The 72,089-nt window shown below is 44.4% G+C and overlaps 1 protein-coding gene across 1 annotated transcript; it reads right to left on the bottom strand.

The window, feature by feature from the left end:
- Positions 1-13,455: 13,455 nt before the first annotated feature.
- On the bottom strand, positions 13,456-69,739 carry dpysl4 (dihydropyrimidinase like 4). The gene is made up of 14 exons (XM_078413677.1): positions 69,441-69,739; positions 56,134-56,222; positions 50,358-50,542; positions 48,400-48,570; positions 46,936-46,997; positions 46,759-46,839; positions 45,821-45,889; positions 38,555-38,675; positions 35,775-35,931; positions 34,123-34,264; positions 31,892-32,062; positions 28,343-28,522; positions 24,505-24,670; positions 13,456-14,840 (listed from the first exon to the last, which is right to left on the bottom strand). Exons 1-14 carry the CDS (start codon positions 69,480-69,482, stop codon positions 14,749-14,751), a joined length of 1,728 nt encoding a protein of 575 aa, XP_078269803.1. The 5' UTR covers positions 69,483-69,739; the 3' UTR covers positions 13,456-14,748.
- Positions 69,740-72,089: the final 2,350 nt, after the last annotated feature.

Below are 72,089 nucleotides of genomic sequence, written 5' to 3'. Positions count from 1 at the left end.
ATTACCCAATTAGTGACAGAGCCAAATTTACTGCGACATATTTAAAAACATTAGTGGTTCCAGAGGTACAATGATTAATTGCTGGGATTAACACGAGAGTGGGAGAACAGACCAATGTAAATTGGATAGCAGTAAAAGGATTGGTCCAAGTCAGCATGGATTCATGAGGGGGAAATCATGCTTGACTAATCTTCTGGAATTTTTTGAGGATGTGACAAGTAAAATGGACGAAGGAGAGCCAGTGGATGTAGTGTATCTGGACTTTCAGAAAGCCTTTGATAAGGTCCCACACAGGAGATTAGTGGGCAAAATTAGAGCACATGGTATTGGGGGTAGAGTATTGACATGGATAGAGAATTGGTTGGCAGACAGGAAACAAAGAGTAGGAATAAATGGGTCTCTGTCAGAATGGCAGGCAGTGGCGAGTGGAGTGCCGCAAGGCTCGGTGCTGGGGCCGCAACTATTTACAATATATATTAATGATTTAGATGATGGGATTAAAACGTAACATTAGCAAATTTGCAGATGACACAAAGCTGGGTGGCAGTGTGAACTGTGAAGAGGATGCTTGGAGGTTGCAGGGTGACTTGGACAGGTTGAGTGAGTGGGCAGATGCATGGCAGATGAAGTAAAATGTAGATAAATGTGAGGTTATCCACTTTGGCGGCAAAAACAAGGAGGCAGATTATTATCTCAATGGTGTCAGATTAGGAAAAAGGGAAATGCAACGAGACCTGGGTGTCCTTGTACACCAGTCACTGAAAGTAAACATGCAGGTATAGTAGGCAATGAAGAAAGCTAATGGCCTTCACAACGAGAGGATTTGAGTAAAGGAGTAAAGAGGTCCTTCTGCAGTTGTCAGTTGTACAGGGCCCTGGTGAGACCACACCTGGAGTATTGTGTGCAGTTTCGGTCTCCTAATTTGAGGAAGGACATCCTTGCTATTGAGGCAGTGCAGCGTAGGTTCACAAGATTAATCCCCGGGATGGTGGGACTGTCATATGAGGAAAGATGGGAAAGATGGGCTGATATTCACTGGAATTTAGAAGGATGAGAGGGGATCTTATAGAAACATATAAAATTATAAAAGGACTGGACAAGCTAGATGCAGGAAAAATGTTCCCAATGTTGGGGGAGTCCAGAACCAGGGGCCACAGTCTAAGAATAAAGGGGGGGCCATTTAAAACTGAGATGAGAATAAACGTTTTCACCCAGAGAGTTGTGAATTTGTGGAATTCTCTGCCACAGAGGCCAATTCACTGGATGAATTTAAAAGAGAGTTAGATAGAGCTCTATGGGCTAGCGGAATCAAGGGATATGGGGAGAAGGCAGGCACGGGTTACTGATTGTGGATGATCAGCCATGATCACAATGAATGGCGGTGCTGGCTCGAAGGGCCAAATGGCCTCCTCCTCACCTATTTTCGATGTTTCTATGTTTCTAAACACTCAAATAGATTAAAGTGGATTGAGTAATAAAATGTGTCCACTAGTTCATTCCTGCACAATAGATGGGAATTTGTTATCATGCAGCAAACAATATTTTTAGTGTACATTATTTCGTAATGATACATAATATTGAGTTTCTCAATAAACTGAAGTTTGCCTTGGCTTATTTTTGATTTAGTAAACTCCCCAGTCTATGTAATCATCCAAAACACAATTATGGAATGTAGTTATTGAAAAAAGCCAACTATTGTGTTCAGTAACAATACTCTGAGGTTGACTTCACATTTATCTCTATTTCAATACCAAAGTTTGGTTTGATAATTTGAAATAACATCATAAAGATCAGTCAAAGCATGAATTTGAGTCTTGTGATTTTAAAATTGATCTATTTATAAATTTAGAAATAATCTCAACACCAGCTAAATTATTACCCCAATGGCCCATGATGTCTGAGCTGAACATGATGCTGACTTGAACTAATCCTTTCTATCCAACAAGTGATCCATATCCCTCCATTTCCTGCATATTCATGTGCCCCTCTAAAGCCTCGTGAATATCTGCTTCAACCAGGTCTGCCAGCTTTGGAATATCTCGGCGTCTCCCCAGTGTGAATCCCTGGTAAGTGAGCAGAAGGGATGATGCAGATTCTTTTACCCAGAGTAAGGGAATCAAAAACCAAAGGACATAGGTTTAAGGTGACAGGGGAAAGATTTAATAGGAATCTAAGGGCCAACCTCTTCACACAGAGGGTGGTGGGTATATGGAACGAGCTGCCTGAGGAGGAAGATGAGGCAGGTACAATAACAACATTTAAAAATACATTTAGACAGGTACATGGATAGGAAGGATTTAGAGGGACATGGACCAAACGTGGGGGTGTGGGACTAGTGTAGATGGTGCATCTTGGTCTGCAAGAGCAACATGGACTAAAGGGCCTGTTTCTGTGCTGTAAGACTTATATGGCTCTATGACCACCATCCCATGTTTCAGGTACCTACTAATCTCTGTTAAAAACCTGCCCTGTTCATATCCACAGCCACTGTGCAGCATTGCGATACATGGACAAACTGCAATCTTATTCCACAAGAGAGTCATATGATATATCTGCGTTTCAACTGTAAAAATAAATGGGAAAAGTTTGCCTAATTTATGTACAGTCAAGCTTTGGTATTCAGCCTTGGTACAAAAAAATTATTACAAAAGCTGAAATGTAATAGCTAAATGATATACCTTTTGCTCCAACTAGCTGCTCCTCGAGCCTAGTATTCTTCTATGATATCCATTGTGTTTGCGTATTGGAACAACATAACAAAGATATTACAACCACTGAAACTTGTACATAACTCTGACTACATCTACTAGGGCAGCACAGTGGCGCAGCGGTAGAGTTGCTGCCTTACAGCGTTTGCAGCACTGGAGACCCAGGTTCGATCCCAACTACGGGCGCCGTCTGTACGGAGTTTGTACGTTCTCCCCGTGCATGGGTTTTCTCAGAGATCTTCGGTTACCTCCCACACTCCAAAGACGTACAGGTATGTAGGATAATTGGCTTGGTATAATAGTAAATTGTCCCTAGCATGTGTAGGATAGTGTTAGTGTGCGGGGATCGCTGATCGGTGCTGATTCGGTGGGACGAATGGCCTGTTTCCGTGCTGTATCTCTAAACTAAACTAAACTAAACAGTCTGAAGAAGGGTCTCGACCCGAAACGTCACCCATTCCTTCTCTCACGAGATGCTGCCTGACCTGCTGAGTTACTCCAGCATTTTGTGAATAAACATCCTTATTCTTCTCTCCCCAAACGTCCACTGTCTAGCTCTATAAACATTTTAATCAGTTCCTGTAACTATAGTCCCCAGTTACACCCATCCTTACTGATGTAAATATTTCCTCAATATTTTCAATACAAAATTTCTAATGTTTTATCTCTTCTGAATATGACGTTCCTCTGATTCTAGTCTTCAATGCACCCTCCTTTACTGCCGCATCATGGATGGAAAACCCTCTGTTTTCTTGTTACAGCTCCCTACCTCTCACCTCTCAATAGCCATTTTGCTCTCAGTGACTCTTCTTCTTCTCAGTGTGTGCACCTGGCCAAATTAGAAAGCAAAAGTCTACTGAAGTCCAAAACAAAAAGAAAATACTAGAAATGCTCAGAAGGCTAATTGGCACCCAGAGAAAAGGAAAGTAGAATTAAAGCATTAGGCTTATGAAAGGTCCATGACCTGGAGCATTAACTCTGTCATGCTGAGTTTCAACAGCCTTTTCTCTCCATATTCATCTTAATTGTGCTATTTGAGAAATACTTGGGGATACCAGCTACATACTAAAACTCTCGTTTGTTTGTTTGTTTGTTCCTGAACTACAGCCAAAATGGTGCACGATAGCAAGACAATGTTAGGCCCACCTTACTCACCGTCGTCCCTTTGGTGCTAATGGAAGAAGTTTCATTGAAATCGGTGTTATATTTTTAAAGTTATCCACATTTTAAAGTTTAAATCTATCTCCTAGGGAGGGAGGGGGGAGGGAGGGAGGGACGGAGGGGGCAGGGAGGATAAGGGGTGCTGAGGGGGATGGAGTGGGGGGGAGGGGAATGGGGGTGGGGAAGGGGGAGGGGAAGGGGAAGGGGAGGGGGAGGGGAGGGGAGGAGGGGGAGGGAGGGGGATGACGGAAGGAGGGAGGGGGAGGGGGAGGAGGGGGATGGGGCAGGGGAGGGGCAGAGGGGAGGAGAGGAGGGAGGGGGTTGGGGAGGAGAGGGGAGGGGGGTAGGGGGGGAAGGGAGGGGGGAGGGGGGAGGAGAGGGTGCTGCACCAATGCAGGAGAGGTTTGGGCCCAACGGGTCCACTTGGTCTAGCTTAATATTAAAAGCGTAAGATGAAGACAAGTTTGGGAGACACAGCAGCACCTGTCGTAGAACTGCTAAGTGACGAGTGGTGTGCCTCAGGGTTCGGTGCTGGAACCATTGCTGTTTGTCATCTATATCAATGATTCAGATGTGAACGTACAAGACAAGATTAACAAGTGTGCAGAAGACACTAAAGTGCATGGTGTTGTTGATAAAGAAGATGGTTGTCAAATATTGCAGCAGGATCTTGATCGGTGGGTTGAGGAATGGTTGATGAAGTTTAATACAGAGAAATGTGAGGTGTTGTGAAGTCTAACCAGGGCAGGACCTACGCAGTACATGGCAGGGGTCTGGGGAGTGTTGCAGAGCAGAGGGATCTAGGAGTGCAGGTATATAGTTCCCTGAAGGTGGAGTTGCAGGTAGATAGGGTAGTCAGAAAGGGATTTGGTAAATTGGCCCTCATCAGTCGGAGTATTGTACAGTAGTTGGGAGGTCACATTACAGCTGTATCAGGCATTGGTGAGACCACATTTGGAGTATGTGGTCAGTTTTAATCAGTTTTGGTCATCCTGTTGGAGGAACGTTGTTGTGCAGCTGGAAACAATGCAGAGTAGCTTTACGAGGATGTTGCCAGGACTCGAGGGCCTGAACTATAGGGAGAGGTTGAACAGGCTAGGACTTTATTCCTTGGAGTGCAGGAGCATGAGGGGTGATCTTATAGAGGTGTGTAAGATCATGAGAGGAATACATAGAGTAAATGCACAGATACTTTTACCCAAAGTAGGGGAATCAAGAACCAGAGGACATAGGTTTAAGTTGAGGAGGAAAATAATTAATAGGAACCTGAGGGGCAATTATTTGCACAAAGGATGGTAGGTATATGGAACGAACTGCAGGAGGAGATAGTTGAGGCAGATACTATCACAACTTTTAATAAACATTTGGGCAGGGACATGGATAGGATAGGTTTAGAGGGATATGAGTCAAATGCAGGCAGGTGGGACTAGTGTAGATGAGGCATGTGTGATTGGCATGGGCAGGTTGGGCCAAAGGGCCTGTTTCCACTCTGTATGACTCTATGACTCTATACTACCTCACAACTCCAGCAGACCAAGTTCAATCCTGTGGTATATGCATGTTCTCCCTGTGACTGTGTGGGTTTCCTCCAGGTGCTCTGGTTTCCTCCTGCATCCCAAGGATGTGCTGGTTGGCAGAGAATTTCCTACTATAAATTGCCCCTGGTCTGTAGGTGAATCAGTGGGGGAGTGGATGGTAATGTGAAGAGAATAGGTTACAGTGCAAACAAATAGTGAAGGAATGGATTGTTCTGTGAGCTGGCATAGATTCAGCGGGTTGAACGGTGGGCGGCACGGTGGCGCAGCGGTAGAGTTGCTGCCTTACAGCGAATGCAGCGCCGGAGACTCAGGTTCGATCCTGACTGCGGGCGCCGTCTGTACGGAGTTTGTACGTTCTCCCCGTGACCTGCGTGGGTTTTCTCCGAGATCTTCGGTTTCCTCCCACACTCCAAAGACGTACAGGTATGTAGGTTAATTGGCTGGGCAAATGTAAAAATTGTCCCTAGTGGGTGTAGGATAGTGTTAATGTGCAGGGATCGTTGGGCAGCACGGACCCGGTGGGCCGAAGGGCCTGTTTCCGCGCTGTATCTCTAAATCTAAAAAAATCTTTAAAAACTGGCATCCTATCTCTTAAAGAAAAATGGAAGTTGTAGGGTAACTACAGGGAGAAATATATTTGTTAATTCTCCTGACACATACCTAATATCAACATGCACTGAAAACACTTCTATTGAAGGATTTGAAGACTAGAAATACTAAAAGAAATAGGCATCTTGATTTAATGAGCTAAATTCATGCTTTGAGAGGGAATATGTCTTGTTTGAATCTATCAAATGAAAAAAAAATTCCATTCGGATTTTAAATATACATTTGGTGATATTTCAATGCTGGATTATCCCCACCTACTGGTGACTTTATGACGGGCATTCATTGCTTATCATTCACTTCGCCTAAACTGCTGTAAATGTGGCAAATTAATTTATTGTGAAAATGTACGATTCAGCTGCTAATTCGTTCAAAATGTAGATATGTTAGAAGATGTTGAGTTTAGTTTCATAACATGGACGGAGCACCATAATGAACCAAGTCCCAGATCTGGAATTAGGCATGGTCCCTCGAGTGGAATATGTGGAGGGAAGGGAAATTAGTCAACGCTAGTATCAAGGCAGTACTTCACCAGTACTTGCAGAGGAAAGCACCTGGGGAGGTTTGGGTGGGAAGGCATGAGCGGACCAATGAGTTGCGGAGGGAAGTGGTCTCTGTGGGAAGCAGAAAGGGGTTGGGAAGGGGCGGTGTGACTGATGGTGGGATCACGTTGAGTGTGACGGAAGTGCCAGAGAATGGTGTGGTGAGGCTGCTTGGTTGAAAAGTAAGGGCCGGAGGAACTCTATTCTTGTTCTGACTGGGGGAGGGGAGCAAGAACAGAACTGTGAGGAACAGAAGATGAGTGATCCATTTGTGAGAGCAGGGGCAAACCGCGCTTACTAAAGAAAGAGGACATCTCTGATGTCCTAGAATGGAAAGATAAGAAAATAACTGCAGATGCTGGTACAAATCGAAGGTATTTATTCACAAAATGCTGGAGTAACTCAGCAGGTCAGGCAGCATCTCAGGAGAGAAGGAATGGGCGACGTTTCGGGTCGAGACCCTTCTTCAGACTGAAGAATGGAAAGCATCATCTTGGGAGAGATGGAGAAATTGAGAGTAGGGGACAGTGCCTTTGCGGGAGGCAGGCTGGGTGGAGGTGCAGCCCAGGTAAAGGTGGAGTCGGTTGGTTTGTAGTAGACGTTAGTTAGTTGATCGTCTGTCCCCTGTGATGGAGACAAGAGAGATCAATAAAGGTGTCGGAAATAGATCAAGAAAGGGCAGAGATAGTGAATGTTCCTTCAAACCAGGGGAGTTTTATTCAGCCAACCTCTTTCCGATAAGTTTGTCTGTGAGCCTGCAAAAAAAAAAAAGAATGGTGGTAATGTTTTAACCTGTCCTTGGCATTTAATCATCACGTCATCCACTACTGTTACTTAAATGCTTTTACCTGTATAGGCTTTCATGCTTAGTTGGGTATTTTTAAGTTCAGATGTCAATGACAATAGACAATAGGTGCAATAGACAATAGTAGGCCATTCGTCCCTTCGAGCCAGCACCACCATTCAATGTGATCATGGCTGATCATTCACAATCAGTACCCCGTTCCTGCTTTCTCCCACACCCCATGGATCTACTTTCTTACATCACCCCTCTTTGTATTGAATATTGTGAACAATTCCACCATTTTACAATCATCACTTGCTTTCTCGGCATCCAAATGAGCTAACTCTCACTGAATCCCATGTGATCTAACCTTTCAGAATGGCCTGTCATGTGGGACTTTGTAAAAGGCCTTTCTAAAATTCACATAGACAATGTCCACTGCCCTGTTCTCATCAATCGTCTTGTTTAGTTCTTTAAAAAGCTCCAACAGGTTTGAGAGTCACTATATCCCATGTACAAATCTGTCCTGACTATCCCTAGTTAGTCACTATTCCTCAGAAGCCCCTCCATTAATGTATCCATCACTGATGTTAGACTCACTCGCCTGTAATACATTGGTGTCTCCTTCCTGCTCCCCTTAAGTAATGGTTCAACGTTAGCCATTCTCCAGTCTTCCTGAACTCCACCTGCTGCGAAAGATAAAGCAGATATTTCTGCAAGGGCCTCCACAATTTCTCCCCATGCTTCCGACAAGATCCAAGGATGTACTTGGTCAGGTCCTGGGGATTTATCCAGTAATTTATCCAAGATTTATACTGCAAGACTGCCAATAACTGCTCTTTGATAGTTGGCACATTGGCTTCAATACATTGTCCATCACGGCACGGTAGCGCAGCGGTAGAGTTGCTGCTTTACAGCAAATGCAGCGCCGGAGACTCAGGTTCGATCCTGACTATGGGTGCTGCACTGTAAGGAGTTTTGTACGTTCTCCCCGTGACCTGCGTGGGTTTTCTCCGAGATCTTCGGTTTCCTCCCACACTCCAAAGACGTACAGGTATGTAGGTTAATTGGCTGGGTAAATGTAAAAATTGTCCCTAGTGGGTGTAGGATAGTGTTAATGTACGGGGATCGCTGGGCGGCGCGGACTTGGTGGGCCGAAAAGGCCTGTTTCCGCGCTGTATATATATGATATGATATGATATGATCACAACTCATTTCTCTCAATTCCACAGCTTCAATGATCTTCTCCACGGTATTCACTAAATATATCACCCATCCCCTGTGGCTCCACACATATACAGCCGTATTGACTTTTAAGGGGACCTGTGGGCTTTTAAGGAGTCTCTTTACCCACCCTTTTCCTCTTAATACGCCTGTAGAATCTCTTGGTATTCTCCCTTCCCTTGCCTTTCAAATCCATGCCATGCCCTTTAGTATGCCCTCATGGTTTTAGGAGCGGTTGAGTTGCTGCCTTACAGTGCTATAGACTCGGGTTCGATCCTGACCATGGGTGCTGTCTGTAAGGAGTTTGTACGTTCTCCATGTGATCATGTGGGTTTTCTCGGGGTGCTTCGGTTTCCTCATGCAATCCAAAGACGCATAAGTCTGTAGGTTAATTGGCTTCTATCAATTGCCCCTAACGTGTACGATATGAAACTGGATAACATGGAACTAGTGTACGGATGATCGATGGTTGGCGGAGATTCGGTGGGCAAACGGTCTACATTTATTCCTCAAGAACACTGATTTCTGAATTTCTGCTAAGAAATACATATCAATTCACCCAAATGGTAATTGATTTAAATGAAATAAAACACAGCAGTCTCTCACATTTCATTGCATCTTACTTTACATAACAACTTAATGTCTCACTGCAATTCCCATTGACTTTTCCAAAATAAAGGAGTTTGATTAACAATCCAGGTGTCTCAATATAATGTGCAATGATATCCCAGGTTGAAAATTCTTCACGAGCGACAACTAAGGGCCTTTTCTTTAACTTCATTTATTCACAAGTCTTTCCTTGTACAAGACTGTGATGAGAAAATTAAGCCCCTGTCCCACTTAAGCGATTTTTTAGGCGACTACAGGCGACTAGGCCGTCACCACACGGTCGCCGGGGTGTCGTCTGTACGGTCGTGAGTCGTCTCAAAAGAGTCGCAGCGTCTTTCTGGTCGCCGCTGTTTTTTCAGAATGTTGAAACATTTTTGCCGGCAGTGGGTTTGACGCCAATGAGCGTAGCTTGACGTCTCCTGACGTAGGTGCTGTCGTAGGTTGTTGCCAGGTTGTCGCCAGGTGACGTAGGTTGTCGCCGGTGCTGACTTTGGTGAATTCCATTGGCGACTACCTACGTTAACCAGCGACAGGTACCGGCGTCAAAACCGGAGGCCAAAATGATGTGAATTGTCTTCAGTTGTCTTCAGTTGTTGCCGACAGCGTCGTAGCTTGTCGTGGGTGGACGTAGGTTAACTTCAGTTGTCGTAGATTGTCGCCTGTGTGGTCGTAGGTTGTCGTAGGTGGGGTCGTAGGTGGATGTCCTACTCGCGACGATTGGGTCGCCGGTTGTCGGTAGCTTGCCGTAGCTTGACGTCGACTAGGTGGTAGGTTGTTGTAGCTTGTTGTAGGCATTGTCGTAGAGGAGGGTCCAGTCGCCGGTTTTTCGGCGACCTGCTGCGACTATGACAGTCGCCGGCAGTCGCCTAAAAAATCGCCTAAGTGGGACAGGCCCTTTTAAGGCCAGATGTGAGAGTAACACAATGAATGAATGAATGATTACTTTGTCCCATGTGGCAAGTCACAGTGAAATTCTTTGCTTGCTTACCATGAGTATGCAAATAGTAGCCACATAAAGGGTGCTGACAAAGTTACAAAGCCCACACAGTGTGTGATCTGACTCAATGTATGTTGAACCTCACACAGCAAATTATTAAGAATGGTTCCATTGGCATTAAGTCAAGTCAAGTCAAGTCAATTTTATTTGTATAGCACATTTAAAAACAACCCACGTTGATCAAAGTGTTGTACATTAGTTCAGGTACCAAGAAACGAACATACAATGGCACACAAACATAACAGCACATACACAAACAGTTCACAGCGCCCCCTCAGAGGGCCTCAAATGCTAGGGAGTAGGGATTAACAAACACCATCTCTTTGACTGATGCCCAGTACGTCTGGGGGACAGTGTTGGACAAGGGCCAAACATCTGTTTTCAATTTTCTTTGGTTAAATGGTTTGCAGAGTGTGGTTCAAAATACATTGGGTCAGATCACACACAACTAGGCTCACTTCTTGTACTTTTACCCATGCCTGGACTGAGTTTCATTTTGGGCCCGTTGATTTCAGACCTCATTGCTGCAGCTACTCCGACAAGGTCTGCGGCTGGCAACTGGGCCCTAGCCAGCAGATCCCTGGGTCCCGTCCTTAAGCTACCTATTGGATTTTGACAGCCTCCCCATTGAAGAATTCCGTGCCTCTCCGAGTACCTGATTGTTTTATTGAAGTAATATAAAAATGAATGCAAGGCTAAATCAAGCAATTGCTAAGAAAAAAGCAGCTTTTTAAAAGAGAATAACAGCCTGAACATTAACCCAATTCCCAATGTGCCCCAAATGGCAAGCTTTAGGTTAGTAATGCAGAAACTAGTTACATTTTATTTTCAATTTTCCGTGGATTATAGCCTGCAGGACTATGAGCCCGGACATATGGTTAGAGAGGTGGTTTTTGGATTGGCATCCTGGACTGTGCTTCCTGCATGGGATATAGTTCTGACTCAATCACATTTGTCTTTTGTCATTGGCAGGTTCTCCCCAGCAGCTGTTTGGCCTTTTTAACAGGCTTGGCTTCTAATCAGACTGCAAAATCGTGGGGATGTGTGGGTGGGTGATCATGCTTATGATAGGGTTCCCATCGTGAAAGGATGTGGAGTCTGCTGATGACCGAGAGAGGAATTAGAAGGGGTGGCGAAGGGTAAAATCTACTCCTTCTGATCTACAAGTGGAGCTGTAAAGACGTTTCATGCCTGGATAATGGTCTGTGCTCCCAAGAGCTGTATGGAACCCTGGGCCTTGCGACGCGTGGCTGGTTGGTGTGAGGTGCTCTTGGCCTTGCTCTACATTGCACAGATGTTGGGTAAACCCAGTTCCTACACTGTGGCCGTCACCCAAGCCATCTTCCATTTCATCTGGAGATCCAAAATGGATCAAGTCCTTAGTGATAAGATGATCAGGTGTTCAGAGAAATGAGGAAAATCTGTACCCAACATAAACTCCATTTTGAAGCTTTTATATGTGGCTACGTCAAGCATAACAACATGGTCATGTTCTCTACCTATCCCTGGTGTAGCAAAGGATGCACTTGGCCATGATGTAGCAAAATGTCCCCTTCAGTTGGACCATGCCTCACCACCTCTCCCTTATAGAAACGTTTCTGCAGAGAAGCATCTTTGACCGCAAGTCAAGCAGGCTGTGGTGCACATGGAGGGTCTGTGAAACTGCTGGGGGAGGAGATGGTGGATCCTGTTGGCTGGTTCCCTGAGCAGGCAGTCAATGTCTTTTGGCAGAATGCCTCATCACCAGAACTCTCACACAAGTGGTGAGAAGGGCCCACCCCATCACATCCTTTATGGACCTGCTGGACCTGTGATGCTGGTGAGATGGTCACAGAGCTCCTTACTGTGGCATTTGCCAAGAAGACCTAGAATGGGTGCAGCTGCTTTACACAGACCTCTCTGTGCTGTTCCCAGAGAAGCAGACTGAGATAATCATTGACCCGACCACTGGTGGAGAAGAATCATGCTGTTGAAAGGAGTACTTTGGCCTGCTTGACACTCGCTGGTCTTCCAGTCCAAGGAGATATCTGAAACTGAATGGTGCTGGCGAGCACATGCCCAGGTGGAGGGGTACCTAATGAGGACCATTCTGAAGCTCAGAGTGCAGTCGCTGCCAAAGCTCTGTGTGGTCGACCATCTTGCAGGGTCCTCCAACCATTTAACCCTGAGGGGCTGGGCCCTGCGCTTCGACTCTCAAACATTTCACCGGTTGAGTCTTTGGGAATGAAATACTAAGGAACATGTTGACATATTGATAAGCTTGGTACAGTGAATAAAAATATTGCAAGTCTTGCTTATATAACTGTATAATTATTACTAAGCTCTGTAATTTTACAAATAAAGGCTATTAAAAAAAAAAAACATAGTTGGACAGAGAAACTTAAACAAGATGAATAAAATATTTATGTTACCATTCTGGTTCCTGAGTGCAAATGAGATTAGCCCATCTCTGAAGCCCCTCGAAGTCTCAGTTGTTTAGAATGTTGACATCTGTCCCAATCCTAGCCCGAAGACCGTTTAGCTGTTAAAGTTCCTCATTATTGTTCTTGCAATGTCTCTTTGATGTTTGTGCAAATCAGAATCATGAACAGATTTTTTTCCCATAACAATTTTACAAAGACCGTTTAGTTGTTAAAGTTCCTAATTTTTGTTCTTGCAATGTCTCTTTGATGTTTGTGCAAATCAGAATCATGAACAGATTTTTTCCCATAACAATTTTATTTGAACAAAGTGAATTATTAGATTGAAAAACTGCCATCTTACAAAGCTTTCGGGCCTTGCATGCTCTGTAAAATTCATCAGTGACTCTGACTGTATCTTTTTGCTGGAAGCTTTGCCCACTTCATTGAATCCAGATAAACTGCAGATAGACATCAACATGAAAATCTGGTTCGAAGCAGATTTGAGTTGGATTATCAGATTGAAGTATGAGACTTTGAAATAAAACACATTTGTTTGAATTGAATGCACTTCACGACAGTATATAGCAGATTAGGTTTACTATAACAAGATTAAATATGACTAGCATTTGAGAAGGTTTTGTGAAGTATTATGCTATTTCCATGCAATTATATCAATCAGTCTGATAACACTTATTCAGTGTGGCATTCAAAGGTTAGTACTGTTTCTTCAAGCTGCCTGACATAATGTTCTTGTTCCAAGCTACTTTAGCACCACAGATTGGTCAAGTAACAATTATAAAAATTATAAAACAGTCAACTCACGAAAGTCAAAAATCAGCTAAGGTCAATTGAGAAAGAGTTAAAAATGAAGCCTGCACAACATATTTCAACTACTCAAGCCTTCACAATTTTTTAATTTATCTTAATGACATTCAAGCAAAAAACATGATAAACATACAACAGCACTGGCATTTAAAGGTATTACAATTTGCTTTGTACAAAGACCAATATTTTGAAGTTTCTGGATCTCTGTGTGAAATCCAACTTATTAAGGCTAGCGAAAGACAGAGAGCCGGACTTTTCCATTGAGTAAACCAGTACAACATTTACTTCACTTGCACTGGCACTAACGGGAATTGTACGATTGGCTGGTTCGGTAAACTAAAAATGATTACTTTAATACACTAAGCCAAGTCAGCAGTAACACAGTCTTATTTTATGCACAATGGTTTCCAGTACATGTGGAAAGCAACGGAATGGTACGGCAAGCAGAAGCAATTCAGAAACACTGGGACTAAGTTTCACCTTCTTTCTTTAGGCAGATTATCACAGAAGACCTCGGATTTTCATTGCCATCATTTACAAGGGAATGAAAACAGACAAGGCTCCAGATAACTGCATGATCTAATCTTGTCAAATTCACTGCCCAGAGTAATCGGGTGAAAAAAGTCGCCCAGTGCCTCTTCTCAAATGCAGCCATTCCAATATTACTAGGTCATCACCAACAACACTTAACACATTTCCACAGCTATGTTAAAGTTTAAACATAAAAATGCACCTTTACATAATGTGTCAGGAAAATTATACCTTTTCGGTTCACTAAAATGTAGTCTTGCTAATTGTGAAAACATTTTGAACAATTACCCTGTGAACAGTGCCTACCTAAGAAATATCAGCCTGAACCTCTGTAGTTTAAGTTACTTCTGGCATGTGGCTGTAGAAGGTTATTCAAATACTTTAAAAATCTTTGCAACCGATGTGTGTGTTACATTGTTTTATACTGTCACATCCTTGTGGAAATACAAAGTAAATGACACATTACCTTCAATATCACTATCATGCTTTCAAATGAACACAAATACAACTTTACATAGTCACAACGGTGAAACAATAGCTGTCTTAATGTTTATTACATCCCAATTAAATCAAATATTAATATAAATTAATGGGGTTTTTTACAATACAAAAACCGTACCTCTTGAATTATTTGGCAGATCAAAAAGTTTACAAATGCATCATTTATCAGCTAAAGGCAATACGCCATGACCATCTTTTGCAGAAAATACTGTACTGCACTCTGCTGCTTGTTCGGATATATCTGAGCCTCAGATGACAAAACCTGCAGCAATATTAGGGCTCTGAGATTATCACTTCAATCAGATTCATCAGGATGAAATTCAGCCCAGAGTTGTAATGTTAGAACGGCCACCAGGGGGTGCACTGATGCGCTGGGTGGAACGGCGAGGAATGTGATCATCGGCCTGGGAACCTGGAAGAGACACAAGGCAACACAATCTGTGATGTGACGTTGCGGCCATTCCAAAGGAATGGTTCACCGTGAACATAAGCATTTGCAGGAGGCACGACACCCCGTCCTTTCACCTCCTCCTTTCCAATAATCCAGGCCCCCCCCCCCCACAATCTCTCCAGGTGAAACACTGGACCATTTGCACCTCTGATCTATTGTACTGTGTTTGGTGTTTGCAAAGTGGCCTTATCTACATTGGAAAAACTAAACACAAATTGGATGACCACTTTGAAGAGCATTTGCAATGAGTCTGCAGGGCAAACCCGACCTTTTTGTTGAAACAACAAACGGACACAAAGTGCTGGAGTAACTCAGAGAGTCAGGCTGCTTCTCTGGAGAACATGGATAGGTGACGATTCGGATCGGGACCCTTCTTCACCCTTCCATCAGTCTAAAGAAGGACCCCGACCCGAAACGTCACCTCTCCATGTTCTCCACAGATGTTGCCTGACCCGCTGCGTTACTCCAGCACTTGGTGTCATGACCTTCCTGTAGCCTGGCACTTTAATTCATCATTCCAGTTCCACTCGGACCCAGCTGTCTGTGTGCTGTTGCCGTGAAATGGTGGCGCAGCGGTAGAGTTGCTGCTTTACAGCGAATGCAGCGCCGGAGACTCAGGTTCGATCCTGACTACGGGTGCTGCACTGTAAGGAGTTTGTACGTTCTCCCCGTGACCTGCGTGGGTTTTCTCCGAGATCTTCGGTTTCCTCCCACACCCCAAAGACGTACAGGTATGTAGGTTAATTGGCTGGGTAAATGTAAAAATTGTCCCTAGTGGGTGTAGGATAGTGTTAATGTACGGGGATCGCTGGGCGGCACGGACTTGGTGGGCCGAAAAGGCCTGTTTCCGGCTGTATGTGTATGATATGATATGAACCCAATGCATTTTTGAGGAATAACATCTCATCTTCCATCTGAGCACCATGCAGCCTTGAGGACTCAATATTATAGAGTCATAAAGTTATACAGAATGGAAACAATCTCTTCAGATCAGTTTGTTCATGCCAGCCAAGATGCCCACCTGAACTGGTCCCAATTGCTTTGTTTAATCCATATCTCACTAAATCTTTTCTATCCATATACATGTCCCATTGTACCTGCCTCTACAACATCCTCAGGCAACTAGTTCCATGTATTCAGCACCTTCTGTGTGATTTGTACAATATTCCTAGTACAGTCTCATCGATGTCTGTACAGCTGCAACATAGTGTACCACTTTTTCTACTCTATGCCTGCCCAATGAAGGCATACATGTCATAGGTATCACAAAATGCTGGAGTAACTCAGCAGGTCAGGCAGCATCTAGGAGAGAGGGAATGGGTGACATTTCGGGTCGTGACCCTTCTTCAGACTGAGCAAACATGTCATATGCTTCCTGTCCAACCTTGTCTTCCTGTGTCACCACTTTCAGGGAACTCTGTACTTATACCCCTAGATTGCTCTTTTCTACAACACTCTCCAATGCCTTTCCATTCACTGTGTATGACCTGCCCTGGTTTATCTATATACTAAAACTCTTGTTTGTTTGTTTGTTTGTTTGTTTGTTCGTTCCTGAACCACAGCTAAAATGGTACACGAAAGCGTGACAATATTAGGCCCACCTTACTCACCGTCGACCCTTTGGTGCTAATGGAAGAAGTTTCATTGAAATTGGTGTTATATTTTGAAATGTATTCATATTTTAAAGTTTAAATATATCTCCTAGGGAGGGAGGAGGGAGGGAGGGAGGGAGGGGGGGGGGAAGTCAAGGGGGGTTGAGGGGGATGGAGTGGGGGGGAAGGAGGTGGATGGGGAGGGGAGGGGGGAGGGGAAAGGGGAGGGGGGGTTGGAGAGGGTGCTGCACCAATGCAGGAGAGGTTTGGGCCCAACGGGTCCACTTGGTCTTTCCTAAATGCATCACTTTGTACTTGTCTGAGTTAAATTCCATCTGCCATTCCTTTGTCCAGTTTCCACGTTAATTTGGATCCCATTGCAACCTCAGACAACCTTCCTCACTACATCATCAATTTTAGATTAATCCGCAACTTAATAATCACATCACCTACATCCACATCCAAATTGCAGAGATGATGGACAACAGCGGACTAAGCATTGATCCCAGCAGCACACCAGTGATCGGAACTCCAACCTGAAAAACTGCCTCCATTTCCACTCTCTGGCTCCTTCCACCAAGCCAATTTCGTATCCAACTGGCTAGATCCCATATGATTTTACCTTCCAGACTAGCCTATGTTGCAGGAACCTGTTAAAAGCCTTGCTAAAGGCAATGTAGACAATGCCCTCTGCCCCGCCTTCATTAATCCTTCTGGTCATCTTTCAAGAAAATGCAATCAAATTCACGAAACACAATCTTCCATGCACAAGTCTGTGACAACTATCCCGAAACAGTCCCTACTTTTCCCAAATGCAGATGGTTCCTGCCGCTCAGAAAATCCCACCAGTTACTTTCCTGATCCCCTCCAGTAGCTTTCACCATTAAATCCTCTGACTTTATGCAACCTTCACTTGATGCCTGTACCAGAACTGTCCATTCTCCTGCAACTCATCCACTAATGATATTGGCTTAGCTGGCTCCATAGCAGAAGCGTCAATGTCGTGGGGCTGGAAACTGGAAGTGTCCTGAGCTAATTCTGCTACCACCACCATCTATTGTACAAGTGATGGCTCCCACTGATTGTCGCCGGAAGCTTGCGTCCTTTCCAGGACGGACGATGACAGTGATGTAACATTTGAAACATAGATAATGGACACAAAAGAAGAAGAAGGTATTTATTCACAAAATGCTGGAGTAACTCAGCAGGTCAGGCAGCATCTCGGGAGAGAAGGGATGGGTGACGGTTCGGGTCAAGACCCTTCTTCAGACTGATGTCAGGGGGCGGGTCAAAGGAAGGATATAGGTGGAGACAGGAAGATAGAGGGAGATCTGGGAAGGGGAGGGGAAGAGGGGGACAGAGGAATTATCTAAAGTTGGAGAAGTCGATGTTCATACCACTGGGCTGCAAGCTGCCCAGGCAAAATATGAGGTGCTGTTCCTCCAATTTCCGGTGGGTCTCACTATGGCGAAAGAAGAAGAAGTTTGGCTTAGCTTTGTCCTATCCATTCGTCTTTCCACTTCCTCTATAATGTTTTCTTTCTATTCCGGTATTAATGAAAGATCTTTGACTTGAAATATAATTCCCTTTCTAAAGATGCTGCCTGTCCTGCTGAGTAATTCTGGCGTCTTCTGATTTCACACCCATCAGATTTGTAGACTTCAAAGATAAAAACTGATCCCAAAGGAAGTAAGGCAAGGAAGCCTGGAGCCTGAGGGTCTTTATTTAGAACGTGTCGAGCAGCTGGAACAAGAGGTAGACAGCGACTATTGTCGTGGTTACCGATGTTCAAAATGAAGCAGATGACACGGAGAACTCTTCAAGAAGTTGAAAGCCTTTATTTGCAAACAACGGCTGGAACAATCAGGATGTCAACCATCTGACTGCCCACTTAGTACATCGGGCAGCCTATTTTTATAGGATTCTTTCAGCCTTATCTTCTTTTCCTTATCTCGCCCTCACACTCCTCTTTACAGTTATTCATCTCTTTGTAGTCACCCTGTTTACCCTACCACCATTAAACCTCACTCATTGATGAATGTCTGTATTCCCTAAAATGTTTCCTTCCACTCTGCCACCATTAAACTTTCAAGTAATCCCCCACTCATTGATGGATGTCTGTATTTCCTAAAATGTTTCCTTCAACCCTTATCTTCTATCCTGGTTCACCCATCAATGTTTCTCCTCCTCCTGAGAAAATGTTTCAGACACGTGTCAAGGAATGTCTAGAGTGCCTTAATTAGTTACAGAGAGACACAATGTCTAAAGCGCCTAAATTAGTTACAGAGAGGCACCTAATGCCTAAGTAGTTACAAACCTTAAACAACAATGTCTAATGTATAAAATAATATCGTATTATCTCCCATACTATCAGGGGATATTCCTGTTCAGCTTCCACAATGTCTTATCCCAGTTAGGGTGAGAGATTGCAGGGCGAGGCAAAGGAGACAAGGGCTTCCTTAAAAGAAACATACAAATTAACATTTCCCAAGGCAAACTAAGTGACCCCTAGGTCATAGAAACATAGAAAATAGGTGCAGGAGTAGGCCATTCGGCCCTTCGAGCCTGCACCGCCATTCAATATGATCATGGCTGATCATTCAGCTCAGTAGCCTGTACCTGCCTTCTCTCCATACCCCCTGATCCCTTTAGCAAAAAGGGCCACATCTAACTCCCTCTTAAATATAGCAAATGAACTGGCCTCAACTACCTTCTGTGGCAGAGAATTCCACAGACTCACCACTCTCTGTGTGAAGAAATGTTTTCTCATCTCGGTCCTAAAAGACTTCCCCCTTATCCTTAAGCTGTGACCCCTGGTTCTGGACTCCCCCAACATCAGGAACAATCTTCCCGTATCTAGCCTCTCCAACCCCTTAAGAATTTTATATGTTTCTATAAGATCCCCCCTCAGTCTTCTAAATTCCAGCGAGTACAAGCCCAGTCTATCTAGTCTTTCCTCATATGTAAGTCCCGCCATCCCAGGGATCAATCTGGTGAACCTTCTCTGTACTCCCTCTAAGGCAAGAACGCCTTTCCTCAGGTTAGGAGACCAAAACTGCACACAATACTCCAGGTGCGGTCTCACCAAGGCCCTGTACAACTGCAGCAGAACCTCCCTGCTCCTAAACTCAAATCCTCTTGCTATGAATGCCAACATACCATTCCTGAACACCACCAAAGCGATCAACTAATATACACACAAAACGCTGGAGTACCTCAGCGGGTCAGGCAACATCTCTGGAGAAGAGGAATAAGTGGTGTTTTGTGTTGAGACCTTCCTTCAGCCAGTCTGAAGAAAGGGTCTCGACCTGAAACGTCTCCTATTCCTTTTCTCCAGAGATGCTGCCTGACCCGCTGAGGTACTCCAGCGGTTTGTGTCTATCTTCGATGTAAACCAGCACCTGCAGTTCCTTCCTGCACAACGTGATCAACTACCTGGATAAATACTGCACAAAGTCCTCCTGCGTTGAACGATGATTCCCAACTCCGCTTACGTTTAAGGCTTCCTGCTACATTTCTGTATGTTCTGTGAGTGGCACCTTGTGTACGCCCCTGCCACATAGAGTCATCTCCATCAGCATTGCTCCACTTTATGGGGGTTCCCACACCGGGAGAAGGTTAATGTAGCCACCCATGCCAAACTCCTACAGAGGGCCTGCCAGACCATCAAGTCTTCTCATGCACAGGCCCTTCTTCCTGGCATGTCCCTCGTTGATCTTGATTGGTATTTCTGTTATCTTCTTGAGAATAGGACCTCTCTCCCTCTCTCCTGCTCTGCTTGTTTCCTCCATGGCTGCTGCTGGATAATCGCCAGGTGGAGTTTGTATATGAAGTGCCGTGCAGCAAAACACCAGCACAGACTTAAGACTGGGTGAGATCCCACAGGGTACTGCACAGATTTCACCTGGTACTGGTGGACCATCTTGTTGCTCAAATAGGGTTCTGGCCAAAATCGCAATTTATTTTGCACAGGATCTGATTGGGCATCTGCACTAAATACAAACAAAAATAGACAAAGGGCGGCACCGTGGTAGAGTTGCTATCTTACAGCGCGTGGTAGAGTTGCTACCTAGATCGATCCTGTCGGTGTGGAGTTTGTACGTTATCCCCGTGACTGCATGGGTTTCCTCCGGGTGCTCTGGTTTCCTCCCACACTTCAAAGATGTATAGATTTGTAGGTTAATTGGCTTCTGTACAAATAAAAATTGTAAAATTGTCCCAGGTGTGCAGAGTAGTGTTAGCGCTGGGGTGATCGCTGGTTGGCGTGGAATTGGTGGGCCGAAGGGCCTGTTTCCGCACTGCATCTCTAAAGTCTAGAGTAAAGATGCCGTCCAACTACTAGGCAAGACATGTCAGGATGTGCTACATACCATCATTCACAGATGTAGAATGATGATCTCACATTTGAGATTTGAGTTTTCTTTAGGCGTTCCGCATTAGGAAACATAGAGATGTTATCTCAAGCTGTGTTTCACTCATTGACGTGTTATGTTCTGGACAAGGTGGGCCTACGCAACAGATTTGAGGGGATTTTATGTTCCAGCTGATTACTGATGCTCAAATTAAGAATAGTTATGTAGAGAGGATCACTTGGTTCACAATGGAGAGTTATACTTTACTGGCCTCTTATGAAAAGCGTTTCTATATAAGGGAGCCTGTCATACTCCAGCCTTTTTCACTCAGCAGAGAGAGGGAGCTGTAGATACCGGTGGGTTTCTGATGTTGACCATCCCTCTACCTGCACAGATGCTGCCTGACCCACTGGGTTCCTCCAGCAGATTTTTGACTCCAGATCATGACATCTGCAGCCTCTTGTGTCCCCTTTTTCCTCCTTATTCTGCATGTTTTTACTTTTCTTCAACCTTTGTTGTCTTGCGGAATCTGCTTTCGGGTCTCTTTCACTTTGCTAAATTGCATGATGCACCCAACATTGCATGTAATGCAGGGCAAATTGGACCAATGCAGATAACAAGATCACTTCACTGTCCCGGAACCTAGATGGTTCTGTTGTATCGGTTGGTTGTTAGCTGCTGCAGTTGCAAAGTGCAGGGAAGTTGAGGTTGAACCTTGTTCCCGAGAAACTATCCATCCGGCCACTCCTTGCTGCTAATTATATACGGCACTGCTGTATGGATGAAAGAAGCACATCTTCTCCCCGGAAGGATGGAACTCATCATTGGAAATGTCCTCTCTTGGCCCACCATAACGCGTGCATTGAGGGAGTGGAATCCTTTGACGTTCATGAACAGACATTCATAAAGGTGGCACAGTAATACAATGGTAGAGTTGCTGCCTTAGTCAGAGGATCAGAAGTAGGCTGATCAGCCCAATGTGTCTACTCCGCCACTCAATCATGGCTGATCTATCTTTCCCTCTCAACCCCATTCTCCTACCTTCTCCCCATAATCATTGAAACAGGTACTAATCAAGAATCTGTCAATCTCCACCATAAAAATATCCACTAACTAGGCCTCCACAGCCAACTGTGACAATGAATTCCATCGAGTCACCTCACAGCGACCCAGATTTGATCCTGACTATGGGTGCTGTTCATATGGAGTTTGTACATTCTCCCTGTGACCGTGTGGGTTTCCTCCGGGTGCTCCGGTTTCCTCCCACGTTTCATGGACATGCAGGATTGTAGGTTAATTGGCTTCTGTACAATGTCCCTAGTGTGATTTTTTAGATTTAGAGATACAGCGCAGAAACAGGCCCTTCGGCCCACCGATCCCCGCACATTAACACTATCCTACACCCACTAGGGACAATTTTTTAAAAACATTTGCCCAGCCAATTAACCTACAAACCTGTACGTCTTTGGAGTGTGGGAGGAAACCGAAGATCTCGGAGAAAACCCACGCAGGTCACGGGGAGAACGTACAAACTCCGTACAGTACAGCACCATAGTCGGGATCGAACCTGAGTCTCCGGCGCTGCATTCGCTGTAAGGCAGCAACTCTACCGCTGTGCCGCCGTGCCGCCCACGGTGGAGGATTGAACTAGTGTATGGGGTGATCGCTGGTCGGTGTGGACTTGATGGGCCGAAGGGCCTCTTTCCACGCTGTAACTCTAAACTAAACGACACTAAACATAAATTATTAAAGGAAACCGTATGAGTGCACACATGCTGTCAATGGACCCCTGGATTCATGGAAAGCACCACTAGTGCAACACGGTGCGCTGCGGCCTCACGGACCATCAGAGAGGTCCTGGTAGGATTTGATGTTGCTGAAGGATGGGCGATGACTGAAGTCTCCTTGCAGATCGGCATGTGCAATACCGCCAGGAATGGATGCTGCCGGTGGTGTCACCACTGAGATACTCACTGGACGAGGAGACCTCAGCAGGATCTCAAATGCTGTTAAAATGCTCACTGTTGGCTGTTACTCACTCTGGGTTTTGATAGGTGAGTGAGAAGCCATTAGACACATCCATAGGCTCCTCGTCAGGTTCGCCAATGTTAACACTAGTCAAATTTGCCAATGTTAGCAAACATCATAATAATATAATAATAATAACGGTAGAGTTGCCGCCTTACAGCGAATGCAGCGCCGGAGACTCAGGTTCGATCCTGACTACGGGCGCCGTCTGTACAGAGTTTGTACGTTCTCCCCGTGACCTGCGTGGGTTTTCTCCGAGATCTTCGGTTTCCTCCCACACTCCAAAGACGTCCAGGTTTGTAGGTTAATTGGCTGGGCAAATGTAAAAATTGTCCCTAGTGTGTGTAGGATAGTGTTAATGTGTGGGGATCGCTGGGCGGCGTAGCCCCGGTGGGCCGAGGGGCCTGTTTCCACGCTGTATCTCTAAATCGAAATCGAAATCAAAAAATATATATATTCCTTTATTTGTCCCTCACCGGGGAAGTTTTCATGTGGAATATGCTCCTAATTCTGCTTTGTTTTCTATGACAATCTTATCGTAGAATGTTCGACTCCAACATGCATTGGCATGTGTACAGGTGGGTGTTGGGCAAGTGTCATCATTTGGTATGCACCTGACACTGGGAGGATATAAGACATGCTAATGCAAGAAGCACCTGGAAACAAAGACCAATTTCACATCTGACTCCATTTCACCTGGAAATTATTTACTCCGCATTTTGAAACTGGGCTGCGATCCACTAAAAACAGAGAGAATACAATACAATTTCTAGGTTTGTAAGTTTCAATTAAATGCAATAGGTGACCTGAAAGCCTCTTTTTGTAATCCAGGTTAAGGAAAAATTGATGACCAGGAAACCCCCCTTGCTCTTTAAATACTGTGGTCAAATTAATTACATCCATATGATCAAGTGGATGGATATTTGACATTCCACGAATACAATACCTTAAACAATATAGTACTTCCCCACACCCCCATTCCTTTCCACAGATTTTGTGAACTCTCTCTAATCATGTTATGCTAAAATGCCCTGTTATCACTTTCTTAATAATGGATTCCATATTTTTGCTCGACAACTGAGGTCAAGTTAACTCATTTACAATTTCACGTTTATTTCTCTCTTTCCCATTTTGAAAACAGCGTTACATTTACTACCTTCTTATCCACATGACTCTTACTAGACGAAGGAAGTCTCGAAAAGTCCCTGTGATTGCACATAATCATCAGTGTACCACCTTTTACAACTTTAGAACATGACATTCAGAAGATCTGTTGGCATAATTGTACTAATTTCTTGAAAATTCCTTCTTTATTAACATTAAATGCTTTACTTTTGTCCTCTTAAGTCCTTACTCTCGTGATGGTCCACTATATCTGGAATGTGTATTGTGTCTTCTATGATGAAGACTGATACTAAACATTTGCTTAATGCCCCTATCTTTTTCTTATCCCAAATTATAACTCTACTTGACTCTCGCTTTAAGACTCCAGATTTTACTATCTCTACAACCTTCCTATTTACATACCTTACAAGCTCTTATATCTATACTCTTATTGATAAAGGGATCAAAGCGACTTGAAATCAAGTTCATCTCATGACCAAAGTGAGGATTTAAACTATATGGCACCATTTAATCAAACATTTGTTTTACCAGCCAGAGTGAATCCAGATTGGTGAAGGTTTCGTGGAGGCTGAACAGGTTGTTTAGCTGGAGACATCCGAGCAGATGGAATTGGTGTCATGGCTCTGGGAACCAGAGTGACATCTTGGACAGGACCATCATAAATCCCTCTTGGAACACCTCGGATCTCAGCCAGCTGTAAAAGATAATTAAGTTTTGATACTGTTCTATTGAGTGGCAAGTAATAATGTGACCTTACCCAAATACAACTAATTATGAGGCAATTTTTACAGGCAAAATCTTAATATGGTTCAGGATAATTTAGATATTCTTTCAGGGATATACGTTTCTGGCCATTCAAAACAAAATGGTATTTATTTCTTCAGTTAGCAGCATTATGCATGGCGTTTCCACGAGATTGTCTCACTTTTCATGTATGTGTGTGCTGGTTTGAGATGGCTCTGCTTTAAATGAGATAGATCTTCGGATGAATGGTGAGTTGGCCGAGCTAACTGAGAGGACACTGTCTCTGAGAGGAGTGATCTTCCAGACATGATCTCATGGCAAGAGTCAAGCTTATCGTTGATTCATGAGATTCTACGTGACGCTTCCAATCAATGATGGTTGTCCCTTCCTGAATTTCCCTGCACAATGTTTCCCCGCGTTATGCCAATTTGGGTAATGGAAATTCACAGGAACTTGTTAAATTTGATTGGAGTAAGTTCTTTGCAGGCAAAGGAGAAATCCAGAATGTGGGATGATTTTAAAAGTGTGATAGCAAGAGTTCAGGGCATGCATGTTTCTGCTAGACTAAAGGGCAAGGCAGGTTGGAGTAAGGAATGTTGGATGACGAGAGAAATTGAGGAATCTGGTCGGGGAAAAAGGAAGCATAGGAAAGGTCTAGGCAGCTGGCATCAAGTGTATCCTTGAGGAGTTTCAGGAACTGAGAAGCAAACTTAAGAATAAATAAAAAAGGGCAAAGAGGGGTAGGAGATAGCTCTGGCAGACAATATTAAGGAAAATCCAAAGAGATTTTACATACATTAAGGGAAAGAGGGTAACTAGCGAGAATATAGCCCTTCAGAAACCAAAGCAGTCATATCTGCTGGAGTCACAGGAGATGGGCAAGATCCTCAATGAGTATTTCTCCTCTGTTATTATCATGGAGAATGTCACTGAAGACCAGGGAACTTGGGTCAGTTCCTGGAGATACCTCGAGAAGAGTCAGTATTACGGTCAAGGAGGTGCTGAACATCCTGTCTATGAAGTTAGATAAATTTCCTGGGCTTGATCAGATATATCCGAAGAGACTGTGGGAAGCTGGAGAAGAGATTGAGGGTGGCCTAACTGAATATACAAATCATCATTGTACATGGGTGAGGTGCCGGAAGACCGGAGGGTGGCTAATGTTGTGCTCTATTTAAGAAGGGTTGCGAGGGGAAGCCTAGGAACTACAGCCCAGTGAGCCTAACATTTCTATTAGGCAGTTATTGGAGAGGATTGGGATATATATGCATTTGGATAGATAGGGGCTGATTAGCGATGGTCAGCATGGTAGGGTGCTCTGGAAAGTTAGATCGCATGGGATCCAGGAAGAGCTAGCTGACTGGATAGAGAATTGGTTTCATGGAAGGAAGCAAAGGGTAATGGTACAAGGTTACTTTTTGGACTGTGACCAGAGGTGTGCCACAGGGATCAGTGCTGGGCCCATTACTCTTTGTGGTTTATATCAACGATTTGGATGCGAATGTAGAAGACATGATTAGCAAGTTTGCAGATGTCACTAAAGTGGATGGTGTCATAGATAGCTAAGATGGTTATCAAAAATTACAGCAGGTTCTTGATCAGTTGGGCTGAGGAATGGTTTGGGGAGTTTAATACAGATAAGTGCGAGGTGTTGCATTTTGGGAAGTCAAACCAGGGCAGGACCTTCACAGTGAATGACAGGGTCTGGGGAGTGTTGTCGAGCAGAGGGTTTCTAGGAGTGCAGGTACACAGATCCCTCAAAATAGCATCACAGGTAGATTGGGTGGTCAAGAAGGCTTTCAGTCCACTAGGTTTCATCAGTCACGGTGTTGTGTATAGAAGATGGGATGTTATGTTGCAATTGTACAAACTTTGGTGGGGGCGCATTTTAAGTACTGTGTTCAGTTTTGGTCACCGTGGTATAGGTAGAATGGTGTTAAGCTGGAAAGAGTACAGAGAATATTCACGAGGACGTTGACAGGACTTGAGGGCCTGAGCTATAGGGAGAGGTTGGGCAGGCTAAGACTTTATTTCTTGGAGTGCATGAGGGGTGATCTTATAAAAGTGTATTAGATCATGAGGGAATAGATAGGGTGAATGCATAGAGTCTTTTACCTAGAGTAGGGGAATCAAGAATCTGAGGACATAGGTTTAAGGTGAAAGGGTAACAATTTTCACACAGAGGGTGGTGGGTATATGCAACGAGCTGCCAGAGGTGGTAGTTGAGGAAAATACTACAACAAATTTATGACATTTGGATAGGAACTTGGACAGGACAGGTACTTGGATAGGAGAGATTTAGAGGGATAAGGGCCAAATGCAGGCATGTGGGGCTAGTTTTGATTAAGCATCTTGGTCGGAACGGGCAAGTTGGGCCGGACTCTATGACTCTGACTCAAATAAGATTAATTCTCAAAATCATTGCTCGCAGAATCAATAGATTCCATTCATCACGTGAGTGTAAAATTTAGAAGTGGTAACCAGCAAAATCGTCCACAATCTGTTAACCGCTTATAATCTCAACATTTCTATAGCTTTTCTTTTTGTTCTAATTGAGTAGGAATGTGGCCATGAAGACTCGTGAACTGGGGCGTCAAGTTCGGCAACATCTAGGGCGGCACGGTGGCGCAGCGGTAGAGTTGCTGCCTTACAGCGAATGCAGCTCCGGAGACTCAGGTTCGATACTGGTGCTGTCTGTACGGAGTTTGTACGTTCTCCCCGTGACCTGCGTGGGTTTTCTCCGAGATCTTCAGTTTCCTCCCACACTCCAAAGACGTACAGGTTTGTAGGTTAATTGGCTGGACAAAATGTAAAAATTGTCCCTAGTGGGTGTAGGATAGTGTTAATGTGTGGGGATCGCTGGGCGGCGTGGACCCGGTGGGCCGAAGAGCCTGTTTCTGCGCTGTATCTCTAAATCTAAATCTAAATCAAAGAAAGAGGGGAAAGGTGGTTGAGCACTTCCACAATAAAGCATGAACTCGGGGCTATACTGTACTCGATCAACATTGAAAGCTTGAAATTGGCATATTCACCAACCTCCTGCTCAAAGAACTGCGGCTATGAATTACATTTAAACCAAGGCTTGCAACCAAGCCTTTTTGCCTGGACCAAAACAAGTTAAAAATACTGCTAAGTAACGAAGTAAATGCTCCTTCCGTACCACGATTGCACGCATTTCACTCAATACTCCATGCTCAATATCCTTTGTAAAATAGTTGTACTTTTATATATTTTCAAATTTCAAGCAGACTTTTTATTTTAAAAAAAGAGAATTAATTCCCATTCGTCAAATTATTGATTTATTAATTTCAACCCCTATATTTCTATTCTGGAAACATAACCATTGAACTGATGGGACACCCGTTTATCCAGTGAAGAAGATATTTATTTCTACAAATTGTAGAGATATCAATTGAAGTTTCTCCTCACAATTGGTATGAGGTTAATTGGCTGGGTAAATGTAAAAATTGTCCCTAGTGGGTGTAGGATAGTGTTAATGTGCGGGGATCGCTGGGCGGCACGGACTTGGTGGGCCGAAAAGGCCTGTTTCCGGCTGTATATATATGATGATATGATATGAATTAATGACCTAATATTGATGCAGAAAGATCAAACACTTTACCTTGCTTCTTGCCTTTATTCTTTTGTAAACGTAGTCCGGGAATGTTTTTTTGGGAATGAAGCGTCCGGATCCCTCTGTGGCATGAATGGTCCCGTATTCAAAGACTATTTTACCTTGGCTTACAACGACTGAAGGAGCTCCATGGCATTCCATCCCTTCAAAGATGTTGTACTCAATTGCCTAGGAGACATAATGCAGCAACGATATCAGTTTGCATCTCACACCATTTAGTGTGCACTTGACGTGACCATTTTACAAAGTTGACTTTCAATACCCATATTGTTAGTCGCTCCTGCGCTAACTTAAAAAAAAAAATTAAAGTAAATGCCTAACTATTGGATTTCAGCTGTATCACCAAGGTGGCACAGTGGTGCCTCAGATTCAATCCTGACCTTGGGTGCAGTCTGGTCTGTGTGAAGTTTGCATGTTCCTCCGTTGACCATTTGTGTTTCTCCTAGAAGCTCTGGTTTCCTCCCATGTACCAAAGATGTACTGGTAGGTTAATTGGCCACTGTTAATTCCCCTTGTGTGACTGATAAGTAGGATTGGTGAATGTCAAAGAACAACATGTGGGAGGTTACAGGGAAATGGGTGGGGAATGGTTCTCACAGGTTTGCTCTGAAAATGGGCATAGAGTAATCGGGATGAATGGCCATCTTATAACGTCATGGAAATATATACTTGTAGAGCATTAAAAATGACTTTGCCAAAACACTAGCACCCAATTATGTGCCCGCTGAGAAAGTAATCAAAATGAGGTTTGAAATAGCTTTAGGGTGACCCAGAAAGAAGTTTAAAAATGGGAAGAATGCAGTTTCTAGGCCGAATCGAACACTGCTGTCAGCACTTTGCAGTGTCGTAGTCATAGAAGGGTGCCAGCTCTGTAACGAGCACTGCCCGTGACAGCCAGAAGTCAGCAGTATACGTTATTGTAGTCTTGAGGGGGTGAGATGCCACAGTGAAGAGGAAAAGTTACTTAAATTTTCAGAAATGTACTTTGTGATCTTGGTGGGTGAAACGCAAGCCAGAAAGGAGGCTGTGTGCTTTGAGGGAGGGGATGGAGGCAAAGGTGAGGGTTGCAGGAGACGTGAAAGCCAACATTCATCACACCCACAGATACGTGTACACACATGCACAAACATACATGCTAACACTTGTGCACATCTGCTTCTTCTAGTACTGAGGGCAATGGGGGATGCTGGACTCTTGTATAGATGGGCTGGGGGACGCTGGACTCTTGTATAGATGGGCTGGGGGATGGCCAGTGGGGCAGACATTTGTGTAATTTGAGTGCTGGTGTGTTTCGTCCCACTGATGTATGTCCTTGAGGTTCTTAACACCAGTTGAAATGCTTCCTTTCCACTTGGAGCACAAGCCAGAAGATCCCGAGGAGTCAATGCAGATGTTGCATTTCTTCAAGCAAGCTTTCAGTCCATCATTGAATCTTTTTTTCTGACCACCTGGTAGTTTGATGCCGTGATATGTAAAGTGGCTGTTTCAGGAGTGTAGTGCCGAGCATGCAAACATAATCCCATTACATCGAGGGAGACCCCGTCGATGAGCTGGTCCTCATCAGAAAGGGCCGAATCAGCATTGAGAAGCTGTGATGAAGTCTGACCTTTGGTCTTTGGTCAATATTCTCCACTGTGAGAAATTGACTGAATTTCCTAAGCGACATTTCAACATACATCTCTTGCTGCGTTACATTTCATTGACTATGCCTAATGATGGTAGCGCATCACAGAACAGGGCAAGGAAAGAACTTGACTCAATCAATCCTGTATCCAAACTGGAAGTGCTCGATGTAATGAAAGCAGAAAACATTGGAAACACACGGCAATCAGGAAACATTGTTTAGGTTGACAGACTTCTGCAAGGCAGCAGGGGATGAGAGGGCAATGATCTACTATTTCAATTCTAGTCCTGTCTGCCTGCGTGGCACAGTGGCACCAGCAGTAGAGTTGCTGCTTTACAGCGCCAGAGAACTGGATTCGACGCTGACTACAGGTGCTTGTCTGTACGGAGTTTGTACGTTCTCCCCGTGACCTGCGTGGGTTTTCCCCGGGAGCTCCGGTTTCCTCCCACACTCCAAAGACGTACAGGTTTGGAGGTTAATTGGCTGGGTAAAATTATAAATCGTCCCTAGTGTGTGTAGGATCGTGTTAATGGGCGGGGATCGCTGGTCGGTGTGTACTCGGCGGGCCTGTTTCTGCGCTGTATCTCTAAACTAAACTAAAGAAGCTGTCACAGCAGCGAGTTTTTATTTTAGGTTGGCATCCGCTGGAGTAACTTCCTCTTTTGCTCAATAACTTTACTGTCTTTAGATATGAACAATTTTAACTTCAGTGAAAAATATCTGTGGCTGCATTTCAGCTTTTATTCTTGTATTAGCACACATTGCTCTTGCCAAACTGTGCCTCAAGCATACTGGGGATATCAGTGTTCTGTCTTCAAATACTACGCTTGAAGAAACAAGAGATGCAGGCAGAATGCTAATCAAAGGATTTGCATCTTGTACACTGCGTTTTCGTCTGCAATTTCTCAGGACAAAACATAGAAGGTAATGGCAATCAATGATACGAGGCAGCTCTGTTAACACATGACACTGTGAGGGTGGATTGGAGCATCTCTGAAGGAACATCAATTGTACTGACTTGAGATATTCTGCCTTCGTGGTGACTCGTGTTTTTTTATAGAGACTGTAAAAGTTACACCGAGGGAATGTAAACACTCGGTGTGTGAGAGGAGGCAACTCAGCAGTCGTCATTATCCCACCATATCAGGAAACTACACCTTCGTCAGTTATCTGCCTGTATCATTGGTTTCAGAGGACTTAGGTTGCAATGTCTCCGGTTGGCTGACGATGTGGATCCCAGAATCTAGATTGGAGACGTTATTATTCCAACTGAAATTTGTATGTATTGTAAACATCCTCATCAAATGTGACTTTACTTGATAAGACAATAGACAATAGGTGCAGGAGTAGGCCATTCGGCCCTTCGAGCCAGCACCACCATTCAATGTGATCATGGCTGATCATTCTCAATCAGTACCCCGTTCCTGCTTTCTCCCCATACCCCCTGACTCCGCTATCCTTAAGAGCTCTACCTAGCTCTCTCTTGAATGCCATGGGTAGAAATGCAGCCTCAATTGTTCTGGCTCACCCCAGTAATAATCAAGCATGTCAAAAGTTATGGCCCATCAAATGTGATCCAATTTAAATTCCTGCATGTGCCTCTCATTGCGCTAAGTATGATTATATGTTATGTGTGTTTTATTCCAAAATGTTGTTCTGAATGCGGCAGAATCTCAGAAGTGGACTATAATGTATAGACACAACTGCATATGCACATCGAAAAAGAGAGGAAGAATTTTGACCTCCAGATCTTTGTCAATGAGCACTCCAAGCAACGCTGGATTTTGTAGATAAGATCTGTTCAAGAACAGCATCCCCATCATGACCTAATAATAAGTCCACTCGGACTTCCAGCTATTAGGCAACTTTAGCAATTTATCTGAGCAATAAAACAATAACATTATTAACATTACCAGATTATGGGTCTTTGCCGAAATGATCTTGGCTGCTTCTGGATCCCAGATAACTAAATCAGCATCGGAACCAACAGCAATTCGGCCCTTTCTGGGATAAAGGTTGAAGATTTTTGCAGCATTGGTGCTTGTAACTGCTACAAATTCATTCTCATTCATCTTTCCTGTAATCTGCAATGTGCAAGTGATAAAAAAAATGTTTACAACAGTCATTTTACAAAGAATGTGCAATGAGTCACTGATTAGCTGTTATGTTGTACTTTCTGTTAAAATAAGACCAACAGCATTGTATGGTCAGAACCATCTCCGACTGCAAGCTCTGGGAATTTCCTTTTCTTTGCAGCATTGAATCAGCATAAAATCTGCCTGAATATTGGACAGATGGATCCAGAGTCACCGGAATATACAGCATAGAAAGAGGCCCTTCGGCCCAACTCATCAATGTTGACCAAGTTGCCCAGCTGAGCCAGTCCCATTTGTCTGTATGTTGGCTCATATCCCTCTAAACCATTTCAATCTTTGAACCCACCCAAACGTCTTTTAAATGGAGTAATGTTACCCACCTCTATCACTTCCCCTGGCAGCTCATTCCACATACCCACCATCCTGTGTGAAAAAGTTGTCACTTGGATTCTCTTTAAATCTTTCTTCTCTCACCTTAAATCTATGCCTTCCAGTTTTACACTTCCCTACCTGCGTGATTGTGACCATTCACCTTATCCCCCATACTTCTATAAGGCCCTAACTCAGCCTCCTACATTCCAGGTAGAAAAAAACCCAGGTTACCTTTACAACTCGAGGTTTTCAGTTTCAGTAACATCCATATGTATCTTTTATGTATCCCTGTCCCGCCTGCAATTGGTCCAAAACGCCGCAGCGAGACTTCTGACGGGTACCCGTAAAAGGGACCACATCACCCCGATTCTGGCCTCTCTCCACTGGCTCCCAGTACGGTACAGAATCAACTTCAAGCTCCTCCTATTCACATACAAAGCCCTAAACAGGCTTGCCCCCCCCCCCCCCTTATATCAAAAATCTTCTAACCCACCACTCTATCTCCAGGTCCCTCAGGTCGGCCGACTTGGGGCTACTCACTATCCCGTGGTCTAGGCTTAAGCTCAGGGGTGACCGCGCTTTTGCGGTTGCAGCTCCTAGACTGTGGAACACATCCCTCTCCCCATCAGAACTCCATCGACTCCTTTAAGTCCAGGCTCAAAACCTATTTCTACTCCCTAGCGTTTAAGGCACTCTGAGGGGGCGCTGTGAACTGTTTATGTATGTGCTGTTATGTTTGTGTGCCATTGTATGTTCGTTTCTTAGTGCTTGAACTGATGTACAGCACTTTGGTCAACGTGGGTTGTCTTTAAATGAGCTATACAAATAAAATTGACTTGACTTGACTTGACTTTTCTGCATCCCTTCCAGCTTAATGGCATCCTTCCTGAAAATTGGTGACTCAAACTGTACACAAAACTTCTAGTGTGCTCTAACCTGTGCCTTGTACAGACGCAACATAACGTTCTAATTCATGTGTTCAGTGCCCTGACTGACGCTGCCAGAATGACTTCTTCACCACCTTTTCCACCCACGTTGCCACTTTCAGAGAACGATTAACTTTAAATAGCTCCTTTCGCCAAAACTCCCTTTTCCCATCTCTTGTTCAGCCTTGATCTGCAGAAAGGAACTGGTTTAAACCGAAGATGGACACAAAAAAGCTGGAGTCCCGAGACTGAAATGCAGTCTGAAAAAGGGTCTCGATCCGAAACGTCACCTATTCCTTTTCTCCAGAGATGCTGTCTGACCCGCTGAAATACTCCAGCTTTTTGTGTCTATCTTCAGCCTTTCGCTAAGATGAGGAATTTCACTGTTCCTTGGTACACGTGACAATAATAAAATAAACTCTACTGAACCCAGGCACTTGTGAAAATATATCCGTCTTTTTGAGCCTTTTGGCATCTAGTTATATTTCTGGTCATCTACAGCTAAGCTGAAATCACTTACTTTAGAAATATTCAACAAAAGTATTCTATGGAATATGCTTCTCAGTCTGAAGAAGACTTGAGTCGGAGGAAGGATCCCGACCCGAAACGTTGCCTGTCCATGTTCTCCAGAGATGCTGCCTGACCCTCTTGAGTTACTCCAACACTTTGTATCTTTCTTTGGTAAGCCAACATCTGCAGTTCCTTTTCAATACAATGGTGTATGCTGCTTATTTTATAGTGTTTACATACCACAGCCTTATCCCAAATAATGGTCATCCTCTCTTCAATACCATTAACTCCCTCTGGGATCAGTCGGAAGTCATCTTTCCCGATGGCTTTCTGGGCAGTGGTGAATGCACAGTGGGCACTGCCAGTAACCTGCAAATCGCCACTGTGTTCAGAAGCAAATTAAAAGGCAAGTTACCACGTGTCAGATCCAAACATAGGAACATTGAAAAATAGGTGTAGGAGCACGCCATTTCAGCCCTTCGAGACAGCACCGCCATTCAATACAATCATGGCTGATCATCTAAAATCAGTAGTATAAGAAAATAACTGTGGATGCTGGTACAAATCGATTTATTCACAAAATGCTGGAATAACTCAGCAGGTCAGACAGCATCTCGGGAGAGAAGGAATGGGTTCTTCAGACTGAAGAAGGGTCTCGACCCGAAACGTCACCCATTCCTTCTCTCCCGAGATGCTGCCTGACCTGCTGAGTTACTCCAGCATTTTGTGAATAAATCTAAAATCAGTACCCCGGTTCCTGCTTTTCCCCCCATATCCTTTGATTCCTTTAGCCCGAAGAGCTAAATCTAATTTTCTCTTGAAAACACCCCAGTGAATGGGCCTCCACTGCCTTCTGTGGCAGAGAATTCCACAGATTCACAACTCTCTGGGTGAAAATGTTTTTTCTCATCTGAGTCTTAAATGGCCTACCCCTTATTCTTAAACTGTGACCCCTGGTTCTGGACTCCCCAACATCGGAAACATTTTTCCTGTATCTAGCCCGTCCAATCCTTTAAGAATTATATTTGTTACTCTCAGATCCCCTCTTATCCTTCTAAATGCCAGTGAATACAAGCCCAGCCGATCCATTCTTTCATCATATGTCAGTCCTGCCATCCCGGGAATTAACCCGGTGAACCTACGCTGCACTCCCTCAATAGGAATAATGTCTTTCCTCAAATGAGGAGATCAGAATTGCACATAATACTCCAGGTGCAGTCTCACCAGGGTCCTGTACAACTGAAGTAGGACCTCCTTGCTCCTAAACTCAAATCAAAGCTTTCAAGAGAGAGCTAGATAGAGCTTCTAAAGATAGCAGAATCAAGGGATATGGGGAGAAGGCAGGAACGGGGTACTGATTGTGAATGATCAGCCATGATCACATTGAATGGCGGTGCCGGTTCGAAGGGCCGAATGGCCTACTCCTGCACCTATTGTCTATAAATCCTCTCACAATGAAGGATTTCTTCACTGCCTGCTGTACCTGCATGCTTACTTTCAGTGACTGATGTACAAGCACACCCAGTTTTCATAGCACCTCCCCTTTTCCTAATCTGACACCATTCGGATAATAATGGGCATCTCACTCCCACTATTCTAAGTGAACAGGCTTTCTCTGTCTGCTCTGCGCAAATGAACTCCTGTTACATAAAGAATAGAATTTCATTTTGGCTAAGACAGATACAAACTGCCTAGCAGCTAGAGGCTTTAACCACATAATTATCCAATTCATTTCATTGTGTTAACCACATATCCTATGTGCATGGATCTATTACAGTCTGATTTTACCTTATTCTCCATGGTTTTAGTTCACATTAGAGTCACTATTTTCTTCCATTACATTGCAAAAAAATAAATATATATAATTATTAGTAAGCAGTGAGGCAACTTACCAGGAGAGGAGGGAATTTAAGTAATCAGGGGTAGTGGTGTCTGTGCTGAGCGGAGGGGAGGTGACAAAGGCAGCAGCTTTTGCCCAGTTCTTACTCCAGTAGTGGGATCCATCAGTCCCCAGGCTTGCTGTGACTGGCTCTCCATATACAACGGCACCTGTTAAACCACACAGAGAAATGGTAAGTACTTTGTACTCAAGTTTCCTATTTCACTTATTATAGGGTACTTTGCAGAAACACAATGAAATTAATGCGATAAGCCTCAGAATTAAGGGACATTCTTTTGGGAAGGAGTTGAGATGAAATTTATTTGGTCAGAGGGTGGTGAATCTGTGGAATTCTTTGCCGCAGAAGGCTGTGGAGGCCAAGTTAGTGGATATTTTCAAGACAGAGATAGATAGATTCTAGATTAGTACGGGTGTCAGAGGTTATGGGGAGAAGGCAGGAGAATGGGGTTAAGAGGGAGAGATAGATCAGCCATGATTGAATGACGGAGTAGACATGATGGGCTGAATGACATAATTCTATTCCTATCACTTGTGACCTTATGACTTTATAATTTGTAAACCAGCCCCTGGAGAATTACAAATACATTCCCAGTCACCAGAATTGATCCTCAAACATGTCAACTTGGTTTATCTATTCATTCTTGTAAGGAAATATTTGGATGGTCATGGTAAGGTAATAAGTGTAATTAATTAAATAATTGTTTCCAATGCAAAAGCTAGTTGGCAATGGAGCAAACATCCTTGGCAGGACATGAGCAATGTCCATGGACAATGTTTACAAACACTCAGCAAACTTGATAAACTGGCCCCCAATATTAATTTCTTGAAAAAGAAATTGCTTAAAATTATGTTACTAGAAATCTCCAGCATATATTCAGTTATTTTTTAAATACTGCAAGAGTTTTTATCCTGAATTTGCAGAACAGCAAAAGATAATCTAATATTAGATTAGAAATCATCTCTCTTTATAAAACGTATTTTGTCTTCATCACCCTGGCCTGGGATGACTCTGCAGATGGTATTTATGCTATTCTTATAAAGAAATGTAAACATTTTGGTTGAATTCAGTTAGTGAAATCTGGGACATGTTGTCATTTAGAAGGATGAGAGGGGATCTTATGGAGACGTATAAAATTATAAAAGGACTGGACAAGCTAGATGCAGGAAAAATGTTCCCAATGTTGGGGGAGTCCAGAACCAGGGGTCACAGTCTAAGAATAAAGGGGAGGCCCTTTTAAACTGAGGTGAGAAGCTTTTTCACCCAGAGAGTTGTGAATTTGTGGAATTCTCTGCCACAGAAGGCAGTGGAGGCCAATTCACTGGATGAATTTAAAAGAGAGTTAGATAGAGCTCTAGGGGCTAGTGGAATCAAGGGATATGGGGAGAAGGCAGGCACGGGTTACTGATTGTGGATGATCAGCCATGATCACAATGAATGGCGGTGCTGGCTCTAAGGGCCAAATGGCCTCCACCTGCACCTATTTTCTATATTTCTATGTTTCTATACTACCAGCCCCATTTCGTTTCCATCTTGTCAACCTCCCAGGAAGTAAACAGAGACTAATTTTGACCTTGGCCCCAACTCTTGGCCGAGACTGCCCATGAAAGCCTATTCTTCCATAGAGATCAAATATTAACTACATTTATGCCACTTTTGGCCCATTATTTTGTTAATGGGACACAGCTTTCTATAATTCAGTGTTTTATTATTTAACTTTAGTATAAAGATACAGTGTGTAAACAGGACTTCACCCACGAGTCGGTGCAGACCAATGATCACCCATTCACTAGATCTATTCTACAATTTTACAGAAGCCAATTAACCGACAAACCTTCACAGGGAGAATGTACAAACTCTACAGAGGATAGCACTCATAGTGAGGAAGGAACCCAGGTCTCTGGCGCTGTGATGCAGCAGCTCTACCAGTGCGCCACAGTGCTGCCCCAGCTATATGCATATTTAAAATCCACATTTAATTCTTGTAATATATACAATTCAATAATTCCGAATAATCCTGACTCTGAAAGTGTCAGAATATCTATAAATCTCTCCACTGGTGAGATATGACTGTAGGCTTGGAACTACAGCATAATAGTATTAGAAGGGCGGCATGGTGACGCAGCGGTAGAGTTGCTGCCTCACAGCGCCAGAGACCCGGGTACAATCCCGACTACGGGTGCTTGTTTGTACAGAGTTTGTACGTTCCCCCCATGACCTGCGTGGGTTTTCTCCGAGATATTTGTATTTATATTTTGTATGTCAATGGTCGGGTATATGTATATATATGATTGGCCTAATGTATGTATATATATCAGATGTAGTTAATATAGACATTATTGTGCAAATAGGTATATTCATATGATTGTAGGGGTGAGTGAGTATATATGTAGTTATATATGTATTTTAGGTATTAGTTATTATAGATAATACTTGATAAATATTGATTAGGGAATGGGGGTAGGACTAAATAAGTTCACACTTCTTCCTGCTCCTTTTCGCACATAAATAAAAAGACGTAGGTTAATTGGGCTAGGTGTAAATGTAAAATTGTCCCGAGTGTGTGTAGGGTAGTGTTCATGTGCGGGGGTCGCTGGTCGGTGCGGACTCGATGGGCCTGTCTCCACGCAGTACCTCTAAACAAAAAAGTAAACAAATGATCAGGATCATGATGCATACGATCCAGATAATCTGAAAGAACCAGTCTGACTGAGCAAGGAAGAAAAAGCATCTACATTCAGATGAGCTGTAACGTGTCACGGTGGTCTCTCTACCTTTCTTCCGTGCTTGTGCGATGACGTCAGCGGCACTTTTGCTCATGACCTTGGTGACGTACAAGGGGCAGTTGGCTTGGCTTGCGATCGTGATTGCACGATACACTGCTTCGGCTTCAACCTGCAAGAAACATTTTGATTATAGTTTTACTTTAGTGATGAAAAATGTATTTCACATATCCCTCCTCTTGCCCTCTGATTAAAGAAAACTCAACCTTCCCTTTTTATCCTCTGTCAATAGACAATAGACAATAGTCAATAGGTGCATTTTGGCCCTTTGAGCCAATGTCTATTGCTCCCTCCTCATGAAAGATGATGACATTTTCCAAACTGATGTAAATGTAATGACTGTGACATATATAACATATCAGTCTGAAGAAGGGTCTCGACCTGAAACGTCACCCATTCCTCCTCTCCAGAGATGCTGCCTGACCCGCTGAGTTACTCCAGCTATTTGTGATACCTTCGATTTGTACCAGCATCTGCAGTTATTTTCCTACGTGACATATATAAGTTATAACATATATAATAAGAACATTGTTGATTGCACAGCTATTACATTTGTAACATGAATGATTAGACTCCAAACCCAGCTTCATCCATACATGACAAGTCAGACTTTTGTGGTATAACGATAGCAAATCTATCTTCATCTTAACACCATGAAACTGGCAATGCTGGGCTGTGCATTCATGGATAGCTGGATAGCTTGATAAAGAAATCCTATGGCTGCTGTAATTTAGTACTCCTCCAGAATCTGTAATGGAATGTAGCCTCCTTCACTTAAATAAAACAGAATCAAGATAGACGCAAAAGTTGGAGTAACTCAACGGGTCAGACAGCATCTCTGGAGAACAGGAATAGGTGGCGTTTCGGGTCGAGACCCTTCTTCAGACTGAGAGCCAGGGGAAATGGAAATGAGAGATATAGACGGTGATATAGAAAGATATAGAACAGATGAATGAATGCAAAAACGTAACGATGATAAAGGAAACAGGCCATTGTTAGCTGCATGCGAGGTGAAAGTGAGTACAAAGAGACTCAACAAGACGACTTTGAAGCTGGTACAACTTGGGTGGTGGAGGGACAGAGAGAGAGGGGATGCCAGGGTTACTTGAGGTTAGAGAAATCAATAGTCATACCGTTGGGTTGTAAGCTGCCCAAGCGAAATATGAGGTGCTGTTCCTCCAATTTGTGCTGACAATGGAGGAGGCCCCAGACAGAAAGGTCAGTGTGGGAATGGGAATTAAAGTGTTTGGAAACTGGGATTTCAGGTTGGCCTAGGTGGACTGAGTCACCCAACGACCCACCAAAGTGTCACCCATTCCTTTTCTCCAGAGATGCTGTCTGACCCGCTAAGTTACTCCAGCTTTTTGTGTCCATCGTCGGTTTAAACCAGCATCTGCAGTTCCTTCCTACACATTTATGAAAAACTCAGGCATTTATAATCTGATCTTGTTGTAATATACATGAAGTTAAATTGTGGACTATACCATAGTTGATATTGGCAAAGTGTTTAATTGTAAAATCTGATGTTGGAAAATGTGGGTTGTAATTATTACAGGTGCATATTTCAAAGTACAATCGATTTACTTTGTACAAAGTACAAAGGTACAACGACTGTTCTACCTGAGAACACTGAAGAAGTCTGGTCTACCCCAACAGCTGCTGACGACATTCTACCGCTGCACCATAGAGAGCATCCTAACACATGGCATCCCTGTGTGGTATCTCAGCTGCACGGAGGCAGAGAGGAAAGCTCTTCAGCGGGTAGTCCATAGACTTAAATTTAGAGATACAGCGCGGAAACAGGCCCTTCGGCCCACCGGGTCCGTGCCGCCCAGCGATCTCCGCACATTAACACTACCCTACACCCACTAGGGACAATTTTTACATTTGCCCAGCCAATTAACCTACAAACCTGTACGTCTTTGGAGTGTGGGAGGAAACCGAAGATCTCGGAGGAAACCCACGCAGGTCATGGGGAGAACGTACAAACTCCATACAGTAGAGCACCCGTAGTCAGGATCGAACCTGAGTCTCCGGCGCTGCATTCGCTGTAAGGCAGCAACTCTACCGCTGCGCCACTGTGCCGCCCTAGAGAGCACCACCGCTGCACAGAGCTGCATAGAGCTCAGAGGACCATCGGAACACAGCTACCAGCCTTGGAGGGCATCTACAACACACGATGCCTCAGAAAAGCCACTAGCATTTACAAAGACTCTTCACACCCCTGCAATAGTTTGTTCGAACTTCTACCATCGGGCAGACGATACAAGGCCTTCTACGCCCGCACCTCCAGACTCAGGAACAGCTTCATGAGCCGGTCCTGCTGAGCCGGATGGTCACATCGCACAGTGAACTGGCACAGATCTACTTGCACTTTATTCTGTTTTAAAACTGTTACAATTTGTTTCATTGGGTTGTTTAAATTAATACTGACCAGCTAATTAATTTATTGCATCGTATGGGAGGCGCATTCCCAATCTCGTTGTACTCCTGTACAATGACAATAAAGATGTATTGTATTGTATTTAACTTTGTTTCAGCAATGCTTCTGTTTCTACATTGTAAGAAATGTTCGCCATCTGGTGGCAACTTATGGTAATTGTGAGCATTCGGCATTTTCCACGTCAGGAAGTGTTGCTAAGGCAGAGGGCGGCCATTTCCATGCAGTAAACAGCTCTGAAGTAAACATTCAACATGACTCACCCAGAACCCACGGAGTATTAAATTATACATTATTCAAAGTAAAAACAGTCACTGGAGACAGCATATTGTAATCGTAAGATCATAAGTGATAGGAGCAGAATTAGGCCATTCGGCCCATCAAGTCTACTCCACCATTCAATCATGGCTGATCTATCTTTCCTTCCTAACCCCATTCTCCTGCTGTCTCCCCATAACCTCTGACAACCGCACTAATCAAGAATCTATCTATCTCTGCCTTAAAAATATCCACTGACTTGGCCTCCACAGCCTTCTGTGACAAAGAATTCCACAGATTCACCACCCTCTGACCAAAGAAATTTCTCCTCATCTCCTTCCTAAAAGAACGGCCTTTAATTCTGAGGCTCTGACCTGTAGTCCTAGACTCTGCCACTAGTGGACATCCACTCTATCCAAGCCTTTCACTATTCTGATGTGCTGTCAGAATGGCTCAATGCCGCTTATTTGTCACATGTGTAACTGGACAGTGAAATTGTTTTCGCATATTTACACTTGGAGGCGCCAGCATGCCTTGCTGCCACTTCCACAGCTCAAAGTACGACCCGCCCGCCCGCCCGCCCGCTCGATCTACTGGTGCAGTTCCCGATCCAGGTAAGCCCCAGGGCCTCCTCCTCTGTCGCTTTCGACCAGATCAGCCCGACAACCAGCATTCCTCTCCTGGCCTGGCTATCTCTGTATCCCGGGGACACCTCCTGAGGCCAACCTCGAAGACGCTGGAGGCATTACCCTGGTTCACCCTCCTACTGGTTCTTGCTCCTCGCATCTGCCGTCACCAGTGGCTCCCTCCTGGTTCTGCGGTCCGCTGAGCCTTCAGGTTCTCAGGGCGGGTTCAACTGTTCCACCGCCGCGGCACCTCGGGAAGGCCACCGTCCTGTGATCATGTTACATCAACTTTGTGTGGTTTTCCTTTGGAACACTGATTTGCTGTCGAGAGCAGTGCAGATTGCTGTGGGAGGTGATTGTATGGTGAGACTTGAAAGACTTGGATTTTGGAGTGTTGATGATAATGTGGCCGGAGAATAGAGATACAACACTATGGAGCCCAGCTTACTGCGAACAGATAGCGGAATGGAACAGCTAAGCAGATGCCTTCCATTAACCCAAAAGTAAAATACTCTGTACAATGCAAATCTGAAAAATATCAGAAAATATAATATATATTGAACAGCTTAGATAGCATCTGTGGAGCAAGAAACTGCGTAAATTTTGCAGGAATAAGGCGGAGTTTTAGCTTGCAGAGAAAGTAGGGAAGTGGCAGAGAGAAAAAAAGGGAAGATTCCTCACAAAGCAGATTCCAGGTTAATGAGATGGAGTTGGGTTAAAGAACTCAATGCAATGGCAAAGTCTGGGTGAGGTATGAGCAGGAGGAGAAAAATTAAATCAAGAGGAGAAATAAAAGCGAACGATTGGGAATATGAAAGGCAAGAGTGAAGCAGTTGACTAAATTAACTGAAATGATTGAATATGGCGTGGTGTCCTGCAGGCTTTAGTATACGAAGTGGAAAGTGAGGTGGTGGTCATTGACCTTCACTGGATAAATGGAGGAGGCCAAATAAAGGCGTCGGAGTGAATGGGATGCAGAATGAAAGTGATTGTACTGGAATCTCTGGGTTATCTTTGCAGACTGAAGAAAGACATTCTGAAGAGCGATCATGTAACCCAAGTTTGTTCATTCAAGGAGACCACATTATAAGGAACCCGAAGCAACTCTTGCTTTCTTCAATCCTTTTTTCCTCATTGTCCAGGGACTCAAACACTCCTACCAGATGAAGTTGTGACTCATTTGTAAGCAGATTTGCTGTATCGGGTGTTCACAATGCAGATTTTTCTACACTGCGCTGGTAACGGCTATTAAAAAGAAGGCGAATGCAAAGATGGTGCTGTATTTGGTTTATCACCAAGGAAGAGACATGTGCCAAATAATTAAGTCTGACAGTGAGACAGTGGAAGAGGTTTTTAAAACCTTCCTGGGAATTATTAAAACCTGCCATGCAAAGAGGTAGCAGGAAGATTTAGCGGATTAATTGATCCGAGGTAGGAATTCAAGATGAAGGTTTTTATGAGCAAAGGTTGAGGGAAGTCGTGTTAGATTTGGTGACATTTGGTCACCGAGCTGCCGAAATTCAGAGCTGATGAGTTGAGAACAGACAACACGATTCAGTCCGTGCCTGTCAACCCAGCGCGCGGAACAATAATGGAGTAAAATATGCAAGTATTGTGGTAAACAGTATGAATGGCAGGAGAAATGCCAAGTTGACAAGAGGAATGCCGCAAATATGAAAGGGCTTTTCATCCCAGAGTGGAGTGAGGAAGACTAGTAGCAGGCAGAGGAGTACTAGTGATGGAACAAGGCCAGTACACAAGCTCACATAAGCCTACAGTTCATCTGAGAGACGGTAAGTGAAGATGAAAACCATCTTGTTGCTGCAAAACAGAGAGGAATTATAGCAAGTTAACAGATTGGAGGAGGCCAAATACCAAACACAGATCTTTGCTACTATGGAAACAGAAGGAAGAGAGACACAATTCGGCGAGCCAACAGTGCTACGTGTAAATATAACATTTGCAAGCAAGCTTGCAGTGACAAGCGCGAATGATGTATTATAAGAAACACTGCAATGCTACAGAATTTAATAAAATGTTGACGTTACAATCTTTATCCAATGTTCCACGAAATGTCTAAAATATTTCTAACAACACCATGCTTTATTCCTTCCAGATTTACTGCTTTTGAGAGCTCAATGTGTTAAGTATTATGCCAATTTGATGATGTCATTAGGGATAGGACTGGCAAAACATCCACACCGTACAAGATCTGCATTATCTGACAGTGAAGCTCTCTGTGCTCAGTGACATTCATTGGGGACGGCAAATATACCATTAATCCAACAGATGTGGGGCGAGGCAGAAAATCTCCATGGCAACCACAATTCCTGGCTATCATTGATCGGACTTTACTGGCTTTAATTTGCACTAAACGTTATTCCCTTATCATGTATCTGCACACTGTGGATGTCTTGATTGGACTCTTGCATTGTCTTTCCGCTGACTGGATAGCACGCAACAAAAGCTTTTCACTGTACCTCGGTACACGGGACAATAAACTAAACTGAACTGAACAGTGACGCCATACCCTGACGACACAAAGGAGCATCATGGCAGCTGGAGCTGAGGAGTCGAGGTGAGGATGGGAGGACCATTATATTATTTCATTAATCCATAATAATCCCAATATGCTGGGCCTGGGTCCTTGGGGCAGATGTCTTGTTGACACCTGGTGCAATTTCAAAGAGCTGTTTAAACAGCTGTCATGGGCATAATAGTATATACTATAGACACACTTTGAAAGGGAGATCAATAGCACACCTACACAAAGCCCCTGACGATTTTGTGATCTCAAGTCTCGGAGGCTGATCTTAGAGCATCCTTAACGAGGCTGAGTGTCCATACCTGGCGCTGTATCTGGCCAATGCTAACGACACGTGTGGACCATCTGGCTGGTGTATTCAAGCTCTAGCGTCTGAGGTCCTCACCTACTTCAAGTGCATCTGTCATACCAGTGCACAAGACAAGCTTGGTGACCTGTCTCAATGACTGCTGTCCAGTTGTCCTTGCAGCCACTGTAATGAAGTGTTTTGAGGGGTTGGTTATAGAGCAAATCAACTCCTGCTTTAGAAATGACCTGGGTGGAAAACCTGCCTCTCGCCATAACAGTTCAACAACAGATGCTCTCTCACTGGCTCTCCACATTGCTCTGGACCTTCTGGATAACAGGAACGCAAACAACATGCTGTTGTTCATCGACTATAGCTCAGCATCAACTCAATCAACCCCTCCAGGCTCATTGTGAATTTTCTCTATGTACTTCCCCTGCCAACACAGCAGGTAACGTGCTCCCAATCGATAAGTAATATTCCTCAATCTGTCTTAGGGCCACTGAACCATTGACTACACATGTTGTCCTGTCCAACAGTACATGGTCACCACTCTACCACGCCATCTCAAAGCACACTTTAGAAGAGGTGACTTTAAAATACATTTGTGAGCCGTCAAATGTGAACAAAGGAAAAATCAGAAATTCAGGTTCAACTAGTTTTCTGTTATAATTTACATACTGTCGGTATTAGTCAAAGGTTAAACACAAAGAACTGCAGATGCTGGTTTACCGAAAAAGGCAAAAAGTGCTGGAGTAACTCAGCAGGTCAGGCAGCCTCGTGAAATTTCAAATCTGCCGACATAAAGTGTCATCTATCCAGTTTCTTCGGAGATGCTGCCTGAGTTAGTTCAGCACTTTGTGTCCTTTTGTGGGATAACTGAACTAGTGTGAACGGGTAAATGATGGCGGGTGTGGACTCAATGGGCCGAAGGGCCTAGTTTCAATGCCGTATCACTGATCTAAACTAAATTGATGTTCTCCAGAGATGCTGCCTGACCTGCCGCGTTACTCCAGCACTTTGTGTCTTTTTTAGTCAAATGTTAGTTGGGCAACATATTCTCCTGATGCACGCCCTTTCAAATGAAGCGAAATTGTTTTACCTCTTCAGGTCGACTAAGGACATGTCCCTCTGGTCCAGTAATTCCGAGTTCCAACATTCGCTTTTGCTCCTATGGACAGATTGGCTCATTAATATTATAAGCAGCAGTGGTTTTGGCACTGTTTATAACCAATTCCAATCACGTCATACTTTAGATTATCAGCAGTAACTCTTCACCTCCCCATTATCCTTGAACAGATTTTTGGACAGTGACTCAGGCAAATCGGCAGCAAGAAGTTGCATTCCTGATCATATCTTCAAGGTAGGTATTTCCTTTTTCCGATGGGATCACTTACTGTGCTGACGCATCTTTGTTTGTGGTCATAAGGTCATAAGAAATAGGAGTAGAATTAGGCCATTCGGCCCATCAGGTCTACTCCGCCATTCCATCATGGCTGATCGACCCCTCCCTCCGAACTCCATTCTCCTGCCTTCTCCACATAACCTCTGACATCCATACTAATCAAGAATCTATCTATCCCTGCCTTAAAAATATCCTCTGACTTGGCCTCTACCGCATTCTGCGGCAAAGAATTCCACAGATTCACCACCCTCTGATTAAAAAATTTCTCCTCATCTCCTTCTTAAAAGAGCATCCTTTAATTGAGGCTATGGCCCCTAGTTCTAGACTCTCCCTCTAATGGAAACATGGTGACATAGTGCGGTGATATAAAGCCATTTTGATCTTTTCTAGTATATATTGTGGCATACTAAAACCAAACCATGAGAGAATGTAGTTTTACTGTTGTCTACTATTGTATGTTTGGGGCTGGGAAGTTCGGGAGGGGGATGGTGTAAAAAGAAATTAGGCCATAGTTAAATTACGGTGTATTTTGAAATAGCATTTACATCCTTGAGTTATTGAAACTGCATGCGTGACTTTCACCAGCTTTAAAGCTTTGATAAAGCTTTAGACACATTATCAAAGACAAACGTTACCTCTTGGATGATGTCTCCATTCTCAGCATGCACCTGTGCAATAGCACCCAGTTCTCGGATGATGCTGAAGATTTCGTATATCTGCCAGAGCAAAAGGGCACATTATTACCATCTGTGCTTCAGAAAGTATAGTTAGACAAGTAGAAGCGAACGTTATCCATTGTCCATGATTATTACCTGTGCATCACTGCACTGATATTTGTCCTTGTATGCCATGAACACAAGAAAGGAGTTCACACCTGGTCGAACAAAGCAGAAAAAATATTAAAATATTGTGCTAAGTGCAGCAAGCTCAAACTTCGCTTCTGCAAACAGTTCATACCGAAAACGTACATTAAAAAACTTAACAACGGTGCTTCAGTTAATTCAGTTTAATTTCATCTAAAAATTGTGTGCAAAGACTTGCAATTCACCAAAGAGTATCAACAAAACCTTTAAAGAAACATTTCTCCCAAAGGAATGACATGTCCCCAAAGTGCCACAAACAGCCTTGTACCAATGATCCGCTAAATATTGATGCCTTAGAATCCTGGAACAGTTCATGAATGATTAAAAGTCCCACCACGTGTTATTTTTCTTTTTTCTCATTGGAAAGCTATGTGTGTGGTCCTCCCCTAGAGCTGGGGAGGACAGCAGCTTGCTGTGTCACCTGGCCCACCCTGCTACCAGCATCACCATTACGTCACTACATTCTTCTGCTACAGTTCTGCAAACGTTGCACACCTCTAACGAATGTACCGTCTGAGGAAGGGTCTCGACCCGAAACATCACCCATTCCTTCTCTCCAGGGATGCTGCCTGTCCCGCTGAGTTGCTCCAGCATTTTGTGTCTATGTGCCATATGTCAAGATGGCCCTGATCATGCTTAGATATTCTCAGAATTCTGCCTCCAGTAACTTAATGACATATTTTCAATGGAGCAGGTCAATGGGCATATATTTCTTTTTTTGCCACGTGAGCTATTAAATTCAAACAAATATCAAAGCATGGGTGGGGGGGTAAAATAGCCCCAAATGGGTGGCGATGGATGGAAAATCGAGCTGGTCCGAGATGAGATGAGAAAACATTTCTTCACACAGAGAGTGGAGAGTCTGTGGAATTCTCTGCCACAGAATGTAGTTGAGGCCCGTTCATTGGCTATATTTAAGAGGGAGTTAGATGTGGCCCTTGTGGCTAAAGGGATCAGGGGGTATGGAGAGAAGGCAGGTACAGGTTACTGAGCTGGATGATCAGCCATGATCATATTGAATGGCGGTGCGTACAGGCTCGAAGGGCCGAATGGCCTACTCCTGCACCTATGTTTCTATGTTTCTATGGTCCTTTTCTGAACTAACTGGAGCACAAGGTAGCCACGTGGTATATTTCTTCCTTTCATGTGTTTATCACCAAAGGGATTAGAGTCTAGATTAGCTATCATGGGATACACAGTTGTTACCACAACAATTAAAAAAATAATTGTGTTGCATTTATTTCCCACAATAAACAGTGGCTGTTTGGGAATAGTAAGTGCTCCACAGACTTATCAGATTGTGAACTTCACCTTGGAGATGTGTCTTGTAAGAAGTCAAACGTCGAGAACACCAGCTGGACAACAGATTGATCGATCTTCATCCTAGAAGCCACTTAAAATGTTACAATTTACCTTTGTCCTTGACCAAAGTTTCCATTTCTTCGCGCAGGCCTTCGTGCCAACGTGTAATATCGACATGTAAGGAGTAGTCACAACAAGACTTGCTGTCACCCCATTCTCGCCATTGTTCATAGGCAGAGATAAGGCTGGATCCAGGTTCAGGTTCAGAAAGGACATGGTCCACTATGATGCACAACAAAGACAAATGATGTATGCAGTTAACTTAGACTTGTCCATTCACTCTGGCTTTCAAAAAAACCTTTCACATTTGCAATTTATCCTTTTGTTCCTCTTCCTTTCAATGCCGAACATTCCAATGTAAGAGCTATTTTTGTCATGGAAATTGGGATTATCTGTTCCAAGAGGAAATCCATACTGTGGTTGACTTTTTGCCACCCAGTCCATGTGTTGTGTAAAGAGGCAGTTAAAATTTGGATAAGTCTTCTCTGTGCATTTATCACTAGCATGCAAGTGCACACTGTGACCAGGTCTCCTGTAAAATGATCCTAATGTGCATGTTGAAAAGGGGCTGTTTGGAAATCATACGTGGGTTTGTGCTCCACAGACTATCAGATTGAAAAGGCAAAGCTCTTAAAAAAAGGCAAGTGCTTAACTTAGTGTAATGATCCCAGCTGCTGGAGTGACAATGCTAATTTGACATTATATCAACCTTGCCCACTGTGATTATTAATGCCGTGATAACATTGCTTTTTTGTCTGGAATTAGGAAAACATGTGTGAGCAAGAGAATTCACATAAATATATATATATATGTGTGTGTGTGTGTGTGTGTGTGTGTGTGCATGTGTGCGTGTGTGTATATGTGTGTATGTATATATATATATAGATGGCTTCCCGACGGGCTGCGGATGTGGACAGGGAACGTGGGCAGAGGCCATTATCAAGGCACCGCGGTCTTGATGCCTCCCGGATCGCCATCTAGAAGCTCGGGTCGGGCCCCAGCCAGAGGCTCGTGGGTAGAAGCCCGGGTCAGGCAAAGCGACCGGCGGAGCCCATGGCTGGGGCCCGGGTCGGCACCATGAAGGCGTGAAGTGGGGCGTCGGCTGCTGGTGAGGTCTTGGCGGCGGCAGCGGTGAAGCCTAGCGACGATGGGGCCTTGGCGGTGGTGCAGCCTCCCGGCGGTGGCGATGCCTCACGGGTCGACCCCCGGTCAACGGTCGATGAGAGCGTGGAGGACCACCGTGAGGGAGGAGAACAATGGAGGACCCGGCGTGGGGGGACCACAGTAAGGGAGGAGAACAATGGAGGACCCGGTGTGGGGGGGGCGCAGTGAGGGAGGAGGGGGGAGAACAATGGGGGGGGAGACAAAGGACAATGGGGACCTAGTGTGGGGTGACCGCAGTGAGGGAGGAGGGGGGAGAACAATGGAGGACCCGGCGTGGGGGGGGGCGCAGTGAGGGAGGAGGGGGGAGAACAATGGGGGGGGGAGACAAAGGACAATGGGGACCTAGTGTGGGGGGACCGCAGTGAGGGAGGAGGGGGGAGAACAATGGGGGGGGGGGGAGACAAAGGACAATGGGGACCTAGTGTGGGGGGACCGCAGTGAGGGAGGAGGGGGGAGAACAATGGGGGGGGGATACACGGGACAATGGGGACCTGGCGTGGGGGAACTGTTGGGGGGGGGGGGGGGAACAAAAGGAGGAGCTGGCGTGCTTTGTAACTTTGTCAACGCAGTAGGTGGCTGCTATTTGTATATATTGTGTATGCAAGCAGAGAGTCTCACTGTGCCTGGTCACATGTGACAATAAAGTATTCCTATTCCTATATGTACAGAAACATTTGTCTTTACTGGGTATTTCTATTATTTCTCATATCACTTGATCCCATCAGTGAATTGAATAATATGACCCTTACATTGAATTATTTAAAGTGCCGTAAGTTTCCATAAATTCGTTCATTTTAACGTATCTCTGGATCGGAAGTAAGGGAAACAGAACACGCATTCCTTACTTATCATTGTGGTTCCTCCTGCCAGTGCCGCCTTGGTTCCTTGATAGAAGTCATCGGCACTGTTCATGCCCATGCATGGCATCTGCAGATGAGTGTGGACATCGATCCCACCAGGTATGACCATCTGCCCATTGGCTTCAATTATCTTTACACCTCCAGGAACAATGAGGTTATCACCAAGTTGTCTGAGAAGACATCACAGGATATGTTAGACTGGTGTGAGGTAATGTTGGAAGTAGCAATATATACACAAAGCATGCATTGTCCCTAGGTTACATAACAAGCTTGCTTTTCAACAACTGTTTCTTTCAATTAAATATCTAAATTTCCGTTCCTTTATTTAAAGATAATTTTTAGTCATCTATACTTCTTCCACCTTTTTGGTCTCTTCGATATCCTTTTGCTTCCTAAACTTTAGCATGTTTTCAGGTCGGCCGACTTGGGGCTACTCACTATCCCACGGTCTAGGCTTAAGCTCAGGGGTGACCGCGCTTTTGCGGTTGCAGCTCCTAGACTGTGGAACAGCATCCCTCTCCCCATCAGAACTGCCCCCTCCATCGACTCCTTTAAGTCCAGGCTCAAAACCTATTTCTCCTCCCTAGCGTCTGAGGCTCATTGAGGAGGCGCTGTGAACTGTTTGCGTGCTACTGTATGTTTCATTTTTTTCCTTAGTACCTAATCAGATGTACAGCACTTTGGTCAACGTGGGTTGTTTTTAAATGTGCTATACAAATAAAAATTGACTTGACTTGACTTGACTTCTTTGTAAAGTTTTAGTGTTGAAAATATTGGCAGTTTATATTATGTTTTGCATGAACTCATGAAAGACTTCTTACAATGATTATTTCTGTCCATATTGACCGTGTCACTTGCACAGTGGAAGTAGACTGTGGCTGTATAAATGAGGGAACTAAGAATAGAAACCAGTTGAGTGATTTCCTAGTAATAATGTAAATCCTTCCATCATTACATTATGCGACATTATGTCAGAGTCAGAAGCCAGTTGGCATTTGTTCATGGTTGATGTAAAAATGGCTTCAATTACAGTAGGTTACAATCATGGAGTCAGTCGTGCAACATGGAAACAGTACCTTCAGTCTACAGTGTCCATGCCAGCCATCATGTCAATCTACACTAATCCAGCCTGTCCACGTTCAGTCCATGTCCTGCTATGCCTTAATTATGCAAGTACTTGCCTCCTAAATGTCATGACTATTCCTGTCTCCAACACCTCCTCCAACAGCTCATGCTAAATAACAACTAACATTAGTGTAAAAAATGACCCCTCAGATAGAACATTAAGGAGTAGGGAAATCACAGATGCTGCAAGAATAAAAGGGGTTTAATAGTGGGGAATTTAAGCCTTCCAATTATTGTGTAGGACTACCATGCAATGCTAAGTGCATGGATGGGGTGGAATTTGTTAAGTGTATTCAGACAAATGTTCCCAATTATTGCCTTACTAAAGAAGGGACAAAGTTCAACCTCTTGGGAAATAAGAGGCCGGCTGATTAAAGTGTTAATAGGGGAGCACTTTGGAATCAGTGACCATAATTCCATTAATTTTCAAATAATTGTGGAATGGATAAGACTGGTTCAAATGTTGAGGTCCCAAAACTGGGCAAGGTCAATTCTGACGGTATTTGCCAAAAACTTTCAGAGGTTGACTGGGAGAGGTTTGCAGATAATGTTGAAAGACTGGAGCGACTAGGCTTGTATACACTGGAATTTAGAAGGATGCGAGGGGATCTTATCGAAACGTATAAGATTATTAAGGGGTTGGACACGTTAGAGGCAGGAAACATGTTCCCAATGTTGGGGGAGTCCAGAACCAGGGGCCACAGTTTAAGAATAAGGGGTAGGCCATTTAGAACGGAGATGAGGAAAAACATTTTCAGTCAGATAGTTGTGAATCTGTGGAATTCTCTGCCTCAGAAGGCAGTGGAGGCCAATTTTCTGAATGCATTCAAGAGAGAGCTAGATAGAGCTCTTAAGGATAGCGGAATCAGGGGGTATGGGGAGAGGGCAGGAACGGGGTACTGATTGAGAATGATCAGCCATGATCCCATTGAATGGCGGTGCTGGCTCGAAGGTCCGAATGGCCTACTCCTGCACCTATTGTCTATTGATAAAGGTACTTCTGATAAGTGGGAGGTTTTAAAACATTTTTGAAGAGACGAGAAAAAGGTTGATGAGAATAGTGCAGTAGACATTGCCTATATGGACTTGAACAAGGCCTTTGGCAAGGTACTACATGGTAGGTGGGCCCGGAAATTTAGATGATATAAGATCCAGTGCTTACTAGCCAACTGGCTACAAAATTGGATTGAAGGTAGAAGATAGAGGGTGACGGTAGAGGTAATAAAAAGAAACTGCAGATGGTGGTTTATACCATAGATAGAAATAAAATGCTGGAGTAACTCAGCTGGCTGGGCAGCATCTCTGGAGAAAATGGAGAAATTACGTTTTGGATTGAGAAACATCAGAGTTTGAAGAAGGGACCCAACTCAAAACGCCACTTATCCATTTCCTTCAGAGATGTTGCCCGACCCGCTGAGTTATTCCAGTATTTTATAGACAATAGACAATAGGTGCAGGAGTAGGCCATTCAGCCCTTCGAGCCAGCACCGCCATTCAATGCGATCATGGCTGATCACTCTCAATCAGTACCCCGTTCCTGCCTTCTCCCCATACCCCCTCACTCCGCTATCCTCAAGAGCTCTATCCAGCTCTCTCTTGAAAGCATCCAACGAACTGGCCTCCACTGCCTTCTGAGGCAGAGAATTCCACACCTCCACTGAAAAAGTTCTTCCTCATCTCCGTTCTAAATGGCCTACCCCTTATTCTTAAACTGTGGCCCCTTGTTCTGGACTCCCCCAACATTGGGAACATGTTTCCTGCCTCTAATGTGTCCAATCCCCTAATTATCTTATATGTTTCAATAAGATCCCCCCTCATCCTTCTAAATTCCAGTGTATACAAGCCCAATCGCTCCAGCCTTTCAACATACGACAGTCCCGCCATTCCGGGAATTAACCTAGTGAACCTAGGTTATCTGTTTTACGTCTATCTGTGATGGTACAGGGTTGTTTTTCAGACTGGTGGCCTGTAATGAGTGTTGTGCCGCAGAGATCAGTTCTGGGTCCATGGTTGTTTGTTATTTATATTGACACAGGATATGAATGTAGATGATCTGTTTACTAAGTTTGCATGCGAGCCCAGACTTGGTGATATAGTGGATAGTGAAGAAGGTTACTCCAAGACTACAATGGGACTGTGATCAACTGGGGCAAAAGCATGCAAGGTTTAATTCAGATCAATGCAAGGTGCTTAAATGTGGCAATCTTCACTTTGGTTAACATAGCGGAGGAAATTTCAATACAACATCCTTACAGGCTAGATTTTCAAGATGACTTCACTTCATATTATTGTTACTTTAATTCCAGTATCAATAAATATAAAGTGGTTGAGTAAAGTGGGGCATCACAACAACTGTTTAAAAATAAGAAAACCTTAAACTACATTTTGCTCATTATTGGAAGTCAATTACAGTACAAGGTAGAAATATTAATAATGACGGAGTACAAAAACATTGCAGCAGTCACGAGGAAAAACATCTAACAATATAAAATTCAAAGACTATGCGCAGCTGTTGTTCAGGAAAAGCATTGCAGATCAAGGTCATTACGTACCCTTCCTGAATGATGAAATGCTTTCATGGAAACATTGAATCTGTTCCAATGCAAAAAAGCTAGCACTCCTAGCTGCGAGCCTGTTAATTCAAGCTCTGAGAGATGCATGCCAAATAGTTGGAGAACAACTATGAGCAAGCTAAGGTCGGGAATATCATAGATACAAGTACCTGCGATAAATCTCTGATAACTGGTGAACTCGGGTTCTGGTGGTGCTGGACTAGCGGGTTTTGCATAATTTCATATGTTACTTCTTTTAATAACCAAATACACTTTAATCTCACTTTCCTTACATTATACACAGTCGGGTAATAAATTATCCAGTGAATCTGCTGAGTTGAAAAGAAGTGATCAGCCATGATCACATTGAATGGCGGTGCTGGCTCGAAGGGCCGAATGGCCTACTCCTGCACCTATTGTCTATTGTCTATTGAAATGGAACCCTTATGAGCCTTAAGAGCCTTTTCAGCTTGCATGTCAAAATAGACCAAAACTGACAAGCACTCCAGACACCAGCTCTGGCTGCAAATCTACCCATGTCCCTGATTATAGGTGATCTCAGCTCCAGAACCCACAGTCCTAGTACTGGCCACACATCCTGCTGGCACTCTGGAACCTCAGTTCACGATCGGGGATAATGAGTGGGCTAAATGCAGAAGCAATCGGGATTTCCAAATAATCAGATGCCAGGTTATTGGACTATTGCAGTGCTGGAGAATGCATTGCTGGAAACACATGATTATGAAATGTGACATTTCAAGAAAATTGCTTCCAATTTTTAAGAAATGGAAATAGTAAACACTCACACTGCTAGCTCAGATAATGCAAACATCAGAAACCTCTTGTCATCTGGAGCTGCAGGGCAGATCTAAATTTATACAGAAGAGTACATTGTGCATTGCTGGACTACAGCTAAGCAATTCCTGGCACAAAGATATCCAGTGCCAAAAGCAAACAACAGAGGAAATGACAACATTGTTGAAATCAGGGAAACCATCAGACCGATCTGAAAGCTCATTCAAGTTAAAGTCAAAGCAGACAAACGTTTTAGCACTTCAACCTTCATCGCTGTTGGCTTCAAGAGAAGGATCCTTATCCTTCGAGCACACAAATGAATTGAACCACTGTAGTTCTAAACTGCAGAGAACCAAAACTCGAACTGTTTTGTCGAGCACCATTAAAGAGTCGAGTAGGAAGGATATTTCTATTGTAGTGCAGAAGATCGTGCCACGATTGAGTAGACTGGGAAAAAGTTAATCATTCAAGCATAGACATTTCTACTGCTGCTAGTCATTTGTCTCCAGGATTCTTGACATACTTTGATCATTTGCACTCTGCTTTCAATCATCTGTAGCTGATTTGTGTTGAGCAATGTTAGAGAAAAAATACTGTTAGTTCTGAGGAAGTGTCTGGTCTCCCATTATTCTATCCCACAGCAATACAGCTGCACCATGCATTCACCACTCTGGGGGAGAGGCAGTGCTTAACTCGAATCATTTTGTTAATGCTTTCAGCATTGTTATGAATTGCCGATAACTTAAACATGACATTGCTCATTCAATCTTTACAGCTGCTGGTGGGTTTCACGATATCAGCTATTTGATCCACGCTCCATTTGCATGTAATTATGCAATTAAAATGCCCGTGTTGTCTACAATGAATTAATAGGTACATTTTGACCTGAGAATATGAGCATCTACTTAATTTCCATGAAAATGAAATCTCTTACTGGGCAGCAGGAAAGGTTATGTTTTCTTGGGTCGTTTAATGACCAACCATCTCCATTCTGAGCAATTCACGATCCTTTTCAAATGCACTGCAGATAAATGTCACTATTAATGTCATAATTTAGAAGCAAAATCGGCAAAGGCCGGAATTCCAATTTTTAAAAAAAAACCTGATAATTCTGTGCTCTGTCGAACAGACAGCTTCTGTGGGGAGAGAAGTATAATTAACATTTCAGGTCAATGATCTTTCATCAATACTGAGAAGAGTCAAAGTACAGCACAGCCTGTGTTTCGACCCGATTAGTCAGCTACAATCCATCAATAGATGCTATGCGGGGGAAATTTGATTTTACTTACTTGATAATCCCATCTTCCAGGTAAATATCAGCATAAAATGACTGGTCATCATTGACGACCTTCCCTCCTTTAATGAGTAAGCGGTCGCTCTGGAAGAAATAAAGAATTGGGTATTTAAAACGTGCTTACTATGTTGCTATCGAGGACAATGTAAGATTTATGAAAATATCAAGAGACATAGTTATAACTGAGATTATTTGGGTCAACATTGTAACATTAGATTGGAGAAAATTGACCTTTTTTGTGCCGAGAAGCAAAGCTGGTTGAGATGAGGTTTGACACAGGTATAGATGGGTTTGGATGGGGTAGGCAGAGGGAAGTTATTCCCACTCGGAGATGACTCGAGGGCAACTCACATTAATATGCCGCAGGGCAAAAGTTACAGGGTGGGGTGTTTACAAACAGAACAGTGAAGATCTGGAAACACTGCCTAAAGAGTGGTGGCACAGTTAAATAGTGCTTTCAAAGGGAAACTGGGTAGGTACTTGATGACTGATTGAACTGTTCTACAGAAAAGCCCCCCAGTAAATATGCATTGAGCCCTGAGTGCAGTACAGATTCCAGTCTATAACCCATTATTGATGGTCTTTGTTGAAAGAGGAATTGCGCACTAGAGTTGTTGCATTTCCTCCAATTTATGTCATGGGTTCCAGCCATGCAAAGGGCTTTGATTCAAGATCCGACACATGACAGTACTGATAGTGTAATTTCTTGCCTTCACTGTGATGTGACCCTTTCAATTATCTGCAATTTAGTAAATCAGAGAGCCTATGACCGAATGAGCTAAGCTGTTGCCTAACATGTTTATGCATCATTGTTCGGGAGAACTGAATCCACAAACTTAGAAAATTATTTAACACAAGACTGAACAATTGTTCACACTATTTTTGCTTTGTGTGTTGTTGGGCTCCAAACAACTTTCAAGCACGCATCCACTGTTTTTCTGTTCCCTCTGTATTTTATATGTCATAATATAAGAAAATAACTGCAGATGCTGGTACAAATCGATTTATTCACAAAATGCTGGAGTAACTCAGCAGGTCAGGCAGCATCTCGGGAGAGAAGGAATGGGTGACGTTTCGGGTCGAGACCCTTCTTCAGACTGATGTCGGGGGTGGGACAAAGGAAGGATATAGGTGGAGACAGGAAGATAGAGGGAGATCTGGGAAGGAGGAGGGGAAGGGAGGGACAGAGGAGCTATCTGAAGTTGGAGAAGTCGACGTTCATACCACCGGGCCGCAAACTGCCCAGGCGAAATATGAGGTGCTGCTCCTCCAATTTCCGGCGGGCCTCACTATGGCACTGGAGGAGGCCCATGACAGAGAGGTCAGACTGGGAATGGGAGGGGGAGTTGAAGTGCTGGGCCACCGGGAGATCAGTGGCGTTAATGCGGACCGAGCGCAGGTGTTCAGCGAAGCGATCGCCGAGCCTGCGCTTGGTTTCGCCGATATAGATGAGTTGACATCTAGAGCAGCGGATGCAATAGATGAGGTTGGAGGAGGTGCAGGTGAACCTCTGTCTCACCTGGAAAGAATGTTTGGGTCCTTTGATGGAGTTGAGGGGGGAGGTAAAGGGACAGGTGTTGCATCTCGTGCGGTTGCAAGGGAAAGTGCCCGGGGTTAGGGTGGTTTGGGTAGGAAGGGACGAGTGGACCAGGGAGTTGCGGAGGGAACGGTCTCTGCGGAATGCAGAGAGGGGAGGGGATGGGAAGATATGGCCAGTGGTGGGGTCCTGTTGTAGGTGACGGAAATGTTGGTGGATGATATGTTGGATCCGCTGGCTGGTGGGGTGGAAGGTGAGAACGAGGGGGATCCTGTCCTTGTTGCGAGTGGGGGGATGGGGAGCAAGAGCGGAGCTGCGGGATGTAGAAGAGACCCTAGTGAGAGCCTCATCTATAATGGAGGAGGGGAAGCCCCGTTTTCTGAAAAACGAGGACATCTCGGAAGCCCTAGTCTGAAACACCTCATCCCGGGCACAGATGCGGCGTAGACGGAGGAATTGGGAGTAGGGGATAGACTTTTTGCAGGGGACCGGGTGGGAAGAAGTGTAGTCCAGATAGCTGTGCGAGTCGGTGGGCTTGTAATAAATGTCCGTCACTAATTTTTCTCCTGTGATGGAGATGGTGAGGTCCAGAAACGGGAGGGAGATGTCAGAGATAGTCCAGGTATATTTAAGGGCAGGATGGAAATTGGAGGTGAAGTGTATAAAGTCAGTGAGTTCTGCATGGGTGCAAGAGGTAGCACCAATGCAGTCGTCGATGTAGCGGAGGTAGAGTTCGGGGATGGGGCCAGTGTACGTCTGGAACAGGGATTGTTCGACGTACCCGACAAAGAGGCAGGCGTAGCTAGGGCCCATGCGAGTGCCCATAGCTACGCCTCTGGTTTGGAGGAAGTGGGAGGAGTCAAAGGAGAAGTTGTTGAGGGTAAGAACCAGCTCTGCTAGGCGGAGGAGAGTGTTGGTCGATGGGGATTGGCTGGTTCTACGGTCGAGGAAGAAACGGAGGGCTTCGAGACCATCCTTGTGGGGGATGGAAGTGTAGAGTGACTGGACATCCATGGTGAAAATGAGGGAGTGGGGGCCTGGGAACCGGAAGTTATCCAGGAGATGGAGAGCGTGTGAGGTGTCTTGGACGTAGGTGGGGAGGGATTTGACCAGGGGGGATAGGATGGAGTCGAGGTAGGTAGAGATAAGTTCGGTGGGGCATGAGCAGGCAGAGACAATGGGTCTGCCGGGACAATTGTGTTTGTGGATTTTGGGTAGGAGGTAGAATCGGGCCGTGCGGGGCTGGGGAACTATGAGATTGGAGGCACTGAGGGGTAGTTCGCCGGAGTTGGTGAGGTCGGTGATGGTGCTGCTGATGAAGGTCTGGTGTTCATCGGTGGGGTCATGGTCCAGGGATAGGTAGGAAGAGGTGTCTGATAGTTGTCGTCTGGCCTCGGTGCGGTAGAGGTCAGCACGCCAGACTACCACAGCCCCTCCCTTGTCAGCGGGTTTAATTATTAAGTCCGGGTTGTTGCGGAGTGAGTTGAGGGCTCATATACTGAGCTCCCTGCATGAATGAGGATTTTTCTCTCTGTCCTGCTCAACATCAGTTGAGCAAGTGGAATAACACGGAAATCTGTACTTCTTGTGGCCCAATACAGTTGGCAGGAACCGCCACCTGAAGTCATGGCAGACAATGGGACAAAGCCACCCAACCTCGTGTGTGATTCCCACAATTGGCACAGCAGTCTTGGAGAGTAGAAATACCCAATGGTTGTTAAGACTCAGTTGATGTGTCACTTTGAAAACGCCTCATCTATTTCCCTGATTGTGTGGAAGAGGGTGCAACATGACATATAGTTGGTGTCGCTGAAATGAAACAGTTGTTATTCAATATGGCAACCCCCCCAGTCTCTAACACCAGCCCACTCCAATGCCGACAAAGATACTGGAAAATATGCAAGCCGTGGCATACCAAGCAATAGCAGAAATGCTGCAAAAAGTACATGCTGGCTGCCATTCCAACCTCCAGATGCATCCACAGATTCATAACTGCTAGATACTGCAATGTATGGTGCCTTGACAGTTCTTCCTATTGTATTCTGTGTTCTTGGCAAGATACAGGAGAAAATTTCCGGAGCAGGTTTGTGAGTTTTTTTGAGGACTGAAGGCATTTGAAGCTGGAAAGATCCGTGCAGATTGGGCAGGTTAACCCACAAAGGTCTGTAAGAGGTATCTTTTGCAGAGCAGAAAGGAGTTCTCGAGTTGCCAGCGAAGGATTTACTCTTGTACTCTCCTCATGTTGCTAAGACTTGCACAGTGGTCCTCTTGATGTACTCCTTTAAATCTCTATAATGGTGACTCTTGGCAGAGAAAATATATACACAGCACACAATAGTACTATCAGAATGTACTACAGAGATGGTTAGGTACATCCAGCTGCCTAATATATTTCTTCTGCACATCAATATTGCACTCAACAAAAACCCTGTTTCTTTTGCAGAGCATATTTATACAAAGTAATTATTTAGAGGAATATGAAGAAACGATTGAATGGTGATAAGTTATGGTTTCAAATTACGTTTAATTACTCAGCTGGCCCTCAGAAACGTGCTTTTCAGCTTTTCCCCTAATGGGAGAAGGATACGGCTTTAAAGTTAAGGGAGAATGACTTGTGTGAAAGCAAGTGTTTAACAACTTTGTGGTATTGATGATTACAGATGTGCTGTGCAATGAGAGAATGGAGTCGTCTATAACTCTTTCATGTGGTAGCACTGCGTAATGGTGCATATTATAAACAATAGACAATAGACAATAGGTGCAGGAGTAGGCCATTCAGCCCTTCGAGCCAGCACCGCCATTCAATGTGATCATAGCTGATCACTCTCAATCAGTACCCCGTTACTGCCTTCTCCCCATACCCCCTCACTCCGCTATCCTTAAGAGCTCTATCCAGCTCTCTCTTGAAAGCATCCAACGAACTGGCCTCCACTGCCTTCTGAGGCAGAGAATTCCACACCTTCACCACCCTCTGACTGAAAAAGTTCTTCCTCATCTCCATTCTAAATGGCCTACCCCTTATTCTTAAACTGTGGCCCCTTGTTCTGGACTCCCCCAACATTGGGAACATGTTTCCTGCCTCTAATGTGTCCAATCCCCTAATTATCTTATATGTTTCAATAAGATCCCCCCTCATCCTTCTAAATTCCAGTGTATACAAGCCCAATCGCTCCAGCCTTTCAACATATGATTTGAAATGGTGCAAGACTACATTGGACAATGTATCTGTACCAATGTATCTGTATCTGTACCAAGAGCCTTTCACATTGTTGGTTATCTGGGTCAATGTATAGGATGAACCACCATAATCAAACAGGTACAGCACCCATAAGTTGCCTCATTCATTTCTCAGCTATGCACTGCTCATTGTCCAGCATTTACATTTTCATCTGAATGCATTAAGTGATGAAGAGGTGCATGGCTTGCTTAGAGTTGAAAGCTTGTTTAGTTTTGATGTCTTCACTTGTGAATCAAAGCCTATGTAAGCCTACAGGTCCTCAAAGAACGAGAAGCATGTGTCACCTGTCTGTAAGAGAGGTGCTGGATGTGGATGGCAAATATCCCTGGTGTAGTTAAGGTGTATGACATCCCTCCACCAGATAGTCTTGCACCATTTCAAATCATAGAGAACTGCATAAAGGGGGAATCTACTCTTCACTCTTATGTACAACCAGGTGCCTCCACTTTATATCCAATAGTTTGTATTTTCCTCAGGTCGAACCTGGGCTCTCAATTAATAACTTCCTCAAAGATTGAGTTATGGAATCAAATCGAGTGACAATGACAGACTTTTATTTCCAGACTTCAATGCTGCTCTGTTCAGAATGAAAGAAAACTCATGCACGGATTATCAGGCTCGTCTTGATCAGTATCTGAGTGTGTTCAGTTTGATGTTCCGATGATCCTAATGTAACATCAGCTCGATGTTATCATATCATATCATATCATATATATACAGCCGGAAACAGGCCTTTTCGGCCCTCCAAGTCCGTGCCGCCCAGCGATCCCCGTACATTAACACTATCCTACACCCACTAGGGACAATTTTTACATTTACCCAGCCAATTAACCTACATACCTGTACGTCTTTGGAATGTTAATGTATGCTCATAACTAGACCTTGATGTTTCAGCCCGGGCAGCAAGGAGACCCTGCTTTCTTACAATTTAAGTTGTTTGTTGATTCATATTGGCAGCTGCATCTTTTCACTTTGTAGCAATGAAGTACTTAATTGGATTGGAAGGACTTCCTGGGAGCATGAAAGGTCCTGTATAAACTAAAACTCTCTTATGGAGAAAAACAGGTGGTGAAAGGTCCTGTACAAACTAAAACTCTCTTATGGAGAAAGAGAGGGGGGTAAATTCAGATGCTCTTTCCTCAGAATAGCAATGTTAAGTATTTAGTGTAATCCTTGGAGTGGAAATTTTCATTACAAAGTCAAGTAATTCAGACTGTAAATGTTCCAATGAAAGCTCATGAACCTGAAACCTTAGCACTGCTTTTATTTCTACAAATGTTGCCTGACCTGCTATACGTCTCCATATTTTCCCTGTTCTTATTTCACATTTTCAGCATCTCAAGTTATTTTTCTCATGGACTATTTTCTTTCTTCTTTCTCAGTTTCAACCTCTGCTCCACAATGGTACTGCCCCACAATGGGAGCAGCAATCTAGTTTCCTAATCTATCTCCAGACCAAAAATAAATAGTGTGTCATGTAAACGTTGAACCTCACGTACCTCATTGAAATGTACAGAATAATGAAAGGCTTGGATAGAGTGGATGTGGAGAGGGTGTTTTCACTAGTGGGGGAGTCTAAGACAAGAGGTCATAGCCTCAGAATTAAAGGATGTTCTTTTAGGAAGGAGATGAAGAGGAATTTCTTTAGTCAGAGAGCAGAGGTAGATAGATTCATGATTAGTATGGGTCTCAGGGGTTATGGGGAGAAGGCAAGAGAGTTTGTACTTTCTCCCCGTGACCTGCGTGGGTTTTCTCCGAGATCTTCGGTTTCCTCCCACACTCCAAAGATGAATGGGGATAGGAGGGAGAGATAGATCAGCCATGATTGAATGGCGGAGTAGACTTGATGGGCCGAATGGCCTACTTCTACTCCTATCACTGATGATCTTCTGTAGTTTGGGGAAAGGACATCACAAGAGAGGGCTCTCATTTTGTTTCCTAGCGTAATTACTAATGCAGCAAGTACCATCAGATACCAATCAGAAATGGGAAAATCAGTTGCTTTTCTCCCTCCACTAAGTCGATCCCTCATTCAAAATAACTATATCAAATATTGTGCCTCAGCACCACTGGAAATAAGAAAATGGATTTCAGTTTAAATAATGGATTCCTTTGACTCAGGAAGTCCAAGGTGTTTCACGGCCTAAAAGTCCTTTTTTTTCTCAAAACCTGGTCATGTTTTAATATAGCAAAACATGGCAGTCCATGTGTACGCAGCACTGTTCCAGAAATGGCAATCAGATAAAGAAGTAGATGACTCTAACTTCAAATAGCCCTTGCTTTCCCTCTCTCCATCCCCACCCCCTTCCAAGTTCTCCCACTAGTCTTATTGCCTCCGACTACATTCTATCTCTGTCCCGCCCACTCCGCCAGGGGCGGCACGGTGGCACAGCGGTAGAGTTGCTGCCTTACAGCGATTACAGCGCCGGAGACTCAGGTTCCATCCTGACTACGGGCGCAGTCTGTACGGAGTTTGTACGTTCTCCCCGTGACCTGCGTGGGTTTTCTCCGAGATCTTCGGTTTCCTCCCACACTCCAAAGATGAATAGGTATGTAGGTTAATTGGCTGGGTAAATGTAAAAATTGTCCCTAGTGGGTGTAGGATAGTGTTAATGTGTGGGGATCGTTGGGCGGCGCAGACTCGTTGGGCCGAAGGGCCTGTTTCCGCGCTGTATCTCTAAAAAAAAATCTAAAATCCCCTGACATCAGTCTGAAGGACCCGAAACGTCACCCATTCCTTCTCTCCAGAGACGCTGCCTGTCCCGCTGAGTTATTCCAGCATTTTGGGTCTACCTTCGATTTAAACCAGCGTCTGCAGTTCCTTCCTACACAAAAGGAGTAGATAATCTGCTTTTGTTAAAATAATATTTATTGATGGATATTTGTCTGGACATCGGTAGGTCAAGGTTGATTAATTCACTGTTGTCCATAGATCAAATCAGGCACTTTAAAAAAATCCATATTTGGAATTGAATTGACGCACAATCCACTTAGGGGGCCTAGATAATGTTAATGAATCAAAATTTTACCAGCCTTGTCTCTCTTCCTGATTTACAGGTTTTCTATGCTTTATGTTCAGATTTCTTTGATGCTGAATCATTGATATGCAGTGGAAGTACACATTTCAATGTGTCTTAAATAAGACAATGCAAACACTGAAAACATAGTGGGAATGAAATTTCCATGCTAGAATGTGTTGGACTACTGGGATGGGAAAGATGTTCAAATGTTAAATGTGTGAGTCATTCAGGGAAGTGAGGTTTGGGGGACCAAGCTGTTCACAGGAAGAAAGTTTTTTATTCACGAAATGCTGGAGTAACTCAGCAGGTCAGGCAGCATCTCGGGAGAGAAGGAATGGGTGACGTTTCGGGAAGACCCGAAACGTCACCCATTCCTTCTCTCCCGAGATGCTGCCTGACCTGCTGAGTTACTCCAGCATTTCGTGAATAAATACCTTCGATTTGTACCAGCATCTGCAGTTATTTTCTTATACTACAGGAAGAAAGTTGGCACTTTAAATACTTTAATCAAAATGCTTGCCTCATATTTAATAGAGCATGAAAACAGGCCCTTTAGCTGACCAGGAATTATCCATGCTAACTTAAATAGAATCATCCATCCTAACTGGAGTAGAATTATTAATTCTAACTTGTGCCAAGTTTGTGGTGCCAATTGAAAAGCTGGTGGTTTAAAGGAAGTGGTGGTTTTTCTGCTTACCTGCTGGATCCATTATATCTGCTTCAAAGCCTCCACAAGATGATGCAACCCGACTGTTCCTATTCCTCCCCAAGTCCTCTCATCTCTTTGACCCTTCTGGTTCCATCCCGATCCCTCTCGTCTGTTTCTGACACGTCCTCAGTCTTCACAGCCCAAATCTAATGATCCAATTCCCTATACCTATGGGAATTTTCTAACAGTTTTTTTTATCTTTCAAGTTGTTCAAACTCCTCTCTCTTCAACTTCTAGATCCTTATGATTCCCCCTACTTTTTCTGATGAGTCCTTGAGTTTTCCAAGATCTTCCTTGAATCTCCTGATCTGCTATCAAAAGGTTTAAGAAACATTTAGGCAGGTACATGGATAGGATAGGTTTATTGGGATGTGGGCCAAATGCAGGCAGGTGGGACCAGCATAAATGGAGCATGTTGGTCGGCGTGTGCAAGTTAGGCCGAAGGGCCTATTTCCCACGCTGTATGACTCTGACTGTATAAATCTAACCCGTTGAGATACTCCAGCATTTTGAGTCTCTTCTGTTCTTCCTGACTCCTCTTAGATCATGCTGACCTTTCTGGACTTCTCTGTCCCTTCTAATTCCAGTGCCTATAACTCATGAGATTTTGTTCCATTTCCCTCACTCTTCTCCACTCCTTACCTGTAAGCAGATGCTGAATGAATCCCTGAGCATTGGCCAACCAACCTCTCAACCTGGCTGGCATTGATTTTAGATTCTGTCAACACGAAAAAAAAGTGGTGAAGGATTCTCATCAGATCCTGTCCTGTCATTAGTTAGAAATATCTGGGAAAGAAACCCATTCCTCCAAGATTCCTGATCTCTAAGCAATGACTTGCCACCATTAAATGTTGAAGAAACAAAGGAATTTTATTGTGTTCTATTTGTTATTATCATAATTAAGCATAGGTATGCTAATTGATTTTTTGTCTGGAAAACGACGTCGCTTAATTCTGTCATTGGCTTTGCATGCAATCTGAAATGCAATGGGGTTGTTTGTTTTCTGCAGTGAACGCATGGATTTACAATGATAGAAAACCTGGACAACAACTGTATTCCTAGTTTTTAATGTAAACTAGACCAAGTGGACCTGTTGGGCCCAAACCTCTCCTGCATTGGTGCAGCACCCTCTCCTCCCCCTCTCACCCCTTCCCCCCTCCCCCCTCCCTCCGTCCCCTCCCCCTCCCTCCACCCCCCCTCCCTCCCCCCCCCCCCCCCCCCCCGTGCCTGCCTAGGAGGTAGGTTTAAACTTTAAAATGTGAATAACTTAAAAAATATAACACCGATTTCAATGAAACTTCTTCCATTAGCACCAAAGGGAGGACGGTGAGTAAGGTGGGCCTAAAATTGTTGTGATGTCGTGGACCGTTTTGGCTGTAGTTCAGGAACAAACAAACAAACAAATGAGAGTTTTAGTATATCGATAGTAGCTGTCACTTTAGGACATTAAAATCAAACCTCTGTGTTTATGTGGTGTTTAGATCAGTCATGGACAATGTTGGCATTAGGGAAGGAACAGCAAGTTCAATCAACACTGTCTGCAGTGGTGGAGTATATAACAAAATAATTGTGGGGCAGGGTGGAATCTCTTCATAAACCCCAGAAGCAGAATCATGGAACTGCTACCACCTCCTGTGGTTGGTTTGATGTCTGTAATTCCTCCTGCACAACTTTGCACCCACAAGTGCAGGAGGGGAGGAATAGTAATGAATATGCACCGTTGTGAATTAATCTGGAGATGCAGAAAAATATGTTGAGATCTTGTTGCACCCTCTTCCAATTTCAATAAGCGAGTGCTGGTGATCTTGAACTTTGATGATTCCCCCTGCACATACCCATCCTCTGGACAGAATTGCCTCACCTACTTATGGCGGACTGTATTATTTGCCTACCATCAAAAGTACTGTGAGATCTGTGTCATGACTATAACGTAACTGCAATCCACTGCCCTTTGTGTTCTTGTGTTCTCAATCTGTGGCCTTCAGAATGATTAAGCAGTTTATGCTGATCTATGGTTTTCCCAAGAGCTCACGTTTGCTTCTGGTCTATTTCTTGCAACGTAGCTCACATTCTGCTTCATTGGCTTCTTCTCCCAATTCTGAATATTGTTCTCTGCCCCTCCCGCCCAAAAGCTCATCATGTTCTCGGCTGTTTCTCAAACTCTTTTCCATTTCTCTTCTGAAACATTTCTCTGCACGATATCCTACATGGGATCAGTTTCCATATATAAACCTGACACTAGCCTTATCTCTGCCCCAACATCTTCAACTCCATACCTGACGTTTTGCTTGTAATGACAGGTGATGACAGTCGACACCTTCTCCAGTCAACACGTGTAATTCCTGAGCTATCGTTGTCCTTTCCTACCAGATGTTCTCCTTTACCCAATATCCTCCATCGCTGGCCATGCATGATGCACAAACGTATAGTTTTGGACCTGAGATGAGCTTAAAAATGTGCATCACTCTCAGAGTAAACCCGTCTTCCCCTCCCTAGTATAGACACAAAATGCTGGAGTAACTGAGTGCGGGGTCAGGCAGCACCTCTGGAGAAAAGGAATAAGTGACGTTTCAGTTCCAGACCCTTCCTCAGACTGAGGGTCCTGGGAAAAGTCTGGGCGAGAAAACCCATTCTTCTAAGATTCCTGACCTCGCTGACTCTCGGTCTGAAGAAGGGTCTCGACCCGAAACGTCACCTATTCCTTTTCTCCAGAGATGCTGCCCGTCCCGCTGAGTTACTCCAGCTTTATTGTGTCTATCTTTGGTTGAAACCGCATCTGCAGTTCCTTCCTACACACCTTTCTCCCTAATCCTGGGTGTCTCACATGAATATAATTAACAGGGACAGGAGTTAGCCACAATGTTCACCCTGCCATCCAGGATCTGATCATAGGTTTCAACTCCTGCCTGATCCTCTCCAGAAAGTTGGTGTTATTTTATTTTACTAATACCCCCGTGCTTCACCTAGCCTTGTCTCCGCAACCATTCCAAACCTGCAGTTCAGTTCACATCCTTCCACAATCTGGCTGCCCCCTTTGCAACAATGATGAAAATGCAAGGACATCAAAGCCTGGCAGCCTGCAATTCTGTTCACACCCATTTTCTGCCTTGTTTTATCTTTCCGCATGCCTTAAAACGTTCGAAACCTAAACCCTGCTGGTCTTGCACCAGATCCCCATTCATTCTCCTGCTCGGTTTAATGTTCTTCATCACCCCACCTACCTGCAAGCATCGTTTGATGTTTCTTTTGTGCAAGTCATCGTGTGAATTCAAGGGCTTCCAACACACACACACACACATTTTAAACATAAAGCTACACCCTACATCACCCACCCTGAAGAAGAGGAAATCGGCCATTAAAAAAAAGGGCACCCCGCAGTTAAGGTAATTGTGTGGTTTGGTTTCAGCCCCCACCCCACCCCACCCCCTCATCCATTTATATTGTGCTATTTATTTAACATTTCCAACGGGAATATCCAGGATAGACACAAAATGCTGGAGTAACTCAGCGGGACAGGCAGCATCTAGGGAGAGAAGGAATGGGTGACGTTTTGGGTCGAGACTCATCTTAAAAGTAGGATGTTTATTGCAGAGCGTAGACTTGACAAGCCCCCCCCCCCCATGTTTGCCAATCTATTTCTTAACATGAATGCGGTTGTCACGAATATCCACACATATTTTGTCGCAGGTTTGAGCTTTGCATTTTGCTCAGTTGCAGAAGAGGACAATCATCCCCTGGCCAGCTCCATCTCCGAAACTGACAAACGCGGTCAATCAGACTGTCTTTTCTTTAAAGCAGCAACTACGCCCAGTTTTGCAGCCAACTCACCAAGCACAAAGGGCGAAATGCCAAGGATGAATGGGCTTGCGATCGCGCATGCCTGCAGCTCCCTCCTCTCCCCACTGTGCAAATGTCATTCAGATGCAATACACATATATATATATATATATATATCTTTTTTTGTTTAAACAAAAACCAAAAAGACTGTTTATTACAGAGCCCAGATCTGACAAGACCGTTTGCCAATCCAATTTCTTAACATAAATGCGGTCGAGTGCAGGATAAAACGGCACTGGGGGGGTGGGGGGGGAGGGTGGGGATGGGGTTAATTTCTGTTCAATGCAGAGATCTCTGCAGTAAATGTGTGTGTGTGTGTGTGTGTGTGTGTGTGTGTGAGTGCGCCCATCCTTTCATAACCTGGGACAAAATGACCCAGTTGCAAGCAGGCTCCGGGTGCCATTGTTTGGTTCCCTCGGCCGGGCACCAGATGCTACATTCGCTTTCATGAATACATTCAAATTTCAGCTTCCCTTTTCCCCAATACGAAGCGAGCGAGCGGCGCTCCCACCCCCCACCCCACCCACCCACCCACCCCCACCGCCGCAGTGAGTGAAGCACGGTCTTCCTTCAATCCCCATTTTCCATCTATGTTGCAACGTCGCCATTTTCAGACGGCCAAATGATTTTTTTTTTAAATACACACATATGCATATATATATATTTGTGTGTGTGTGTGTGTGTGTGTGTGTGTGTGTGTGTGTGCATCGCAGCCAGGTCGGTGAGCGAGCACAGAGAGATTGGGCGAGGAGTGTATAGCCCGCCTGGGTCACACACACACACACACACACATAATCCGCAGCGGTGCAGAGAGAGAGAGAGAGAGAGACCGACGTTCATGCAACCACCGCCCTCCCTCCCTCCCTCCCTCCCTCCCTGCCCTTCCCTGCCTTGCATGCCCTGCCTGCACACACACACACCAGGGCTGTCAGCCCCCTGCTAAACTCTCCCCACCGCTTACCGTGATCCGCGGGATGTTCTTCTTGCCTTGGTAGGACAGCATGTCTCCGGACTCGGACCTTTGCTTTTAATGCAGAGCAACGGAAGACGAGGAAGATCTGCTGCTGCTGCGGGGGGGGGGGGAGGGGGGGGGGGGGAGGTATTGTGTTTTTTTTCTCCTGTTGTTGTTGTTCTGTAGAGCGGCTCTCTGGTCTCTCTCTCGTGGTGGTGCTGAAAATGGTGATTGTGCGGACCAGACGAGGTTCGCAGCGCAGACTGGCACCGCCTCGACAAACCCCCCTCCCCCCTCCCTCCCTCCCTCCAACTTCCTCTCTCTCCCTCTCTCTCATTCCCTCCCCCCTCTAAGCGAGCTCGTAGACCATCTTCCTTATTAGCATTTCCCAGCTCCCTTGCTCCCTCCCCCGTATCCACAACCTCCAGGACAGAGCAGAGGGCAGAGAAGCCAGCGGCCTCTCTCCACACGCCAGCTCTGCCTTCCATCGACCACATCCCAAATGAAACATCATTTAAAAAATAAAAAAAAGATTTTTAAAAGAGAATGATCGCCGACAATCCTCACCACTGTGCAAATAAATGTATTCACAAAATGCGTTGCTCCACTGTGCAAATAAATGCTTGCATTTAAAAAATCGCCGGGGGAAAAAAAAAATCTTTTACATTTCAAAACAATAATTTCAGAATGGATATATTTACTCAACATATTATCTCGCCTACGTTCTCAGTGTAGAAAATAAAGAAATAAACACGATTCTAACGTTTGAATCCCAGGGCACCACTCGGCATGATCAGAGCAGGGGATGGAAGGATTTATTGAGCAATGGTTTAGTGAGATTTTGCTATCATGTTCAAGGTTCCCCGTTATAATAATCACGGACAGAATCTTCTCCACTGCTGGTTATCCATTGGAATGATCGAGCAGCAAGCAGATTTCTCTTGTTATTTGGAGTAAACACCCATTCCTTCTCTCCTGAGATGCTGCCTGACCTGCTGAGTTATTCCAGCATTTTTGTGAATAAAAACAAAATATGATGACCCTGCTGGTTTATTTTTGTTCATTTGATTTAATCAGATAATCCGCGGCGAGTTTGCTGTACAATCCATCTCGGTGTTCATTGTGATAATACCGTGGTCTAAGAGGTAAGGAAGGCAGGCTGGGATTCAAGCTAACAAACACGTGAAGATCTTCTCCTATTGTCCTGAAGATCCACAACACAACAGCACGGCGCTGGACTTAACGCGTACACATACGGAGAACTAACTGTGTAACGTGCTTTGGTGAGAACATTGACTCGAAACAACCAGTCAAAGCTTCGAATGAATGTTCCGAGGCTGGCTTCGTAAAATGCAGCAAAGTTTAATGGAAAGTTTAAGTAGATGGCACCTCGTTCTAGTACCTTGTCCAGTGTTAATGGTCAACTCAGCCTGGTGAGTACCCACCAGGTCAATATAAACCAACCTAGTCATTTCTCCACCAATATCAAAACATGGAGACGTGGAGCGGTCCAACTGCTCTAAAAGTGCTTGTAGAAACTTTTTTTGTGGTTACAATTGACACGTGGGAGAGCAAAGCTTTTCTAAGGGAGCCGTTACAAAGCCAGATGTTCCCAATGGGCGATATATCCATACTCCTTCCTTCCCACACTGGGAACATTGTCGCGTTACGCACAAATTGAACAATGCTTCACCCCGCAAGACCCAGCTGATCTTTTTTTTTTTAAACCCCAACAAGTTTAGCAGTTAAGACGAATGCAAATGCGCTCTCGGATATTGGAGTTGCTGGCGCGTACAGGAGAGCTCTAACTTTTACCTGAGTGTTGGAGATGTGTAGAGTGTCTTCTCTCTGAGCCGAGGAGGGCTGATCCAGCTGCCCGGTCCCCTGTTCGCCCAGTTCCACAGGCTGACAGGGGCCGGACATTTCACTGACATCGCTCCCAGTCTCACTCAATCCGTCTGAGTCGATGGAAACCTGGCTGCCGTCCTTTCTGCCCGTACTCCGTGCGCTGCTGCGCCTGCCCACACTCAAGGAATCGAAGTCGATGGTCTTATTTTCATAAGCACCCTCCACGCTGCAGAACATGCCTCCATACTTCTGGCGGGGCTTGGGACTACTGGTGCCCAGCTTGGCTAAATACACCGGTAGATTCTCGTCCTGGGTTGCCCCGGGCTGTTGTTCTGCCATAGTCCGTTGGACCTGTAGTAGAGTAGGGGGGCCGGAGCAGGGAAATGAGTGGATGGGTGAACTGTGGAGGGAAGGCTCTCTCTCTCTCTCTCTCTCTAGAGTTACATCTGACCAGAGCTGACCCGGAAGCGACGAGCTGTGTGTATGTGTGTGTGTCTCGTCCCAACCTTGTGCGTGTCTCGTCCCAACCTTGTGCGTTTAACGAGGAAAACGCCTCGACCCCCCGAAGGAAGAGAGGAGCTGTTCATGAGCGGTGGTGCTGATGGGAGGCGTTCAGGAAATGACGGCTTGCCTTTTTCAGAACTGTTCTTGAAATGTATTCACAACCCCCCCCCCCCCCCCCCCCCCAAATGCGTGATCACACACAATCGCTCAATGAATAAATGGCATCCAAACTGTCCAACTGATAGCAGTTGCTTCAAAAAGTTATTTTGGTGAATTGCTTCATAAACGACTGTGGTTCACTTTAAC

The sequence above is a fragment of the Rhinoraja longicauda genome, chromosome 16 (assembly GCF_053455715.1).
Source record: "Rhinoraja longicauda isolate Sanriku21f chromosome 16, sRhiLon1.1, whole genome shotgun sequence".
Taxonomy (NCBI): domain Eukaryota; kingdom Metazoa; phylum Chordata; class Chondrichthyes; order Rajiformes; family Arhynchobatidae; genus Rhinoraja; species Rhinoraja longicauda.
This window is presented reverse-complemented; position numbering and strand designations above follow the sequence as displayed.

Coding starts and splice junctions, on each gene's coding strand:
- dpysl4 (XM_078413677.1), bottom strand. CDS start 69,482: ATGCTGTCCTACCAAGGCAAGAAGAACATCCCGCGGATCACG. Junction 56,223..69,440: donor AGAACATCCCGCGGATCACG/GTAAGCGGTGGG, acceptor TATTTCTTCCAG/AGCGACCGCTTACTCATTAA. Junction 48,571..50,357: donor AGGAGGAACCACAATGATAA/GTAAGGAATGCG, acceptor TGTGCATCATAG/TGGACCATGTCCTTTCTGAA.